Source organism: Alosa sapidissima, chromosome 2 (assembly GCF_018492685.1).
Source record: "Alosa sapidissima isolate fAloSap1 chromosome 2, fAloSap1.pri, whole genome shotgun sequence".
NCBI classification, from domain to species: Eukaryota; Metazoa; Chordata; class Actinopteri; order Clupeiformes; family Clupeidae; genus Alosa; species Alosa sapidissima.
This window is the reverse complement of record NC_055958.1, coordinates 32,663,380-32,735,468: the sequence shown is the minus strand read 5'-3', so window position 1 is coordinate 32,735,468 and position 72,089 is coordinate 32,663,380. Positions and strand designations below refer to the sequence as shown.

Here is a 72,089-nt window from a genome sequence, read left to right as displayed (position 1 = left end):
GCTCTCCTGTGTGTGCAATGATTGCAGTAGACTCTTAGGATGGATGGTTGGGAACGGAAACTGTGTTGTTTGTTTGTTTGTTTCTTTGTTTGTTTGTTTGTTTCCTAATCGTTTATAATGAGTGTTATCAAAAATCCAGTGGAAACCAGATGGCAGAAGTATGTAGGCCAATCGGCCCACCAGCTTTTTCTACTTTGCCACCTACAGAGTTTGACAGGTACGATTTTTCGAAACGCCATGTTATTTCCCATAGACATTCGACAACCGGAAGTTGGGTGGATCCGGATGTTTCGGAGGCGGGACTTATTCCGGAGAGGTCTATGGCACTACAGAGTGGGCTGATCTCAGTGCAGAAAAGTTACACGTTTATTGGACAAGCGCCACAAAATCATCATTTCCAGGGAAGCCCGGTGTCTCTGGGAGTGAATGGGACAGTGGGATGGCCCGGACGCCGAGCTTCTGTATGATGATTGGAGGAACTGTCAAAGAGGCTGGACTCTTTTTGATTGACAGCATATATGTCGAGATCTGACAGGAAGTGGTTCAAGTTCAAGGGATGCGTTAACGTTGGTGTTGGCAGGTGAAGTCGAGAGGCAAGGCAAGTTGCAGTTCAAATTCTCATAATTTAGGACCAATACAGTCGGTTTCTATTTGTCTTTGTAAATAGCATACTGTGAATAAAACCGTAATGTGGAGTTACAGAGTTTGTGACTTGCTTTTGTTTAGTTGTGTATTTGCGTGCTATATAACGGTGTAGGCTACATTATGCCATGTCTGCCATGCCAACTCTATAGCCTACTGTTTGGCCTATTCTGGGTTTTGGGATAATCTTTGCCCTCAAAGAACAATATAGCACCTTAATAGCCTAATATTCATTTAATAATTGACCATTTTTATCAGAGCTTCCCCTGTTCCAAAGAGCAGCAATCGCCACTGGTGGGTATACTCTGTACCCCTGTGTATCACATAGACTACACCACTGCATGTGATCAAGCCAAAAATGCTGATGTGTGACCTGTTGAACTGTTGCTGAACATAGATCATATTCCACAGTAAACACAGGGTAGACTTTTTTAGACTTTGTAAAACTGTAATAACTAGGTACTGAGTAATTACAGTTAAACCACAATGTTCCCACCAATGAACTATGTAGCCTTGCTTTGATCCTATTTTGACAGTCTGAAACCCAGGGACTGAGGAGTTTTGTTCAAGTGCATTTAGGGTGTGTCCAGTCCACTTTTTGCTATTTTCACAGCACAATAAGTGATCAGACAAATTGACAAGCGTGATTTAATTTTGCGGAGAGAATGTGCAGGACTGGGCGGCGGTCAAATTTTGTACTCCTCTGCGGTACATCTAGTGTACTTCGACTATTGACTGACAAGGTGTTACAATCGAAAAAGCAACACTTAACCCAATATTATTATACGGCTCTTCATAATGAAAGTAGAATGCTCCATTGACTTCAATGTGATTTCCCAAAGTTCTACCGGTCATTATTTTCACCTAAGGACCTCTGAATAACCGCTGTCAATGACAACGGATTTGCATTCAAAAGTTAAGGCAGACGGTTGATCAGCTGTGTTCGAACGCTTGTTTCAATTCAGCGTGTGTTGCAAACTATTTGTTTCTCAGCAAAAGCAACAACGAAACGGTAACAAACTAGATGTACTGCAGAGTGGTACAAAATATGACCGCCGCACAGTCCAGCACATTTTTTCCAGAAAAATAAGTCACGCTTGTCAAATTGTGTTCATTTCCTACTTTGTTTCTTTTTTGTTTGTTTGTAATTGAGTGTGTGCTGAGTATGTGGTTGTTTTTGTGTATATGTGTTTTGTGTGTGTTTTTTTGTGTGTGAGTGTGTGTGTGTGTGCGTGTTTGTATGTGTGGGTGCATGTGTGTGTGTGTGTATGTGTGTTTATGTGTTTGTGTGCGTGTTTGTGCGTGTCGTGTGTGTGCATGTGTGTTTTTGTGTGTGTGTATGTGTGTGTGTGTGTGTGTGTGTGCACATGTGTGTGTGTCTTTATGTATGTGTACATAAATAAAGCAAATCAGGGAACCACCTACTCTTTGCGATAAGTGCCATGGGATCTTTAACAACCATGGTGAGTCAGGACCTCAATTTAACATTCATGCAAAGGAAAACATCTCCTGCAGTACAGTGTCCCTGTCACTGCAATAGGACATTGGGATTGATATTTGTTTGGTGGCTTTTGGCCACAGGGAAGAGTGCCACCTACTGGCCAGCCACCAACACCGCTTCCAAAAGGATCCTACTCTTCCAAGGAGGTTTCTTATCCAAGTACTAACTAAGGCTACGTCTACACGAAACCACCGGGTGGATTTCCTCTTACCGCTTTCACACCTTTAACGACACCGGTGTAACCGGCTAAATGTGCTGTAGTGCATATGTCAGACCAGTCGATGGCGCCGCTGTGCAGAAGCTTCACGTTTAATTTGCGTGAATCGCGTAGAAGAAAACATTGTTGAAACAGTTTGTTAAGCAGTCGCATGAAATAAGGAGACTACAGACAATTCGGTTTTCAATTCAACTGTTAAACTAATAAAGTTCATTTTCAAGGTATGTGACTGCTATGTGAAATTTCAAATGCTTAGCCTACGCATTGCATAGGTCTGAGCACCACTGGAGAAAACACTAACATGCAAGTTAAGCTAACGTGTGCTTCTAACTTAGCCACTAAAGGCTGATAGGCTACATTGTGCACATAAATCATGACAGGGGAAAGAAAAACATTTTAATATGATAAATAAATGGTTTGGTTTGTTTTGACAAGCAGCGTGTCAGGTCCAGTGCCATGGCTGAGTTTAGAGGTGGGGCTATGTCGTCATAAAATATCCGGCTTCGCACCTACAGGCGTCTACACGGCGAAAGTTAGCCGGCGGTTTCAAAAATTCCCACTTCGGAAGCTGGTTTCAAAAACTATCGGCATCAGTCTCCTAAACTGCCGACGTCGTGTACATGCAAGGCGTAACCGTTAACAAAACCTCACCGGTTTCACAAAAACTGGCGTTGTGTAAACGGCCCCTAAGCCTGGTTAGCTTCAGTAATTCAGCAAAGTTAGGGTATCTGCTGGTCTGGCTGCTGGCTAAAAACAAAAGGTGAAAGGCATATAGGATGTCTTACTGAATTGCATTATGCACACTCAATTCTCACTGGTATCTGCTAGACAACAAGTACCAAAACATGATTAGTTAGTTAGTAAATTCTTGAATTGTGTGCGTGTACATGTTTATGTTTATGTGTGTGTGTGGGTGGGTGTGTGCGTGTGTGTGTGTGTGTGTGCGTGTGTGTGTGCGTGTGTGCATGTGCATGTGCTTGTGTGTTGTGCCTGTGTATGTGCCTGTGTGTGTGCATGTGCATGCATGCATACATATGTCTATTGTGTGTGTATATGTCATACGTATGATTACTGTGAATGTATGTGTGTGCGTATGGAAAGGGTTAACATGGCCACTGGAGGCAAACATACGCAAAAAATTGGTAGGCCCTACGGTTCTTAAGATATTCACAGAAAACTCTGTTGGTGTACAGTCACTAAATGTACACATTAATTAATTTATTGTATGGCCCCCCCATGAAAGAAAGTCCACGAAACTGGCATGCATTCAGAGGGTGTCATAATGATCCTACACTTTCAATTTCGTGCAGTTTTGACCATGTCAGCCAGAGATATTGTGATTACACAACACCTCATTTTTTCCTTTTTTATTTTTAACTAGGTGGCGCTATACATGAAAAGAGTGGTTATGGAATGGGTTCATTAAGACCAACATACAAAAAAAGGTGGTCCTCCTCAGTGTTGTGCCAGTTCACAGCTTTTCTGAACTAGTTCAAGTTCAGTTCATACATGCTCAAAGTGAACAGTTCACGTTCAAAGTTCACAATTTTAATTCTGAACTAGTTCAAAGTTCAGTTCATTTGACTTTTTTCGTGAGATATTCAAATAAATACTTTTTTTCACACTACAAGCTAGAAATCACTATACGTTCTTTGAAGCTGCTCATTGTAGACATTTGCTCATGACACTGCAATTGTGGGTTTCTTACCAGGTGATGAACTTGCAGTAGTACAGACAAGGTAGACCAGTCTCCGTGCCATCACTTCCACTAGCCATTTTTTTTTTAATTGCAGCGCTTTCTCTCACTCTCGTCATTGGTCTGTCTCTCTCTCTCTCTCGCTCCTCCAGCCCTCCGTGCTCTCGTCGTTGCCTGCTACGCGGCCTATGCTTACCCCTATGCAAAACTTCTCCGCTGGCGCGTCAGGGTCCGGTTCACCCTGTCGGGCCTTATTTTCCCAATAATGACCAGCGTTCTATACATTATCCCTTACATATTCTAATATCTGAATAAAAACCCTAAGGACATTCATCCAAGCAGACCAGTCTTTGCCTGAGACTTGTGGCTAAGGTCCCACTTACATTTTGTGACAAGGTGCCCTCAAAATAGCTGTTCATTGCATGCACCTTTCACTTTAGACCAAAAAAGTCAGTGGCGTCATTTTTAGTAGGCTAGCATCAAACCACACCTATCTTTTTCAATGACACACCTCTGTGTGCGCAGTCTTAATTTGTAAACTTGTTAACTTGAGTGCTTGGCGGAGTAAAACATCACTGCTTTGAGTGTAAGATAGGAACAAGATTTGTATCGTGCTTGGTGGCATGATGCGCCACGTGCGAGATAGGGCCCATAAAGTTTTTCTCAAAAGCACAAACCACTTTGGGTTTAGAGAACACTGACCCATAAAGCTGCCCGCTGTACGTTTTGCATGGCATGCAGGCGGACGCTTTCTCTGTGTATCGCTGAGCCGTGGGGCAGCCGTGGCCTACTGGTTAGGGCTTCGGACTTGTAACCGGAGGGTAGCCGGTTCGAACCCCGACCAGTAGGCACGGCTGAAGTGCCCTTGAGCAAGGCACCTAACCCCTCACTGCTCCCCGAGCGCCGCTGTTGTAGCAGTTAGCTCACTGCGCCGGGAATAGTGTGTGCTTCACCTCACTGTGTGTTCACTGTGTGCTGAGTGTGTTTCACTAATTCACGGATTGGGATAAATGCAGAGACCAAATTTCCCTCACGGGATAAAAAGAGTATATATAGTTTTATACAACAATTGGGTTCTATGGAACTATTTATTTGTTTCTGATTGGCCGAGAGACGTTCCATGAGTTGGAATATCCCTGGACATTTCAACTCAGACTCAGCACAGCTAATAATAAATCACTCCGCGACACAATGTGAAGATTTGACACCCAGCTCTCCACCATTTCAAGCAATGGGTTACTCCTTAGCAAACCATAACGAAACAGTACTTCACCACATCTGTGGATTAAGTCACACAGTCAACTCAATGTAAGTAAGATAAACGAGGATGCTAATTGTTCTCAGCATTGCCAGCATTGTGTATAATATGATTGTCACTTGGAGGAGACTTGTAGATAACGTTAGCATAATTAGCTAACCGCTGCTAACGTGCTAGCATCATCACGTCAGGCTGTGCACAGTAGTGTAACATTTATTCACTATACATTAATAAAGTTGAGTGGTTCTGCAATGTAGATTATGTTTCCGTTTTTTTGCAGTACCATGTCCCTTACATGACATGGCCCAGTGTCCTTGTAACATGCATGCAGCAAACCTAGATATGAATGTGATTTCCACATTTCTTTCAAGAAGACATGTAAACCACAAAGACCTGTAACGAGGGGTCTGGAATGTTGGTTACCTAGCAACCAAGACGCTGTCTATTGAAAAGGGAACTATTTTTTGATGCGTAAGAACGATGTCGAAATTAACATTTTTAAACAATAATGGGGTGTTTTCAGATTATTTAATTTGTGGTAGAATTGTTGTATAAAAGCAATATAGCACTCGTGATCGTGGGATTGGTCATGGATATTCCCACGGCTGTTGTTGCCTGCGCCACTCGGCCTCCGGCCTCGTGGCTACGGCCGAACAACACCCGTGGGAATATCCATGACCAACCCCACTCTCACTCGTGCTATATTGCTTAAATAGTAGTTAGTTATACACTACACTCCTCTCTCACGCCTCCTCTCCTATCTGTCCATCTTTGCCCAGCCTTTTGCAACACATCAAGCGCATCCTCTCACCACATCCCGTTTGCTGTGTTGTTGTGTGTGTGTGTGTGTGTTGCACTGACTGACATTTCTTCAGCGATAAAACCTGCATTTACACCAGCAAACCTTGCCTTTTTTATCAACCGCTACAAGGTTGGAATGAAGTCTCTTACTTTATCGTTTTATCCCTGAGCATCAACATAAGAGTGACATGACACTGTCATAAACGTTCATAAACAAGTCATAAACGTTTATGACATAACGCATCTGTTATTAAGTGACACAAATCAAAAGTCAAATCAAATAAAATCAAATACAATCAAATCAAATACAATAGTGATACTAGGCATCTGTTGCCACTGGAGCTCATCTTAGATGGGACTCATATTTGATAGAGAACTTTAAACAACAGGCCAAGACAAGGAGAGTTTATACTGTATATTGCACGTTTTATACACAGAGGTCATTTAATGTGCTTTGAATAAACTAAATAAAAAGAACAGAAAAAGTCAAAGTAAAGTTACAAAACAGTTAAAAGTAAGTCGAAGCACATAAAATAGAATAATTTCAAACATTGAAATTAAAAGAATTAGAATTAATTTTAGAACAAAGTAAAAAAGTTAGAATAGTGTGCAAGTTAAAAGTTTAATCATAGGCACTTGAAAAGGGAAATGTTTCTAATGTAAAATAAACAGCTACATTTGGTTCAGTTTTGACATCCTCTGGAAATGTGTTGTAGTTGCATGCAGCATAATAGCTTATTAGCTAATAGGGTTCTGGCCTCTAGCTGTGCAGCATGAATGATAAAAATGAACAATTATGGGACTATGCCCAACAACCGTACCCAGAAACCTGCCACAGTACCCAGAAACCTGCCCTGCCACATTGCTCAAAAAAGGCCTGCTTGGATTATATTCTTAAACAATACCAATACCATGGGTAGCCCTCTGACCTACGTGTTGACCGATGCAAAGATTATTCCCCATATGACAGTGGGCTTTAATTACTCTATAAAATTCTTCTATGTTATTTACTCTATATAAGATTCCATACTTAATATAAATTACTTTAAAAATACTTTAAAGATACTCAAAAATACTTTAAAATACAAAACTTATAAAATACTTGATCAATTACCGTATTTTCCGGACTATAAGTCGCACCACAGTATAAGTCACACTAGTCAAAAAATGTGTCATGAAGAGGAAAAAAACATATATATAAATATATATATGTTGCACCTGAGTCGCAGGACCAGCCAAACTATGAAAAAAGTGTGACTTATAGTCCGGAAAATACGGTACTCTTTTTAAACCCATATATGGACTCTATGCTCTCTCTGATGTCAGAACTGAATGTGAGTGGCTGTTCTACTCCTGACGCAAGGTCATGGGTTTGAAAAAGAACACACACATATTTTTGTCCTAATATTTCCTGGAACCCTCTCTCTGTTTACACACGTTGATTTGTCTTTAATTACTGCTGATATCACAACATGGCGTCCGGTTTCGCAGTAGGCCTGTGCATTCCGCGTAGAAGTGACATGAATCAAGTTCACCACCACATTCATACACCAGCATCCCCTGAACTGAGTGTGGCTTTGAGTGCACTGATTAATGTTACTGAAATACACGTTTACTCATTTCCTCCCTCCCCCTTCTCTCTCTCTCTCTCTCTCTGGCTTTTTCTCTCTATCACACGGGGTGGGCAGTGTGAAGCTGGAGATGGTGTTGTGTTGGTGTTGGAGATGTGTGTGCGTGTGTGTGTGTATGTCTGTGTGTGTGTGTGTGTGTGTGTGTGTGTGTGTGTGTGTGTGTGTGTCAGTCTTGTCACTGGATTGTGTGTAACTCACCTCAGTGTAAATCTAGAGAATGCAAGGTCATTCACAGAACTTCACATAGTTATTACAGTCATTACAGTCATACAGTCATACAGACGCTGATTATGAATTATATAATTATTGCAATTAAATAATCATTGACCATTAAAAGGAAAGATGATTCATGTCTGATTGACTTCCCGACTGCTGACAAACTAATATATTGCCCTGTGCTGCTCTCTGCTGGCTGAATTGTGCACAACAACAGCCTGCCCACTGAAACTGAAAGTAGCTCATTTTACCAATCAGTAAACACAACCCACTGCTTTACACTCACTTTGCAATTTAATTGTAGCCTGGTTCCACCAGACTCACTTTATTACACTTCTTGAATGACATCTTACGGCCAGACATAGAAAGAAGATCTGGCCTGTTTTTTCCCTAGTGAAATGATTTAGCTTTACTGTTATTTTCTTTTTTTATTTCCTTTGCATTTGTGTACCTATGCTAGTTTACAACATATGTGTCATATGCAGAGTCATTTAAAACGAATAGCCCTTTCCTGCACACAGAAAAAGCAAAAGCCATAAGTGTGATAAGATATTTCATGAGATCATGAGACCACCCGGCGCAAGGTCAAGTCAAGTCAAGTCAAGTCAAGTTTATTTATATAGCACATTTCATACACAGAGGTCATTCAATGTGCTTTATATAAACAAAAGCAAACAGTAATAGCAAATAAAAGCATAGAAGGGCAATAGTCAAATAATAAGTTAAAAGGTAAAGATCACAATTAAAAAGAAAACATAAAATGCACAAGGTTAAAACTATTTAGAAATAAAGAATGATTGCAAGGTGGCGCAAAACGCGACACAAGGCTTATTCTTATCTTACACACAAATTTTCGCCGTGCGCTGCAATTGTATTAAACTTTGCGCCCAGGGGTGTGGCAATTAACAACATAAGGTGTGGTCTGGCGCATGATCTAAAAATCACTATCTTACACCATCTAAAAATCCTTACGCCACTAACCAAGAAAAACCTGGTCTATAGCGAAAGCTGCTGTCACAAGATGTGAGCAGCAACTCCTCTGCAGGATAAATATCCCTTAAGATTATTCATTTGAACATTACTGGGGTAAGTGCTGCTTTTTTCAGGCTATGTTTTCGATGGTAACCCCTTGCCAGTCAAAAGTAAAAGTAATTAACTGTAGAACTGTTTTCACCATGAGACCATGGTGAAGTTAGTTTCACTTTGCCTATGAGTTCAAATAATAGGCGAATGCAGATGCATGTAGGCTATACTCTGCCAGTTACAAACAGGTTTTAGTAAAGCAAGGTTTAATGGAATCCCTGTTGCATAATGGTAACGCATGCAAGCAGATACCTTCAAATGCACCGCTGACTATCAAAATACTGATGCGCTGTTTGAAGTTGCGCTGCTTGCTGTTAAAGGGAATGATAGATGTCATACTCATTAGTTTAAAGTGTAACTCCAGGGAAAATTGACCCCAGGGTCTTTTTCTGCATTAAGACACATCAAATAAGCCGTGGAGACAGTATTTTTCGTTGATCAACCACTACAGAGCTATTGTGTTACACAATATGTGTTGAAAATAACAGTAACACTTTACTTGACAGTATCGACATAAGTGACATGACACTGTCATGAACATATGACACTGTCATGACACATGAACCCTAGTCCTAATCCTAACCTCTAACTCAAATCCTAGCCCTAACCATAACTGTAATCCTAACCCTAATCCTAACCCTAACTTGTTATGACAAAAACTGAATGTCACTTAATAACAGAAGTGTTAGGTCATAAACGTGTATGACTTATGAGCAGCCATTTTTAGCCTAAGCTGCATCAGTCTTTGACCAATCAAAAGCCACAGAAGAGGATAAGATTCAGGACCTACAACATCTCACAAAAGTGAGTACACTCCTCTCATGTCTGTAAATATTTTAATATATCTTCTCATGGGACAACACTGAAGAAAGACACTGTGCTACAATGCAAAGTAGTCACTGTACAGTACAGTACAGTACAGTGTACTGTCCCCTCAAAATAACTCAACACATAGCCATTAATATCTAAACTGGAGGCAACAAAAGTGAGTACACCAGATCAATCAGAAACACAATCAGAAATGGTAAAAGTTCAGTTCCATCTTTATTGTCACAATCACAGCATGACACAGCATACCACCGTGCATGATTATGTTCAAAATAAAAAATAAAATAAAAATCCACAGAAAAAGTAGGAGAGTAAAACCAGAGAAGAAAGAAACTGAAGAAACGGAAGAGGACAATACACCCAAAGTTACAGCATCATTTAACATTCCAGAACATGCTAATCAGTTTAAACAGTTGCTGTTCCATCCTACAACAGATCTGATTCAATGCAAACTCATATATAATGTCTAACATTAAAACTTAATTTGATATGAAATGAACGTTGTTAATTTGCATGACACTTCATAACATTTTATATTTTCATTTTATATTTTGTAGATGCTTTTATCCAAAGCAACTTAGGGACTGTTCGTTATTTATTGAAGGGGCCACCGGAGGGATTTTGAGTGCTTCAGTCAAAAGTTGCATGGCAACTCTCTTGCCTGCTAGAAATTGTTCAATGACCCTCCGACAGAATTGTCAAAAAAGACATGACCCTCTCCTGCCAATTGTCACTGTCTTCGCCCGTGCTGCTTTGTGCCACGGAGACACACTGTGATAACATTCTTAAATCAATAGGCCTTTATCACGGCAGCCGAAGTAGGAAGTGAACAGCCCTGTTCCTGTGTGAACACAGGTGTTTCTAATTAAGTGTCAGATTCGGCCACAGTTACTTCAACCAGAGGCCTCGTTAATGTTTTTAGGAACACCTGTGGTTTGCCTGCCAACAGGAAATTGAACAGCCCTGCTTCAGCTGCCCGTGGGCTCCCGTGATAAAGGCCTATTTTTCCCGGGAGCTTGCATGCTACCAGTCCTTCTTTTTCAAATGTGTTGCACCTGTTTGCACAATTTCACAAATAATCATATGTGATTAATAATGTGACAAATAATCCCTGTGCACGGGGACCGAAACAATGCATGCCAACTTTTTCCGTGTTTATCACGTAGGCTATTTTAACTTTCCCCCGCTGTCTTGCCGTTTTAATATTTTCCCGTAGAATATCCCATATTTTAATACTCTCATAACATTAGCCCTGCCTATCGGGGGCCTGTACTACGAAGCGGGGTTACTGGCTTATCTGGGTAACTTCGAGAGTAACTTGATCACGTGTGGCGTAACTTCCCGATTAACCCGTACTACGAAAGGTGGATAGGTTTCAACCGAGGTATGCTGCCATGGCAATTTACGCTGCATCTCAAACCTGCTCCGACCAGGTTATGTTCTTGGTTAACCCGAGGTTTCCGTTAACCACACCCTTTATAAGTACCACCCCTCCACTAACAATTTCTCCCGAGACATGTCGGCGTAGGCCTACCTGAATGATCCATACGACATTGGAGCGCAAATCGTGAGAGACTCTCTTCGCAGTGCGTAAAATAGTCGCATTATCATTAAACATTATCGCATAGCTAGGCCACTCGTTTACGTTATCTGTTAATTACAGCAACATCACGGAGTGTTGCGCTGTCTGGGCTCCCTACATCTGACGTTAGCTGTTGCATGGTAGGTTTTAGCTTTATTTACCTCGATTTACCTAAATTAAGCATAACGTTAGAGTAATGACTCTGTACTCCTTATAGGCCTAGGATCTGTATGGTATCCTGATGTGGTGACAGCCTTGCTGTTTTGTTCCTGTTTGGGGTTTGCTGTGTGGAGCGCCTTCCGCTTCTCTCTGTGGCCTTCCATCGCTGCGTCTCTGATGCATGATTGCTAGCTAACCTGGTGGTGGCTATCTGCTTGGGCCTGTTTAGTGCGGACGTGCGTGTTTGTTGCATGAGTGCATGTGTGGGAGTTTGGTTTGCTTGCTGCTCTATTGATGCTCTGTGCTTTTCTCTTTTGTTTTGTCTTTGTACTCATTTGTTTGTTTTATACTGCATGTACTGTCAAGTGGGCTTTCCCTGTGTATGTTGCTTGTCTCTCCTGCTGGGGGCTGCATTGGGCGCATGTTGGAGGGTTTATTCTCCTCTGGTGGTGTTTATCCCTTATTCTGTGTGCTGTGTTAATTAGTTTAGATGAGTCACCTTTTCATTTTGATTTGCAGTGTGGTTTGAATCACAGATTTCGCCTCGGAGGCTTTGACATCTGCCCTCTACGGTAAGCCCAATCTAGTGTCAACATTGATCCTGACGATCTAGCATTACATGGTGTTGCGCTGGTATTGAAGTGCATGTACATTGATTCTGTTTAAAATAAATTGTAATAGTTTTGTATTGTAATCTCACGTCTCTGCCTATTATTCAGACTACCAACTTGTGTGACCCTAGTGGTAAACAGGAAATTATCAGGTTCATTTAACGGGTAGGTTCCTGGGTGACAGTAGCCTACCTTGAAACAGTCACACTACCACCTTGCCCTTCCAATGAAATAGATTCCTTCAAATCATAGTTTTCCTTGCTTGAAGGCGAACTTGGAGTGATGACCTATTTAAGTTTAACGGCGTGATTGTCGTGAGGGCACGATTCCTGGCGCTTGCATGTTCGGCCGTACGTGCGCACCTGCCTATAGGCTACCATCAGGCTACTCGGCTACTAGAGAAAGAATTTGCCCTGTTTGTATGTTCACTCCAAGTTGACCTACCATAACTTACCAACCCTGCACTGTAGACCCTAAACTGGCTATTTATATTTTTCTGTGAAAATGTATTTGTTCAACTTTATGAAGCAGAATTACGCACTAGGCTACTTGGAACGTAACACATTTTTGTTTGCGCATGAGAGAGAATGACAGCGATTAACAAATTGCACTTGTTGCTGTTTACCAATAAATACTATATATTTTACATAACAAAAACAGAAAGGATGGAGACAGCAAAGCCAGAGATTGGGCAGGAACAAGGTCAATTGGTAGATATGCTTGTCAAAACGTTAGGAGCTGGATGTGGTTGCATGAAGCACAAGTATGCTTTACTAATGTTAAGCATGCACGCTTTTTAACGGTACTAAATGTAAGCCAAAGGTAAATGTAGCCTTTTTAGGGCTGTGTAAAGTTGACCAAAATACTGTAATATAGGCTGTAGGCGTGAATAAAGTAAGTTACTTTGTTGCTACAACCCTTCCGACGTTAATGGGGACGTTGACATTTTTCCCGTATTTTGGGTGAGATACCCGGGGCATCTCCCTTATTTTCAATGTTGACAGCTATGGAACGTAATATGGCGCCAGAAATCACATTCCCTCTAGAACCTTTGCTAGTGCCTATGTCCCTCAGTCTCCATTGAGTCTCTACAAAAGCCGCAGCGCGAGGCCTTTCTTGCTACTCTGCAAGAAAGAAGGAAATGAGGGGTAAACGTGGTGTGCAGAGAGGGGTGCCTGATGTGTGAAGACAGACCTAGGCCACTTTAAAATGTTGCTGTTTTCATGATTACAAAATTTGGGTGACCCCCCCCCCCCCCCCCCCCCACACTAAAAAAAGTTGGGTGACCCTCCCCTATTTTCCTTCGGTGGTCCATTCCATAAATACCGAAAGGTCCCTTACCTGGCAATTATATATTACATGGGCCATTGGCACAACGGTGGCAGCTGGGCATCAAACCACAACTTTTTATGGCTACTGTGTGCAAGCCCACCTCCTTAACCACCACACTACTGCATGCCTAAAAAGTGTTTGCTAATTTAATAACATAAATAATAGTTTATGCACAAGAACTTTGCTCAGAGACAGACTTTGCACTTTGCCCAGCCTTTAAATTGGAGTCTTGTGAACAAGACTACTGTAGCAGTATTAGTCTTGTGAGCAAGAGGTAATGTACCCGGTAGATGGCGCTAACTATCATAATCCCAATAGCCACCACCAGGTGGAGAGGGAGCTCCACGCACATCACCCCACAGGCCCTGCTTCTCTTTCTGGGTCGTCGTTAGTTCTGTCGTTTCCCTGATCCAGTTTCGGGGTTTGGTACTGCATTTCTGTCGGTGAGCATTCTGGTTTCTCTGTGGAACAGGACCAGCCACAATGGCACAGTGAACAAACACAAACTACACCCAAACACAATGTACCAAACCAAACCAAGCATGGCAGAACAAACAAGCAGGGCAAATAACACAAAACAAATCTATTGATTTGTTGATCAGTTGTCATAGTGAAGGTTCGGCTGGTGCTGACAAAAGACTCTAGAGCATTCCACTATTTTCTGTTGTGTTCAGAGCTGAGGTGACATCACTAGCGGACGTATGTGGGCAGAGAAAGCGGCTGAAACCCTCTCCTCTAAGTGTGTGTGTGTGTGTGTGTGTGCGCGCGCGCGCGCCTGGTAACCTGTATGAGTATTGCTCTCTGAGCCTCTTGGGGACAGCACCCACATGCCACTTACGGCTTACGACTTTTTAGATTTCATCTGCAATATGGAAAAATTCTTCTGCCTTTGAAAAGCACTGAACTCAACATCAACTGAATATGAGCTACTCTTTTGCTCTTGGATCTGTCATGAAAGCATCTAATGAAATAAAAGGTTTTTCCTTGACTAGATCACTCAAAAGAAGTACTTGACAAAATACAATCATGACATCTATGTTTATTTAATTCTAAGTTAATTAATGATATTAGTTACTCTAATAAAGTGCACAATTAATCAATACAGGGAATCAACCAATCAATGCGATCAAACACAGACTAAAAGAGGGTCACCTGGGCCGTAGGCCAAGGTGCCATTGCCGAACTTCTCCAGGTAGGGCGGGGGGGTAGTTCACCTCCACCATGCAGCGGTACATGTCAGTGTAGTCTTCCTTCAGGCCAGCGACGCTCACTGACGCCGCTGTCGCTCAGCGTGATTTCGCAAACGTTAGGCTCCTGCGTCTGCATGCTGCTGATAGTGGCGTTTACGTAGCCGCCGCAGACAGGTGGCGCCATGGAGACCCTTGAGCAGCGTAACTTGTAGCTCCAGGGGCTGGTGGCGGGGAGGGGAGGCACCCGCCACCACGCCATGCGCAGGCCTACAGAGGGCGAGACAGGGCCACCAATCAAACAACCATCCAATCAATCTACCAATCAATCAATCCATACATTAATCAATCAATACATGCATAGATCAATCAAACAATCAGCCAGCCCGTCAGTCAATGGATCAATGAATCAATCAATACATCACAGCAATCAATTAATCAATCAATCAGTCAATCCCTATGAAGATGTGTAAGTCAGCCATTTTTAGCCTAAGCTGCATCAGTCTTTGACCAATCAAAAGCCACGGAAGAGGACAGGATTCAGGACCTACAGCATCTCACAAAAGTGAGTACACTCCTCACATGTCTGTAAATATTTTAATATATCTTCTCATGGGACAACACTGAAGAAAGACACTGTGCTACAATGTAAAGTAGTCAGTGTACAGCTTGTATAACAGTGTGTTTACTGCCCCCTCAAAAAAAAAAAAAAAATCTCCAAATTGGGCCCAATTAGCCATTTTCCCTCCCTGGTGTCATGTAACTCGTTAGTGTTCCACGATGTGAATTGGGAGCAGGTGTGTTAAATTTGATGCTATTGCTCTCATACTGGTCACTGGAAGTGGCACCTCATGGCAAAGAATTCTCTGAGGATCTGAAAAAAAGAATTGTTGCTCTACATAAAGATGGCCTAGGCTATAGAAAGATTGGCAACACCCTGAAGCTGAGCTGCAGCACGGTGGCCAAGGACAGGTTCCACTCAGAACAGGCTTTGCCATGGGCGACCAAAAAAGTTGAGTGCACATGCTCTCAAAGTTCTCTTTGGAAAATAGACTTATGAGTGCTGCCAAGATTGCTGCAGAGGTTGAAGGGGTGGGGGGTCAGCCTGTCAGTGCTCAGACCATACACCACACACTGCATCAAATTGGTCTGCATGGCTGTCATCCCAGAAAGAAAGCCTCTTAAAGTAGATGCACAAGAAAGCCTGCAAACAGTTTGCTGAAGACAAGTGGACTAAGGGCATGGATTACTGGAACCATGTCTAATGAGACCAAGATGGTTTCAAACGTGTGTGGTGGCAACCAGGTGAGGAGTACAAAGACAAGTGTGTCTTGCCTACAGTCAAGCATGGTGGTGGGAGTGTCATGGTCTGGGGCTGCATGAGTGCTGTCGGCACTGAGGAGCTACAGTTCATTGAAGGAACCATGAATGCCAACACGTACTGTGACATACTGAAGCAGAGCATGATCCCCTCCCTCCAGAAACTGGGCCGCATGGCAGTATACCAACATGATAACAACCCCCAAACACACCTCCAAGACGACCACTGTCTTGCTGAAGAAGCTATAAGGATAAAGGTGATTGACTGGCCAAGCATGTCTCCAGACCTAAACCCTATTTTGCATCTGTGGCGCATCCTCAGAGTCAATCAGAGACAGAGACAGACATTAAAGTGTCATTTCTTCAGTGTTGTCCCATGAAAAGATATAATAGATAAATATTTGCAGAAATAATTGCTGTTGTTCTCTCTCCCATACCCCTTTATTCATTCTGTACAGCGTTATGGCAGGGCCAAAATACATTATTATTTTTTATCATAAGAACGACTCATTGTGCGAAAGGGGAGAAACGGACAGAAACAAACAGCAACGCAGAGAGAGATGAACTGCTCACCATTCACCGCAGGTGTGGCTAGGTAGACCAGGCTCGCAATGACTAAAGAGTTATACATGGTGGCATAGTGTTTGCAAAGTCATTGTTCATCTGTGGGGAAAATAGCAGATAAAGGGATTTTCTGCCATCAAGGTTCCATCTCGCAACTCTGAAAAAACATGCAGCCCTCATTTGTGACGTAGTAGGCTTGGTGATGTTTTTCAGAGTTTCAGGGTGGAGAATTGGAACGCTGACTCAGAAGTACAGTAGCAATCATTCTGCAGGCTACTTCACAATGCTAAATAATCAATAACACAATCAATACATGAAATCTATGAAGTACTTTGCAAAATTCTTAGGCCACCATTAGATTGTTTTTTATTTTCATTTTAGCAATACTATAAAGACTTCATATATATTTTTCATTCTCTTTATTTGAATATAACCAGAAAGTACAGGAAATGTGTACACGGCATTAAAGGCATACTGTAGATATTAGAAAGCTAGATACCGCATTGGGCTCCAGAATTTACGTAAATAGCGCCGCCATCTTGGTGGGGGCGACAATCACTGTAGACCAATGGAGAAACAGGTGTCTCTGATGGGAAATCAGACAGGTGTCTCTGATTGCAGCAAGGGTTGCCCATAGACAGTACGGTGTTTGCTCCCAGCAATATGGCGGATACGTTCACGTATGCCACCTAATAGAACTCCACGGACAATGCGGTATCTAGCTTTCTAATATCTATGATTAAAGGTACATAAACAGACAGGGAAGCTGTTGCACAAGTGGCTGCAGCATCCGTACTACATTTGGGTCCTAGTGCCCTGGGTTCGAATCCAACCCGTGGTCATTTCACAATCCCACCCCATCTCTCTCTCTCTCTCTCTCTCGCTTCCTTGTCCCTCCAAAAAACAAACAAAAAAATATGAAAATCTCTTTGTCTGTTATATCTCAAAATAAAGGCAAAAAGACCAAAAAATATTTAAATAATTAAAAACAAATGGGTAACACTTTACTTGACGGGTGAGTTCATAACACATTCATAGCAACTGCACATAAAGCATTCATGACTGTTTCATGAGGCATGACTCAACATTCATACCAAACATTTCATGAATGGGGAAGACCGAATGACAACAACTTGTCAAAATAAAAATCCAACAATCGCAAAGCAGCATTGTCGTTTTTCTCTCCAGCCTTTGTAAATATTTCATGAATATCTTATGAAGTCTACATTGAATGCCACTTAACTATACAAGTTGTGAAGTATTCATAATTACTGAGTTTAACACTGGGAGGTAAACTAGCCTACATTCAGCTGACCCGTATTTGTGTAACCTGGAACGGTTGGACATTCCCAGTAGCAAAAGATGACAAATCATCTGCAAAGGTATCATAAAACAAATACATTTTTATGAAACAAAACATATTTGGTTGACCATGTTGTCTTTTTGGCTCTGAAGTAGCCCATTGACTCAGATGTGACATGATGAGGTAAAAAACAAAAACGGCAATGCTGCTTTGCGATTGTTGGACTTTTAGTTTGACAAGTTGTCGTCGTTCTGTCTTCCACATTACATAGAAGGTTTGGTATGAGTGTTGAGTTATGTCTCATGAAACAGTCATGAATGCTTTATGTGCAGTTTATGACAGCTGCTATGAATGTGTTATGAACTCACCCGTCAAGTAAAGTGTTACCATACAATGTTTAGTAGACTGCAGTTTAATACTATAACTGCCCCGATACTGCAGTTAGATTCTGCTTGCATTTACATTTAGCTTATATTTACATATTCATTTTACAGACACTTTTATCCAAAGTGACTTAAATGTCAATAATAATGGGCATTCTCCCCAGTACAACTTTTTAACATCATGCCCCCAGAGTGTAGCACTGTAGCTGCCTGGCTGCAACAACTCCACCTAGGTAGCACCAAATTTTTTTTTTTTTTTTTTTCAATTTTATTTCATACAATATTCGGTGACCTTGAGAAACAGAGATCTATGTGAAATTCTATTTAGAATTCTTGTAGTGCCTTGCTCAAGGGCACAACGGTGGAAGCCCTGAATTGAATCCACAACTTTTCAAGCTACTGCATGCTAGCCCAGCTCCTTAGCCACTACACTATGCAACTATACACGGAAAGTTGGATTCAGCAAAGTACCATGTCTTGTTAATGGTGCTATATTCATCATGAACTCTGTAGAAGGTTTTTCTTCACAGTGTTAATGTCTGACATTTGATAACAGAATGATGGTGATGATGACTTCCTCAGTTCCTAAGAGTTTCTCATTCTTATCTTGTTCCAGCTATAGGGGACGATCAGCACTGTAATTACCAATACTGTGATACCGAAGATTACTTTGTGGTCTTCCCCCATACCACAGGGCATTCCCTTTGATAATGAGATAAAGAATAGAGTGAACACAAGAGTGAAAGAGAGAGGGGGGAAGAGGGAGTGATTGTGCATTTTAAAAAGAGCGGTTACAGGAGCTGCTCATCGACCACAACCGTATGATAACCGCTCTCACGTCAAAGAGAGAGGAAACTCGGTGAGATCATCGCCTTGGCGCTTATGCTTACTGTAAGCCTGCACCTAACTGAGCATTCGTAGAATTTGGTTGGTATCAAAAGAGCTGCACAAGATCCTGTAAGTGTGTTTGCAGATTGATAACTTTCTGCATGAGCCCACAAAGAGAGCAAATATTGTGTGTGTGTGTGTGTCTGCCAACCCATTTTCCAGTGAATCTTCTGCAATTATCATTGTCCTTATTGTGCTATGCTGTGTGAAATTACATATAGCAGTACTAGAGGTGACCTCAAATTAGATCTATTTAGATCCCCTGACCTGCAAACCACTGTGAACTGAAGTCACTCCTTATCAATTCCTCTTAGTGTAGGGGTACCAGTTAAAAAAAACCAACAAACATTTGTTCAAACAATAAGAGACAAGGAACGTTTTGGTGATGAGACCATAGAATGTTGATGAAATGCAGCGACTTGTGGCAATCACAGGCAAAGTAACTTTTTGTATGATGCAAAAGCTTAGTATAAGTATATAAGTATATATATGATCCCATGAGGGAAATTTGGTCTCCGCATTTATCCCAATCCATGAATTAGTGAAACGCACTCAACAAACAGTGAACACACAGTGAGGTGAAGCACACACTAATCCCGGCGCAGTGAGCTGCCTGCAACAACAGCGGCGCTCGGGGAAGCGAAATTAGGGGAGCAAAGAGACTAATTCGGGGTTATTTTGTTTTCAAATGTCGGCTGCATTGTTCAAAAGGGTTGTTCTTAATCAGTAATGGGTGTGTTTTAGGCGTAACATTCTTTAAACCAATAAGAGTGACATCTGTCATTCCCTTTAACAACAAGCAGTGCAACTTCAAAAAGCGCATCATATTTTGCCAGTCAGCGGTGCATTTGAAGGAATCTGCTTGCATGCGAGACTGTATGGAACACAGGGATTCCACTAAACCTTGCTTTACTGAAACTTGTTTGTGCCTACATGCATTCTGCACTCACCTATTATTTGAATTCAAAGGTAAAGTGAAATGAACTTCACTGTGGACTCAATTGCAAAACAGTTCTACACAGCTATTTACTTTCACTATTGACTGACAACAGGGTTACAATCGAAAATGTAGCCTGAAAAAAGCAACTCTTCCCCAATAATGTTCAAATGACTGATGGTCTCCAGCTGTGCTTCATATGCACATTTTGCTATAGACCTGTTTTTTCTTGGTCAGGGTGTAAGATAGCGATTTTTGGATCATGCGCCAGACCACACCTTATATCGTTAATTGTCACACCCCTGGGCACAAGGTTTTATAAAAGTGGAGCGCTTGGCGAAATATTTCACCTCTGACTCGGTGTACGATATGAATAAGACTTGTGTCGGACTTTGTGCCACTTTTCCCCGGGTGCACGATAGCGCCCTAATTAATGATATTAATACTATCTACACTATCATTGTGTAATTGGTATATTGTGTGCTTATCCACATGATGGTTGTGTTTTGCCTCCTCTCTATCTTTTGTGTTTTGACAGGAAACATCATTTCTTAAAAGGGTATCAGGACGTGCTAAACTTGTGTGCTTTTGCAAGACATTTATTATGCAAAACTAGACTAGTAAAAATAGCACCTATGCAATCAGAAACAAACGGTAAAAGTTCAGTTCCATCTTTATTGTCACAATCACAGCATGACACAGCATACCACCGTGCATGGTTATGCTCAAAATAAAATAAAATAAAAATCCACAGAAAAAGTAGAACAGTAAAACCAGAGAAAAAACTGAAGAGGACAATACACCCAAAGTTACAGCATCCAACATTCCAGAACATGCTAATCAGTTTAAACAGTTTTTGATTGGCTATTCCATCCTACAACAGATCTGATTCAATGCAAACTGATATATAATATCTGACATTAAAACACCATTTGACATGAAATGAACATTGTTGATTTGCATGACACATCTCAAACTCATACCATTTCATATTTTCATTTTATATTCATTTAGTAGACGCTTTTATCCAAAGCAACTTACATGGCAATTATATTACAAGGGCCATTTATGGCTACTGCATGCAAGCCCAGCTCCTTCACCACTACGCTACCACCACCCTAACGCCCACAACGCAAATTAAGTTTGGGACTGCAAATGTGAATTAGCCCCAGGTTAACTATGGTACAATGCATCAAATGGCAACATGTATGATAAAAACTGTACATGGTCCCTAACAAAGACAATGAATAAATAAAAAAATAAATGTTCAGGTCAGATGATCTTTGGTATTACTCTGGGTGTCAGTGGCTGGGTGCTTCTACCGTGTCTCCTGGCGTGCCTAATCCCGTTGACCTGAGGGAAATGTGAAATACAGTACAGTTTAGAAAACACCACAGCACAAAATAATTCAAACTAATTCAAACATCACATTGAGATGTTGACGTGGCTCTCTTTCCTGAGACGTGTAAGTGGGTGACTAATCTGGCTTCAGTCACAGTTAATTGTTGAAAAAGTTTGTGGCAGACCAAATAGATGTACTGTAAGACCTCAATACCGATGAGGTGCAGACTCTAGTCCAACCTGTCTTCTGGGGAACTATTCCCCTTCATGTCTAAACTGGCAATTAGCTTTAAATCACAGATTAAGGGCCCTAAATAAATGCATGGGCAAAGTGCAAAGTCTGAAGTCTAACTTAATAGCTTGCTTAATAACTATGCAAACTCTGCAAATACAAATGTAATACCATGAGAAAGATCCTAAGCATAAACAGCAGCAGGGCAGTTAAAAGCTGTCTCACGCCACATGATGGCTTTAGTTTATGCACAAGAACTTTGCTCATAGAACGACTTTGCACTTTGCCCAGCCTTTAAATTGGAGGCCCTAAGTCTTTTGAACAAGACTACTGTAGCAGTATGAGTCTTGTGAGCAAGGGGTAATGTACCTGGCAAATCATGGCGCAGACTATCAGAATCCCAATCGCCATCACCAGAGGGAGTGGGAGCTCCACCCATGTCACCCCCAGGCCCTGCATCTCTTTCTGGGTGCCTTTCTGCCTCTCTTGCTGGGTCGGCATTAGTTCCGTCAACCCCTGATTGAGATCCATTTCTGGTGTTTGGTACTTGTTTGGTTCTGTCACTGAGTATTCTGTGAACAGGACCAGTCAGAATGGCACAGTGAACAAACACACAAACTACACCAAGACACAATGAACCAAACAAGACGAAGCAAGACAGAACCGACATAATAAAGCAGGGCAAAGAACACATAACGTTGATTTGTTGTCATAGCGAAGGTTCTGCAGGGGCTGACAAAAGACTCTAGAGTGTTCCACGTTTTGCAGATTTTGCAGAGAGCTGAGGTGACATCACTAGCGGACTCATGTGGGCAGAGAAAACGGCTGACACGCTCTTTATCTCTATCTCTCCCTCTACGTGTGTGTGTGTGTGTGTGTGTGTGTGTGTTAACTTGTATGAGAATTGTTCTCTGAGGGACAGCACCCAACAGCCACTTACTTCCTGAGTAAGACTAGTTTGACTTTTTGGAAAAATTCTCAACTTTTTTGTCCTTAGGTCTGTCATAAAACATTAAATTAAATACATTTGTTTTTCCTTTTCACTCAAAAGAAGTACATGACAAAATAGGGTTATGACATCTATGTTTAAAAGTAGAATAGGTTAAACAATCAATTGATCAAGGCAATCAATCAAGGCCATTGATCAATCCATCAATCAATGCAATCAAACACAGACTAAAAGAGGAGTCTCACCTCTCACCTGGGACATACACCAGGGTGCCATTGCCGAACCTCTCCAGGTAGGGCGGGGGGTAGAGGACCTTCACCACACAGCGGTACAGGTCAGTGTCGTCTTCCTTCATGCCGGCGACGCTCACGTTGACGCCCCTCTCGCTCAGCGTGACTTTGCAAGCCTTGGTCCCCTGCGTCTGCATGCTGCCGATGGTGGAGTTTACGTAGCCGCCGCAGATGCTGACGGCGCCATAGAGACCCTTGAGCAGTGTCACGTGAAGCTCCAGGGGCTGGTAGCGGGGAGGGGAGGCGTAGCGACACTCTACCGTCGCCTGGTCGTCAGTCGCCACCACGCGATACGGCTGCACGATGCGCAGGCCTACGGCGGGGGAGACAGGGCAGCCAATCAATCAATCAATCAATCAAACAGCCAATCAATCAACCAACTAGGTAATCAATCACAATCAATCAATCAAGTCAGTCAGTGTCAATCCATACATTAATCAATCAATACATACATAAAGCAATCAAACAATCAGCCTGTCAATCAATGAATCAAAATATCACAGCAATCAATCATTCAGTAAATCAGAATTTGTCATTGATTAAGTCCAATAAAATTGAAAGCTCTGCAAGTGCATATACAACATACAAAGGACATACATACAACATAGAATTACATACAAGGCTCGAAGCCGACATATCACATACACCTGTAACCTGAATGGGAGCTAAAGTGCATTAGTGCATTAAATTATTGCACTGCAGCTGTATGTAAAAAGAGAATACATAAGGGTCTGAATATCAAACTGCAATCTAGTAGAAACTGAATTTAATTTAATTTAATGAAAGTCCCTTTTGCAGAAACTGAGCATTGATATTCATTTGGCCCACATTCAGTAATTGGTCCACATTGAGATATAACCTGTAGATGCCTTTAAACTTCCCTGTATGAGAACATCCCTGAGAATAGCTGTTGTTCTCTCTCCCAAACCCCTTTATTCATTCTGTACATTATGGCAGGGCCAAAATACATTATTATTTTTTTTACCATAAGAACGACTCATTGTGCTCTAAGTGAGAAAGAGACCGGTAGAAACCGACAGCAATGTAGAGAGAGATGAACTGAGAGAGAGATGCTTACCATTCACTGCAGGTGTGGCTAGGTAGACAAGGCTCGCAATGATCAGAGAGTTATACATGGTTGCATGGCTGTGTTTGCAAAGTCTTGGGCTTTTATACACTATCTGCAGGAAAAAAAAGCAGAAAAATGGGGTTTTCAGCACATTGATCTATCAAGGTTCCATCCTCAAAATGGAAACATTGACATAAGTGTTTCTCGTGCAAGACCTGCAAAAAAAAAAAAAAAAAAAAACTCTGAGACAGAGTGAAAAAAGCTGATGAAACATGTTGAATGCAGCACTCTGTGACGTAGTTATGTTTTCACATGAGTTCAGGATGGTGCAATGGAAAGCTGATTCTGCAGAAGTACAGTACAATAGCACTCATTCTGCAATCTTTTCTACTTGCTACAGCCACTACTTCACTACCCTAAGTATCAATAACCAGAGCTGGACAGTAACTAAGTACATTTACTTGATTACTGCACTTATGTATGTTTTGAGTGTCTGTGCTTAACTTGAGTATTAATATTTTTGCCAACTTGTGATTTACTCCACTACATTTGAAAGACAAATATTGTACTTTTGACTCCATTGCATTTGAAATATGAGCATGAAGTAATGGCATCTCCGGCGACCATCTTGTCACAGGCAAGCTATCAGATTTGAGAAGTTGTCTTGTGTTAACCAGGCCATCCTCCATGATCATTGCCAAATTGCAATGAAATTAGACAATCACCTGACATTCACCACATAGCTAGATCTTTAAACTATATTATTAGACAATAAATAATCTACTCATAATTGAGTTATCTGGTTTTGTATTAGGCAGTGAAAATGTTTTAGATTTGTGAACAGAGAATGAATAATGATTTAAATTATATTATTGCATCCATTTGAACGGGGGTGGGAGGGGGTTCAGCCGTGGCCTACTGGTTAGGGCTTCGGACTTGTAACCGAAGGGTAGCCAGTTCAATCCCCGACCAGTAGGAAAAATCTGGGCGGGGAAGTGGTTGAGCACTGCTCTCCCCATAGATATATATAATAAAGGCTAGATGTCTCGTCCGCGCTGCTGGCCAATGGAGGTTGACGTCCGCACCTCGTGCCCATCTTTTCAGTCAGCTCAGTCACTAACTCATAACATTGTGTTTCAATGACCAGTGCATACTTTTTAACCATAACTTGCTCAATTTTCTACCGATTTTCAAACGGTTTAGTTTGTTATAAACGTCAGAGATGTAGTTATGACACTGCATACTTATGAAAAATTATAACTTAAAATGTTCAAGGATCCAAATTATAGCTATGTTAATAACATTTGTAAGAAACCAAACCGTTTGTAAATCCGTCAAGATTTCAGCGAGATAAGAATATTTGTGTTCGTGCAGATCACTCGCCTTACATTAGGTACCACAGAGCCCACCAGATAGCTTGCCTGTGACAAGATGGCCGCCGGTGATGCCATTAGAGACTCCGCCATAAGACATCTAGCCTTTATTATGTATGTCTATGGCTCTTCCATGCCCACATCCACGGCTGAAATGCCCTTGTGCAAGGCACCTAACCCCTCACTGCTCCCCAAGCGCCGCTGTAGCAGGCAGCTCACTGCTCCGGGTTAGTGTGTGCTTCACCTCACTGTGTGTTCACTGTGTGCTGTTTGTGTTTCACTAATTCACAGATTGGGATAAACACGAGACCAAAATTTCCCTCACGGGATCAAAAGAGTATTTATACTTATACTTAGTTGCAAAGTTATGAAAATAGGTAAAAAAAATCTGTTAGATGTAAGGAACTAAAGGTGTCCTTAAGTCCTTTGACCGACCAAAGGATGTACACCCCAATAATGACCAAATAAACATTACATTACAATACATTAAAAAGGAAAAATACTTGTACTTCTGAATGCTTAAAGGAAAATTCCGGTATTTAGCACTTTCTTTAAGTCCCTTTTCTGGTTTGTTTTGGATGAACTAGAGCAGGGGTTCCCAAACTTTTCCACGACAAGGCCCCCGAAATACCACTAGGTTCTGGCCAAGGACCCCCTTGATGTGTTATTAAACCCATCGACAATAGTACGGCAAATGTAAAAATTAATTTAGCCACAAGCACTTCGCGATGGAGCATACAGTATGTAAAGATTGCATTTGGGGCTTTCTGCTATATGAGAGCTATCACTCTACTATTATTCCCAGTCATTATCATGGAAAATATAATGTTCAGATATGCAACAATTTTTTATAATGGCATTGTACTGTATAACAACCCTCATAGTAACAGGTATATTTTAGATTTTTCAAATGTATTTGTTGCTTTTATTTTTTCTTTCAACTTGCTGAGGCCCCCCTGACAACCCCTCGCGGCCCCCCAGGGGGTCCCGGCCCCCACTTTGAAAACCACTGAACTAGAGTGGTGGACACCGAAATTTTGACGATTGGTCCTGTCTCGACTGTGTCTGTCATAGGGCCCTCATTTTCTACCAGCGCCCCCGACCATAAAGTACAGGAAATGTGTACACAGCATAAAAGATCCAGACAGAGGAGCTGCAGCATCTGTACTACTTTTGGGTTGTAGTGCCCTGGGTCTTTTCACAATCCCAACATATCACTCTCTCGCTTCCTGTCTCTGTTCACAGCTCTATATTAAATAAAGGCAAATAGATTTGAATTTAAATAATTAAAATAAATAATATAATTTATATAACAATATTTTTAATCTACTGTCTGTGACATGGAAGATTACATTGATAGAGTGTGTGTGTGTGTGTGTGTGAGAGTGAGAGAGAGAGAGAGAGAGAGAGAGAGAGAGAGAGAGTGAGAGAGAGTGAGAGAGAGTGAGAGAGAGAGAGAGAGAGAGAAGAGAGAGAGAGAGAGAGAGAGAGAGAGAGAATCGTCGACCACAACCGTCGAAGAGAGAGGAAACTCTGTGAGATCATAGCCTCTACGTTCAGATTTACTGTAAGCCTGCACCTGATGGGGCATATGTAGAATTCATCTTAAAATGGATTTGTCACCAAATTAGAGGAGGAAGGCTGCTCAGACAGCAATAGTTAACCCAAATTTTAAAAGGTTTGTGAGGCAGTAGACAGTGGAACCAATCAATGAAGCAATGAGCTCACAGTCTTTTGATATAATTAAATAAAACAAAACTAGATTCAAGTTAAAATAATAAACATTAAAACATTAAAATAGCACTTCATTCATACTCCGTTTTGTCATGCTAATAATTTTCACATCTACATAAATGTATTTATTTACATATTTTCAATATATCTCACTTTTATTATATATTACCTCCTCACCATTATTATGACCGCCGCTTCGCTGCGCGGCGGTCATATAGGTTTAGTCAGATTTTTTTTTTTTTTTTTTCTTTTTCGCATGCCCAAATTTCCGTCAATGATTCCCGGGACACTGAAAGACCGGGGTACACGAAACTTGGTGGGCATGTAACCCCACATGGATAGCATGGAGCCATCGTTTTTCGTTTTGATCTGTAGCCCCCCCGCTGGACTGGACCCCCCGAAAGGAGGGTAGGGCAGACACAGTTTTCTGTGAATATCTCGAAAACCGTAGGGTTTAGGAGGACCATTTTTTTTTTGTATGTTGATCTCAAGGGGCCATGTCAACCTATTCCATAACCACTCATTTCGTGTATAGCGCCACCTAGTTAAACACAAAAAAGTAAAAATGAGGTGTTGTAATTGAAGGTATCTGTGACCTAACATAGTCAAAACTGCACGAAATTGGAAGTGTAGGATCATTATGACACCCTCTGTATGCACGCCAAGTTTTGTGGAATTCCGTTCATGGGGGGCCACACAATAAATTAATTTATGTTACTATACACCAACTGGCCTGTAGGTGGCCGGAGACAGTTTTCTGTGAATATCTCGAGAACCGTAGGGCCTAGGAGGTCCACCTTTTTTATGTATGTTGGTCTTAAGGGGGCATGTCAACCCATCCCATTACCACTTATTTCATGTATAGCGCCACCTAGTTAAAAATTAAAAAGCAAAAAATTAGGTGTTTTCATCACAATATCTCTGGCTGACAAGGTCAAAACTGCACGAAATTAAAAGTGTAGGATCATTATGACACCCTCCGAATGCATGCCAAGTTCTGTGTACTTTCGTTCATGGGGGGCCTTACAATAAAATAATTTATGTGTACATTTAGTGACGTACACCAACAAGGATTCCCGGGACACTGAAAGACCGGGGTACACAAAACTTGGTGGGCATGTACCCCCACATGGATAGCATGGAACCGTCATTCTTCGTTTTGATCTGTAGCCCCCCCCCCCCCCGCTGGACTGGACCCCCCGAAAGGAGGGTAGGGCAGACACAGTTCTCTGTGAATATCTTGAGAACTATAGGGCCTAGGATGACCAATTTTTTCCGTATGTTTGCCTCCAGGGGTCATGTTAACCCATTCCATGTGCACACATGTGCATAAACAGATACACACGCACACACATACATTTACAGTAATCATACGTATGACACATACTCACACAGTAGACATATGTACGCATGCATGCACATGCACAAACACACATACGCAGGCAAACACACAAGCACGCACATACACACACACACACACACCCACACACATAAACATAAATTTGTACACGCACACATGCACACAATTCAAGAATTTTTCCCGTCATCTACTCCCTGAATTTTTGGTCATTGATACCCGGGACACCGAACCACCGGGGTACATGAAATTTGGTGGGTATGTAGCCCCACTAGACTTTTACGGAAAAATTTCATTTCGTCCCCGACCTTGACTTTCCTTGACTCATGGAGCTGCGTGAATGTTATTACAACTTTTCGCCACGATATGACAGTTTAAGTCCGCTTGATACTGTAAGGCGTAAGCCATTGGTTTCCAAAGGAGATTTTATTTGTGTCGCCAGCATAGCCTATTGACAATTTATGTTGTAAATAGGCCTACCTTATAATCCTACCTGTAGCTTAGGGAAGCTAACAGCTTTCTATTAGGATCTAGTTTGTTAGTTACCGTTTTGTCATAACTCCCTGATGCATTTTTGCATTTAGAATAGCCAGAGCGTGTATATCTCAATCGGAAAATTAAACAATATCGGGTGCCTATGGACTAGGCTGGGTGAACCCAGCCTGATCTGCCCGCTATTTATTTTTTGATTTCTTAAAAGATTGAGCTTGGTCTGATGAAAGCCAGACTAGCCATGGACCTCAGTTAAACAATGCAAGGGAACATGAATCAGCCTATATTTGCACTAACAATAACGGACAAAAGCTCTTCAACTTTGGCCCGTTAAAATGTGTATGAACAGTCTAGCGACGCATTTCATCAAGGCCCATTTGGACATGTCAGTTATTTGCACCACTGGTTAGATGTAAAACAGCATTTCGTTTCAGACTAGGCTACTGTTACTTAATTTGTGCATTAACAATAACGTCTCAGACTACTGTTACTTAATTTGTGCATTGACAATAAAGTATTACATGAACTAAAGATGACTAAAATCTTATGTAGAAGAAGAAACATTCACAAAAAATCCATCCATCCAAAAATGACCTTTGTTTTTGATAGCTGTTGAAAACGGCATGGAACTGACAGAGATGTTTTTGTTTAAAAATACATAAAAAATAAATAAATAAATAACATTATGCTGATACCTTTTGCTTTTCCCAAATACAATGTAGCCTACAGGTGTAAGTGACCTTTCATCAATCCAGTTGCAATGGATGAACTGTGATGAACTGCCCTACTTGTGATTGTTTAGAGATTTTAAAGGTTTTATAACAATGCTACATCTTCTTTGGCTATTCTACAATCTATTCACCTTTTCAGCACCAGTAGGCTACTTTCTGTACAGCCGCACACACACACTCAGGCATGCCAAACAAGCATACACAAAAGTTTCAAGAGTGGGGGATGGAGTAAAATATGGAGACAAATTGAAGTGTGATTTATTTTCGCGGAACGGATGTACAGGACTGAGCGGCGGTCATATTTTGTACCGCTATGCGGTACATCTAGTTATTTGAAGTAATGGACTGTTGACATTCTAATTGACTAGTCAATCAGGTGTGGTTGTTGAGGTCATAAACCAGAGTCTCACCTCAAACTAAATATGAAGTGAGGGGTCAAAAGGGAGAGATGGGCCCTTTCCAAAAACTAATCCCTACTCCCCCTCGATTACCTGTTTGAAATTTCTAGACAAAAAATTATATCCTGAGAAATGTGGATTTGGAAGGGTAAAGCTCCATTCATTCTGCACTGACATAGAACAAGAGGAGGAACTGCAACCAGTTCTCTCCCTTATTAGACATTCTCTGGTTGCAGCAACAGCGCATAGCCTAGCTGACAGGAAAGCTGCTGTGCATGAACTCATTCGGAATATATTGAAAGCATAACAGCTAGATATTCTGTCTTATTTTGTAGACGAAAATGAAGAGAGATTTTATAATAGTTTTTATTTCTTGCAAAATATTTTCGTCTTTTTTCGTCAACAATAATTTATGTTAATATAGTCTTAGTCTCTGTTTTAGGACATTGATGCAGTCTAGTCATCGTCTCGTCTTAGTCATGGAAAAAAGGTTGTTGACAGTGGCGTAACGAGCCAACACCGGGCCCATATGCAGGATAATCAAGGCGGGCCCCCCTACTACAACTCGAGATTAGGGGTGGGCGATATATATCGTCTGCGATAATATCGTGATTGTTGTTTTAACAATGTGCAATTTGACATTATCGAGTATTTAAATTACTTATGGGGGAAAAAAACACTCGAAACCACGCATTGAAGACTCATACATTCCCAGGAGGTGTATGACTTTAACATATTTGAGGTCTGCTGTTCAGACCCTGAAGGGATTTGTTTTCTGTTCATTGCTTTTTGTGAGAGTGTTTCTACTTATCTCAGTAAGGAAAATAAATCAAGAGCCTATGTTGAGTACAAATATGTCTTCTGAAGGCTTAGCTCAGCCAAAACCTATGCCAAAACCAGCTATGACCATGCAGGATTATCCAGACCAAACGTAACGATTTTGCTACATACTATTCCTATTTATGTACCAGCATGCACAATTTGAACCTCCTACATGGTTTAGTTCTTGCGCTGTGGGCTTGTGAACTTTGACAAAAAAAAGAGGCCGAACAAAATCGACACCCCCCTCCCCCTGTAAAACTGGCTGTATCTTGGAAAGTATTGATCTTACATAAGAGTAATTTTACAGTGTGTCTCCTGGGTAACATAGGTACACCTGGTAATTTTTTCAGAATTTTTTGAGACCTAAGTGCGTGGGCCCTGGTTGAACTGACATGGAATGACCCATGAAAAAACACAGCTGGTGACAGCACACCATAACGCATGAAAAAACACTGCTGGTGACCAGTGTTGGGAAAGTTCACTTTCTATGTGAACTAGTTCAAGGTTCAGTTCACAAATTTTAAAATGAACTAGTTCAGTTCATAGTTCATAATTCAAAATTTTGAACTAAGTTCACACTTTCCAAAAATGAACTAGTTCATCTTTTTTTTTTTTCATATGTTGCTGCGAGCTATTATTTTTCAAAATTATTGCCACAGCCCATATAGAATGCAGTTCATTTGGGTTGAAGATCTGTCTTGACAGTCTTTTGATTTTGTATTTGCTTGCACATACCTTGAAAGGATAGCCAGCTTAAGTTCAATGTGCCGTTTCAGGTTTGCTGTGGATGTGACTGAAGTGCGGGCACAGAAATGTACGATTTTTCCCATCCTCACCGACCTTGTCATAAAACTTGTTTAAATGATCGTACGATGCCTCCTTGATGCTTTGTCGTCTACATCAGCCTTTCTCAAACTTCTTTGACCTGAAGCCCAGTCAAGGCATACTTTGGGGTCATAGGGCCCACCTACATGAACCCACCCCCTCCTCCCACCCCCCATCAAATTATCATAATGATATCACAATTATTATTATTTTTATACTATATTGCTATACATGCACTTCAAAACAGTCAATGTTTAAAGTGCTAAGATTGTTCACAAAAGTTTGTGAAAACATGCACATCAGAGTACTGCTTTACTAATGTAAAATATAATTAGGCCTACAATAGTTTCATTGTTTTTGCATTGTTGCATGATGCTTGCATGATAAATACTTCTCAAAACAACAGCAATTATATGAGTGCCACTGCCGTTGTTTTGGGATGTTTCCCTCATGCAAGCATCATACACTGATAGAATATTTATATGCTATTTAATTACATTTCTTTTGAATGCCTGAATGTAAGGATTCAGGAAACACAATACCAGCTTTTGTGAATGGTAAATGGCGGATCAGATCATGCGTAAATCACTGATCTGGAGATCTTTCACTATCTTTAACTAAGACTAATTAATAGCTTTTGGCTGACTTTGGCAAATACTTAATGCTAGACAGTGTTTTATATAGTCTGTGCTCTGTTTTTTTTTGGAAGTTGCGTAAATCCACGTCGTTCTATTAAATGTCGTTTTATAATTAAATAGCCTTCCAATAGGTTGAAGCTTAGCTTTGCTACCAACGTGCACACGCATGCATTGAATAAACGCTCATACCACGACTTAATTATATGCCTCTATGTTTGATGACACCAAATTAACAAGTATTTCCTACTAATTGCAGAAACGTTTGTTTTCTTTTTCTGTCCGCGGTTCCTTGATCAATTGCGCAGCAAATTATCAGACGATGCCCCGGGAATAATTTCACTCTGCATACCAGCATTGTCCACGTTGCGGGCCGCGGCCCATAGTTTGAGAAATGGTGACCTGCATGCTGCCATATTAAGGTCTTTTTACGGTGTGTTTTAGCCAGGTTTTCGCGTGGAAGGCTGTGTAGAAATCTGGCACCCTATTGAACGAAGTTAAACTGAAAGAGCGTGCCGTTCACAGACACCAGAATGAACGAGTTCACAGTAACGTTCATCAGGCAGTAATACAGTACGTTCAGTTCACGTTCGCTCAAAATATGAACGAGTTCATGAACTTTCGTTCAAAGAACGCGTTCAGGCACAACACTGCTGGTGACAGCGCACCATAACACATGAAAAAAAAGTGCTCAGTACATGGAAATGCTTGCAGAAATGACCCGAAACTGCTCTCATTTGGAGATAGAATCTCTTGTGAATCAAACTGAACAAAAGCTGACTGAACTTAAAACCATTGTGATGGAAGATAAAGTAAAAATGGAGGAACAACTAGATAACTTGTTGAAGGGGAACTTTATTGTCAGAACAATCTGAAGCCAACAAAGCTAATCAATTAGTTAGGTCCAACAGGATATCAGTGCCAACCATGAATCTTCATAATGGGTCTCAAGAACAGCTCTCCAGTAAATTAGATCACTGTGTAACACTGTTGGAAAAGCTCTCTACAGCAGTTAATCATGTAGAAAACTGAATTCACAAACAAAACAATGAAAGTGAGTTCAAGAAGCTCAATGATTGAATTAACGCTCTTATAGGAAAACCTTTATTACCTATCCACATACAGTGCCTGTGTAGACTTCTGTGGGGTCTCCTGTGATTCCTCCTCCTATTAAGACTGATCAACTTAAACTTCCATTTCCCACATTTTGAAGTCCACATGATGACTCCGATCCTGTTCTCTATTTGTCAAAAATGATGCTGAAATTTTGCCCACTTTCAGGGCTGTCCTTCATGGTACTGCCCATGACTGGTGGGAGATTGCTAAAATGACTGTTTCTTCTTGGAATGAGTTTCAGACCTCTTTTTCGTCTGCGTTTTTATCTAAAAAATTATGAATTCTTACAGAGCCCTCTGTAAAAGATGGAAAGCGACTATGTCAGATTGTGATATAAATATAATAAATATATTAAATATAATACACATATATATATATATATATATATAATACAAAATAATTTTGAAAAGGGCTCGAAACGTCATGTGTGTGGGGATTGAAGTCAAATAAAAGAAAATAAACGGAGAGCAACCCTCTTTGTTACTGGATCTTAGACTCTTGGCTCCTGCACCTTAATTTGGATGTGCGCACGTTCCCAAACTGAAATACATTTAGTGACTGTCCACCAACTGTCCACCATTCTGTGAATATCTTGAGAACCGTAGGGCCTGGGATGACCAATTTTTGCGTATGTTTGCCTCCAGGGGTCATGTTAACCCATTCCATATGCAGACACACACAAAAACACACATAAAACACATACACAAAAACAACCACACACTCTGCACACACTCAATTACAAACACACAAAAAAGGAACAAAGTAGGAAATTGACAAGCGTGACTTATTTTTGTGGAAAAAATGTGCTGGACTGGGTGGCGGTCATATTTTGTACTGCTGTGCAGTACAGTTTTCTCTTTACGTTTCAGCGTAAGCCTAGGCCTGTGAACAGTGTGTGGTTTTGAGTGAGCACACTGAAATATACTTGAGTGTGTGTGTGTGTGTGTGTGTGCGCGCGTGTGTGTGTGTGTGTGTTTTGTGTGTGTGTGTGTGTGTGCATGCGTGGTGCACCAGCAACTCTTCATTAAACACCCCATCTACAGGCCGATTGGTGTACGGTCCCTAAATGAACACATGAGTTCATTGATTGTATCGAACCGGCATGAGTGAACACATGAGTTCACATGAGTATCGAACCGGCAACCCTTCAGTTCCATGCCCAAAACACTAACCAGTAGGTCACGACTGCCCCACGACTGATCATACAATTTGTGCAGTTTTGAATATCTCAGCCAAAGAAAACTGTGGTTGCAAAGCCTAATTTTTGCTTTTTCATATTATTTGAAAGATTTTCTGTATAGCAGTCACAAAGGGAACATGAACTTACAAACACCAAGACGGACAGGACAAAACAAGACAAAACATTAATTGCCAGTTCATATAAAAGATACCAGTATGTATCTATGTAATCCGGTCCAAGAACTGAAAAGAAAATCGACCACAGGTTTTCCATGGAGTTGGGAGGAAGTGAGGTCAAGAAAGACCCAAAACAAGGGCAGAGTCCCAGCAAACCACACCGAACGCAATTTACATGAAACCAGTTATTATCATGAAAATATGAAACCAATTCACACTATGAGAATATGAAACAAATTCACACCATGAGAATATGAAACCAATTCACATCATAAGAATATGAAACCAATTCACATCATGAGAATATGAAACCAATTCACACCATGAGGATATGAAAGCCATTCACAACATGCCGTACAACACCATCTGATGCAATAAGACCTCATCCTGAGACTGTTCTCTCTTAATATGATCTACAAAAGGCCCCCAGATCTTAACAACTTTGCGATGAGTGTCTGAGGGTGTAGCGCAGCTCTTCCACAAGATACCATATCATTCAGTCTGTTGTAATTCTATAGAGAGTCACTGAATAAGGGGAGCAACCCAGTATTGCAAAGATGCTGTCAGGTCTTAATGAGGTTTCATATATGACACTGTACAGTTGAAAAATGTCACCCCAAAAACCTATGAGCTTTTGACAGGCCCGAAAAAGATGACCCACAGTCCCATCACTTGATTTGCATTTCTATCTCTGGCATTTCTATCTCTTATTCAATGTAGTTTTTGAAAAGTGCAAATGGTGAATGAATTTATACTGAATAAGCTGAAGTCTGGCACTGATGGAACATGCTTTAATTATCTCTAATGCCATAGTCCAGGGGTTCTCAAACTTTTGTGGGCAGGGGACCCCTCATGGAGTGGAAAATTCTCCAAGGACCCCTCATAATCGCAACACATAAAACTTAAGTTAATCATGTAGCTGTATAGACTTTTTTTCTGTTAGATGCTTATGTTATATGTATTTTAAAATCATAGAGTGCTAATACCACAATAGTCATGTTGGCAAACTTTGACAGTATGTAGGATTTTTTTTAAAGGATTGTTGTTTCTTTGTCAAATGTAAGCCTATTGTGTTGAACACATAGTGTTTGCTTCACATAACTTTCATTTTGTTGACGGTTAATTAATTGTAAAGTGTTTTGACGTATTGATGTAACGTATCCGTATCAGCAGATCATTTGGGCAAATACTGATACTGTAGCTTTTCGCCATATAAGACAATTTCATATTTTGTAGCAGCATTGTCAGGGACCCCCTGACAATGTGCTGCTGACCCCTGGGGGTCCCCGGACCCCACTTTGAGAACCAATGCCATAGTCCATCTGAAATCTCCTCTCCTGTGTCTTCAGTCCAAGTTTCTTTAATGAGAAGAGACGAGGTTGCTAATGGAAAAACTATAAAATTAAACCTTTGGATGTTGGTGCTTTTTTATTTTTTAGCTAAGTGGCACTATATTACAAATGAGTGGTTATGTCGGCATGTTGCATGTTTTGACTTCCTGATTGCCTTTATTGCCCTGTGCTGCTCTCTGCTGGCTGAATTGTGCACAACAACCTGCCCATTGAAACTGAAAGTACAGTAGTGCATTTTCCCAATCAATAAACACAAACCACTGCGTTACACTAACTTTGCAATTTAATTGTAGCCTGGTTCCACCAGACTCATTCATTTTACTTCTTGAACAACATCTTATGGCCAGACCTAGAAAGAAAATCTGGCCTGTTTTTTTTCCCTAGTGAAATGATTTGGCTTTCTAATACTGATATTTTCTTTTGTTATTTCTTTTGCATTTGTGTAGCTACAGTATAGTACACTACTAGTTTACTACTGGTACATATGCCAGAGTAATTTAAAACGAATAGGCCTTTTCCCTGCACACAGAGAAAGCAAAAGCCGTAAGTGCTTTTCATGAACATTAACACTGTGATATTGGTATATTGTGTGTTAATTCACATGATGGTTGTTTTGCCTCCTCTCTGTCTTTTGTGTTTTGACAGGAAACATCATTTTTTAAAAGGGTGTCAAGGCTTGCTAAACTTGTGTGCTTTTGCAAGACATTTATTATGCAAAACTAGACTAGTAAAACTAGTAGTTGTAAAAATAGCACCTAAGCAATCAGAAACAAACTGTAAAAGTTCAGTTCCATCTTTATTGCCACAATCACAGCGTGACACAGCATACCACTGTGCATGATTATGTTCAAAATAAAAATAAAAATCCACAGAAAAACTAGGACCGTAAAACCAGAGAAAACACTGCATCCAACATTCCAGAATTTGTTAATCAGTTAATCAATATAATATCTTATAGACATTAAAACTTAGTGATATCATTTGACATAACATTGTTAATTTGCATAACACATCTCAAACTCATTTTTATATTTTCTTTTTATATTCATTTAGTAGACGCTTTTATCCAAAGCCACTCTCATATGGCAATTATATTGCAAGGGTGGTCAGGAATAGCCTGGAAAATCCAGACCCTGATAATCTAGAAAGATTAAGGGTCTGGCCAAGAACAATATAATGGCCCAACTCGAGGGACGGCAACAAGCATGCATTTAAAAATCACACTGCACGCAATTGGATAACACTAGACCATGTTTACTCTGAATGATTTCGGACTTCGACGCAATCGGATAACCCTACGACCAATGTGTACTGTCCTCCAACGTTGCAGCGCTGTCTTCATCAGTTTAGCTGGTTCCCCTGGAATGTTGGGGTAAAAGTATGTGCATCATTGCTCTTTGCCAGAGTGTCTCGCAGAGTCAATTCCATTGTGCTCTCGCGAGAACTCTGGATTTCCAGGGTAGGTCAGGAATAGGTTATTCCTAAAAAAGGGATTTGGATAGGGCACAAAGTATGGCACTGAACAGCATCAAGGACTATGTCAGCTGTGGCTAGGGGCAGCCTTGGCCTACTGATTAGGGCTTCAGCCTTAAAGGGATATTCCACCATTTTCCACCTCCCCTTGAGTTAATTGCTTTTTACCTTTCTCCAGTTCATCCAGTCGTTCTGAGTCTGCCAATACGAGTTTTAGCTCCAGCCTAGCATAGATCATTGAATCTGATTAGACCATTAGCTTCTCGCCTGCTAGCATCATGTTTAAAAGTGACTAAGATTTCCGGTAATTTTCCTATTTAAAACTAGTCTCCTCTCAAGTTAAAAAGTCGAATAAGACCAACGGAAAATGAAACGTGGCGATTTTCTAGGCTGATTTGACATGGAACTATACTCTCATTTAACTGCGTTCTCCACAATAGTGGCTCCGTTGTCATCTTCCAGCTGCAGCTGGACAACCTGGTGGTGCAGTATATTGTCGAAGACCTGCAGCCTTTGAGTAAGGTGGAAAGGCCAGCTTTCATAAACTTAATAAAATATTGCTGATAAAATAATCTGTGGTTCTATATGGGCTGTGGCAATAATTTTGAAAAATAATAGCTCGTAGCAACATATGGAAAATAGAACTATGAACTAGTTCATTTTTGGAACTGTGAACTCAGTTCAAAATTTTGAATTAGGAACTATGAACTGGACAAGTTCATTTTAAAATTTGTGAACTGAACTTTGAACTAGTTCATGGCACGTAAGATATATCCTCCATTGCTGTGACACCAGCACCTCTGGTTTAATATGCTACAGTCAGAGAACTGCCACTCTCTGAAAACTTCCGGTTTCTGAACTGGTTGCAGTTCCTCCTGTGGCTCCACATGAGGGTGCTCGTCCACGAGTGCAGAATGAATGGAGGTCTATGGAGCTGTACCCCTCAAAACCCCTTGACTTTTCTCGGGATATAATTTTTAATTTGAAAATAATGTAGCGTTTTACCAAGAGCCAGAGTTTCATGAACTGGTTTATTGTCACCAAAGCACACAATGCAGCATATAACACACAGCGGCCCGTGTCAGGCCCAGAACCAAAAAAAGACAGAACTTCCTCAAACCGTAGCCTATATTCCCTGGGGGTCCCGTCCCCCTCTCGCCAGGCTGCCAACATGAGCGTGCCCGGGGTTATGCATAGCACGGGCACTCCCTGATTGACAGCCGGTCGCTACAATAATTTGAATATTGTATTCAAAAGGGAAGGCAAAGAAAATACACTTGGTTGAGTATTATATTTTGTAAAGTCACTTAATTGTTCTAAATAGCCTTTCAAACGTGTCAATGACGTCATTCATTAGCACAATGCTAGCGTGTTATGGGCAACAACGACCCAACCTGAAAGAAATCAAAAGGACATAAGCACTCGATCTTTCACTCGACCTATAACCCATGTTGAAGTTACACAAACTACAAATCCGAGATTTGTCAACGACAATCAGGTGAAGGAGACAAATTTAGCCGTCTAGCTCCATTCATTTGGCACTCATGGCGATCGCCCCCAATGGAACTTTGGAACTGCAACCAAAATTCGGTACAATGGGACTTACAGTGTGTTTATCTGTGTGCCTGTTGGGGGGGTAATGGGGTAATTGTGTGTGTGTGTCCATGTGCCTGCATTCCTGCGTGTGTTTTTATGTGCGTGTGGGTGTGTTCATGTCATGTGTGTGTTTATCTGTGTGCCTGTGTGTGTGTGAGTGTGTGCGTGCCTGTGTGTGACTGAATTCATCGTAGGCTTAATCAACTAGCACGCTATGGCATTGACCGTGTAACAGTGTCATTATCTATTTATGGAAAATATCCGTTATTTTTTGGCGGATTTAATGTTGATTGCGTAATTAGTCTGTCTAAGGCTTTAAAAAGCAAATATTTGGCTGTATCTTACCCACATTCCTGTACCATTATGGCCGGGATATCATAGTTCCGCTCTCCAGGAAGTTTATCTACAAATCATCTGATGTGACACTCCTCATAGAGCAATCACGTTCTACTTCGATCCCAACTGTGTGTTAAACTCCAAAGCTTCCGTTTTAAGCAGTACGGTTCTAAAGCCCCCCTTAGCTAGCGCAATACTAACTGTCAGAGCAATAGGCTCAAGTCCAAGAATCTTCTATCAATCAACCATCCCAGGAGGAAGTACACAGACGCATAACGCAAGTAAGCATTTGAGTGTCCAAATTTGTGACACCTCCAAGTGGGCAGATTAATGTTAATTGAGAAAGTAATTCATTTTAGGGAGGAATGTCTAACGTCCTTTACATTTCAAGAATGGTCTTCTCTTTAATACTCTGAAAATCACTTTGCCCATCAGTTGTTCTACCTTGTCCAAAGAAGCCACAATAAACAGTAACGAGATTCACCAACATCACTCCACATGAGAATTACCATCACCACACAGGCACATAGAAGACTTCTACAGGCATGGCAGATATATGGAGGTGCCTCATAATAGCACTGTTGGAACTGATACAAACACCAATCCAATACTATTAGGCCTACCACTGCTAGGTAAAAAGTACTGAGCATTTGAGCAATTTTGCTTACACTTCCCAAGTGACGACATTCCTAAGCTTTGTAAAGTCAAAATTGGATTGGAACAAAAGTTTTCAAGAGAACTTCTTAGGGTCCTTTAATTACCCATTCTGCGGTGTGTCTGTGCATGATTCAGTTCAACACAGATAGACATAAAAGCTTTGAACTAAATGACAATATAGCTTCACTCCAGAGGGGTAGAAAATAATTGTCCAGCATTACACAGAGTGTATGAAGGGCATAGGTTTGGTCACAGCTTTGGTAGGGACACAAGCCCGTGTCTCGCCTTCTCAGAGTGTGCCACGAGTGACAAGTAGCCATACTGTATGCTTCAACTAGCCTAGAAATCTAGACGCGCACCTAGCCAGGGCTAGTCTAGCAACTCTCCGTTGGCTTGTGAGCTCCAGAAATCGAAACTCAATCAGGCCAATGAAATCGTGTATAGAGTCGTTAGGTGGGCTTAACATAATTGATGGCAGAGTTGCAACGGTTTGGCTTGAATTCCCTGCTACTTGAAAACAAATAAGATGGATGTTGCTGTTGGCGAACAGTGTGACACGAGTTAAGCTCCGCTGGTGGGAAACGCATGGGACTCATAGCGCTGCCCTTGTCCTATTGAGTGCAGAGGGAATTTGAAAGACAACTGATTATCCCGGCCCTCGGACTGAGCACTGCGAACGGTGAGTGCCCAGACCCTACATTTTAATGTGGGTCTGGCTCGTCAGGCTAGAGATATCATGCTACACATTAGTACTTTTCTCACTCGCTACATCACAGACCATTTCTGCGCCCAAGTAGCAGTGCTTCGTCCCAATACAGTCCCAAGCAGTGATGGGCAGTAACGCGTTAGAAGTAACGCGTTACTGTAATCCAATTACTTTTTTCAAGTAACGAGTAAAGAAAGGGATTACAATTGCAAAAACAGTAATTAGATTACTTTTACTTTCCTGCAAGCAGCCTGCGTTACTGCGTTACTAAACCGTGATTTTGCCATAGACCAGTGGTTCTCAACCTTTTTTGAGCAAACGCCCCCCTGACCTTACTTTGATCCTCTGGCAACCCCCCCCCCCCCCCACACACACACACACACACACACAATTTAAAAAAAAAAAAGGCTATAGGCCACTCACGCTCATGCTATATTGCTTAAATAAAAAACGAGACTGTTGTTTTGGTTTCTTCTGGAATTATAAGAAAATGTCCCTATGAGCCTATTTTATTATTAAGCAGATTTAGCCCACTGTCTGCAATAGGAGACTAGGAGAGGTTGGGTAAAATAAAAACACTACCACATCAGCATTGGTTGTAATGATTTTTTTCTTTAAATCAATAGGAACATTAAATGTAGGCAACAAGACGTGTCATTTTATCATGGACAAAAATCAATCACAAAACAGATTCCGCGCGTGAGGCCTGTTTAGGCCTATATATATTTCGTATTTGATTAGCAACGGTCTTTTCGTGGACACTTCGCTCAGAGCAGCTGCAGAACAACAGCCAGCGGGGCTGGGGGACGTGAGTCCGGACGTGTGCAGGCCCAAACTGCACTGTATGACCACTGAGCATAGATAAACAGTAAAATGTAGCTGGGACGGTAGAGGGGTTAGAAACCCATGAATGAAAAAATAGCTGTGATTTGGAAAATGGGCAAAAATATAATGTGGTCTTTGCCTTTTTGTAATGGGGCTGGTGAGTGTTGAAGTCTTCAATAATTCGTTTCCCTTAAACCAGCGTTGAAAACGTCTGCTTCGGGAGCCACTCTTGTGATCCCATGTATTAAACAGTAGGCCTACATCACATCCCTGCAAAGTTTATTTCAAAAATATTTCCCAACCAGGCAGTGCTCAGTATGACTGGATTATGGATCCATTTAATGCAGCATGTTGGTATTTCATTGAATATATTGTACAATGCTGTAAAATATTGGCCTATGCTTCCTAATATGTTGCTGGAAAACAGAAATATGTGTGTTTAATTTACAATGGCACATTATGTATTTATTTATTATTATCTGCAGCACCAGCTGATTTTAACTCTGCTGAAGAGGATATATTTAGAACTTGTCATTATTTCAATACATTTGACAATTTTAAGCTTGACCTACCACTTTCTTAGAGCGACGAGGGACAGGTGGGGCTCGAAAAGGCCCCCTTGATCAAAGTGGGGAATGAAAGAAAAAGTTTGAGAACCACTGCCTTAAACTAAGCATTTACATGAAGCACAGTAGCCTATGCCGATTAAAACACATTCCACTCAGGTAGGTGCTACCAGGCTCATATAGGCTATCACTTTTAATTGCAAACAGAAAATGTCTAGCTAGCTGTTTATACCAACTTAATATCATGACTATTGCTAATATAGTGCCAAATGTGGAGTTTGTGGACTAGCCATAGGCTTATATTTGAATGGAGCTGATCATTATGAGAGTTGTGTAGATGCTCTTATGACAGCGCACCATTTATAAATGAGTTAAACTGCATCAAATTAGTAGTATTTCTTAAGAAATATTTTAAACTAACAGTTCTGCTTTGGGCACCAAAATAGCCAGCAGCGGCACTGCACACACACAGTTCAAACACATACTCTTCTTGACATTAGAACAGCCTAAATGTGGCATGCAACAGCATTTTCTGTTTTGGTAAATGCATTACTCCTCTCTGCACTGCAACTGTTAAAAGATGTAAATGTTAATAGAGACTTTGGTTTTAATATTTTTTTTTGCTGTATTTTATTTACATCTATTCGAATGAAGGAGTATACACACCAAAAAGTTAAGATTGAAACTAATAAAACCAAGTTTTAAAAAAGCGTATTCAGGTTGTGTATAGCTAGTGTGTTTTTGTAAAGTAACTAAGTAAAGTAACTAATTACTTTTGAAAATAAGTAATCAGTAAAGTAACTAGATTACTTTCTTGGATAAGTAATCAGTAATCAGTAACTAATTACTTTTTCCAAGTAACTTGACCAACACTGGTCCCAAGTAGCAGTGCTTCACCCCAATACAGTCCCAAGTCAATACCTGCCTAGGAGATCACCTCGTCTAACTGTAATCTGCATTGCTATTTGTACTCGTGACGGAGGCCACAAGAAGTAATTAGGGATTATGTTTTTTGTTTGGCTTATCTGGCTACAAAGGATTCCATTCACTATGCTAAGATAACCTAGCGGGGGCGCTACCGGACTACGACAATGCATTCACGCAGACAAAAATGGAGACGGTGAATAACCCAATTTTATAAAATGGTGGCGTGTTCCTTTAAAGAGGTGGAAAATGAGTGTAATTCCCCAAATGGTGGAATATCCCTTTAACCTGTGCATAGGACTTAGAGTACTGTGCTGGAGGCAGGGACATGCACAAAACTGTGCAGTGTTGTCATTTTTTGCAGGAGTAACAGACACACAATGCAGTATGGGATGATGGCCATATAATTATGAGCTCTGTGTGTACACAGGAGAGAGACGTCATGTGTGGCATGCACCTGCATGCAAAATGTATACATGCACACACATGAACACATGCGCACACACACACGCACACCTGAAACTCCTCTGGGGCAGGCCCTTATGAAGCCTGTGGCTACTAACAGCGGATGGGAAGCCATCAAACTGCAAGTCTTTCCGCTGTTACCGTCAGCTTATGATGAATGATGGATTTGGGCTGAGAATGGCATGAACCACAGAACCCTTTCAGAAGTTCCCTCAATCACTTGTGCTTAGGCCGTTGCGTTGAGTCAAATGGAACATTTTATTTTATACAAATACATACAGAGGCATCCAGTTCCAAAGCATATTATGCGGCTCTCATAATGCTGCAGAGAGTTCCATTATTTCCACCGGCCCTCACACAAACATCTTGTCACGTGCATACATGTCACACATTTTTCAATTTCATAAAACAGGTTTTGCAAAACACCACACACAACTCTCTACCCAACACACAAATCTAACAGGAAGTTACTTGATTTCCATTTTCAAACCCAACCTAAGGACACGGCACACTTATTCACCACTTATTCACCACTTATTCACCACTTATTCACCACTTATTCGCACTCATTCACACTCATTCACAATTTCCAAAAGTGATAAGCTTTTTCAAAAGTGTGTTTGATTTCTGTCCAATTCAAGATGGTGATTGTTTTATTTTGCTTTGCTCTTTTGCTGATGTGCTTATTGTGTATATTTCTCTAGATGACTTTCACTCTTGTATGGGAATAAACATAGAAGCCAATGAAAGACTGAAGAGCTTTAGGTTTTAGGTGTACGTGATGCATCCCAAATGTCATATTATGACAAAAGTGTTTACAAATGCTTACATTGTAACATGCAGTGGGCCTACAACAACACAGGCAGTCAAAAGAACAATTGCACATGGAGTCATCAGAGAACTGAAAAATATACTACCAGTTGGATTGCAGCATTACACAGTTCACCTCTAGAACTAACTTCCAGATGCTCCCCAACTGCTAGTTTTAACACTAAAGCATTCTCAGTGGTGTTCTTTTAGTCCGATCATACAGTATATACACATCTTACACAAGAAGCTGCTCTCTGGGTTTTATGACTTTCATATTTCATTTTTCATTCTTTACACTTGCACTCAGTGTTTAATTATGTTTTATTCTATATTTTCAGTATGATATCTAACTGATGTATTTTTATTTATTTTTATATTTCTTATATTTTTATTTAATGTATGGTAGTTTATGTATTTTTTATTCATTTTTTTCAATTTCAATTTTTGTATTTCTTATATTTTCCTTTTTGATATGTATTTGCCCCTCATGCTTTTATTCACTCTTGTCTGCTGTTTTCTGTTCTCAGATGATGTAATCAACATTGGGTTGCCTTGAGAATGAAATACGCTACACAGAGAGCTCACAAAGAGTTATTATGCAACTTATGGTAAAGATTAAAATATATTTGCCCTCACTATCCCAGGGTGAGAAACATAGAGAGCAATATAAACCTTTGCCATTACTATCCAATGGTCAACGAGAACTACATAGAGAGCAATGACACCTACAGGCTGAGGACTGCTACTGCACTGAATTTCACTACTGCTTTTGAATGCTTCAAAGATGCAATAGTTACAAGACAGTATGAAAGTTTAGATGGGAGGAGAGCTCCCTCTAGTGGTGGAGTTGCATACTTTTACATGTATCTCTTCCTCAAACACACCAACTCTACACACAAACCCAGCTATTGTTCACACAAAATGCCAAATGCCTCATCTGTCCTGCACAATGAAACACTGCATTGACATAATATGTACATTATATATAAACATTATATACAAACACATCTCAAAAGCGAGAATTTGCCTCATAATGTAAACATGTTTGTCATAAGATATTTTTTTGGATATATCATGTACACATTGTTTGCCTTAACCTAAAGCTCTTCTTTCTTTCGTGGGCTTTTATATTTCCAGTCAAGAGTGAAAGAAATCTGCAGAGAGAAGCTGCTCAAATATACACAGCAAATATGTAAGCAACATTGAAACAGGAAATGCTACAAAAAAAAAATGCTGTTCTGAATTCAGTGTTTTACAGCACACAAGAAAAACATAATGCAAAATACAACAACAACTACATTGGACAGAAACCAAATAGACTTTTGAAAAAGCTGGGTATGTATGCGTGTATAGGCCTACATGTGATGAGCATGAAGGAGTATGTGTGTGTGAATGTGTGAAGCATTTTCATAGGTTGTGTTTGAAAATGGAAATCGATAACTCCCTGTTATATTTTGTGTGTTATGTAGAGAGTTGAGTGTGGTGTTTTGCAAAAGATTTTTATGAAATTGAAAACAGTCAAAGGCTGGCTATTAATGTTTTGCAGATTTGGTATGGTTATGGTGTTTGAGATTTTGCAAAGATTTTGTGGGTAAGCATTTAAAAAAAAACTGTAAATAAGGAATCTGCTGCAGACGTTTTTCTGTTTGAGGTTGGAGGACTGTTGTTTTCAACTGATTACATGCAAAATCTTTTCCTTATGTAAGCCCATGAAAGACATTTCCATGAGTTCCTTTGAGAGGATGAGAGAAGCGTGAAGAAGGACAAACATCAGTCCAGCACTCCACAAATCAGGCCTTTATGGTAGAGTGGACAAATGGAAGCAGTTTTTTGCAGGGAGTTTCCCAAAAACACCTGTACGACTGAAGTAATATCATCTGGCCTGATGAAACTAAACTATTTGGCCACAGTTGGTTGGAAGTGGAAGAAACCAGACACTGAGCTGCACTGATGTTTGTTCTTGTTTATGCTTCTCTCATCCTCTCAAAGGAACTGTGGATGTCATTCATAGTAACCATTGGGGTCCTTGGTGACATGTCTGACCTAGGCCCTTCGTCCGGGGTTACTCAGTTTGGCTGAGCGGACAGATCTAGGAAGACTGTTGGTTGTTCCAAACTTTTCCATTTGAGAATGATGGAGGCTACTGTGCTCTTGTGTCTTCACACAACCCTGTCTCGCAGGTCTACAGACAATTCTCTCAACCTCGTGGCTTGGTTTTCACTCTGACATACACCATCAACTGTGAGACCTTACATAAAGTCTTCTAAATTCTTGAATTTCCCCTTGAGGATCAATACATGTACATGTACAAGTATCTATTTATCTATCTATCTAGCTATCTATCTAGATGTGTGCCAGTGCCTTTCCTAATAATGTCCAGTGATTTCATTTAGGCACAGGTGGACTCCAATCAAGTTGTAGAAGCATCTCAAGGACCATTGATATAAGTAAGATGCACCAGAGCTCAAATGTAAGTGTCATATCAAAATGTGTGAAAACTTAAATGGAAATATGTAAATGGAATATTTCAGGCTTTTATTTTTTTAGCAACTTTGGTGGATCAAGCTGGGAGGAGTCTACCACAGTGTGTGATCGAGAGACAGAGATAAAGCCTGTGTGTGTGTGTGTGTGTGTAACAACTTATCTCTTAACAGCCTGTGGCCTGTTTACATATGAATCCTCTGCCCTTACTGAGAAGCAGCAGGAGGTTCCCAGCACCACTACATCTCTAAACCACACGTTTGTCTGTTGCTGTACCCCTACCACACAGGAAATCTCAAACCCAACCTGATACTACCGTATCATATCCCTTACGGAAATTCATTATGGTTTTAATGCAGTATATGGTGCACCATGGTAATGATGATGCTCCTAACCACAGCACTAATGGTTTATGCATAGCAGAAAATGAGTCAAGGCCAATGAGTTATTGAAAAATATTACTGTAAATAGCATCATTTTTCTTTTAGCAAACATTAAGTTATCCGTACTGACATCTGCAGCTGGAGCCTCGATAGCGCCGTAGGTAGCACATCAGTCTCATAATCTGAAGGTTGTGAGTTCGATCCTCACGCGGGGCATCAATGGAGCTGCTGGTGGGGAGGAGGAGTTAGGATGAGGGCCCAGCACTAATGGGGGTCCCAGAAGGACCCATAATCAGAATCAGGAGGAGTTAGGATGAGGGCCCAGCACTAATGGGGGTCCCAGAAGGACCCATAATCAGAATCAGGAGGAGTTAGGATGAGGGCCCAGCACTAATGGGGGTCCCAGAAGGACCCATAATCAGAATCAGGAGGAGTTAGGATGAGGGCCCAGCACTAATGGGGGTCCCAGAAGGACCCATAATCAGAATCAGGAGGAGTTAGGATGAGGGCCCAGCACTGACAGAGGCCTCAGAGGACCCAGAATTGTGTGTCATAGGGCCCACATTTTCTAGCAACGCCCCTGCGGAAAATGGTGCTTATTTATCAATAGTGATAAACCATGGTTATAATGGTTACCCATGAAAAAAAAACATGGTCATGGGTACCCAGCTCGTGTCTCTGTTTAATCCAGATACATTATGGCCAAGAGAAAATGACAATATATGCATTTATTGTTTATGCATATTTATTCTCTTTGGGTATGCTAAGTATACAGTTGAGTTACTGTAAGAATACTGATCCAGATGACATTGATTAAACCAAAAAATGTTAACAAGAGAGACAGTTATACTTATTAGGCTACAGTCAATCACATTGCCAGTGATACAAATACAAGGACAGACCATCTATGTAGCATCTAATCTTAAAACGTAAAACTCTAAAGTTTAATGGAGATCAGTAGTAAGGTGAGAGCAATATAACATCTCTACATGAAAATATTAACAAACCTTTATCAAAAAAAAAAAAATGCATATTTACAACAAGACTGTGTCTGATGTTTAGGTGAGCAAAGTGCTTGACAGAGGTTTAAAACATAGATGAACACAGTGCAGGGAAAATGTAGAAAAGAAGTCCCCAAAAAGATAAGAATGCATGCCAAATAGATTAAGGTCCATATATTTGCCATGCATTATCTTCTTTTTATTTATTCTTTTCTGTATGTATACATTAAGGTAAAGAGAAAACACACTAAAATAAAAGGATAAAATAACAAAGACTATTTCCATCAATCAGACTGCTATGACCTGCTTTGAGTCACTTCCTGTTGTTGTTCACTATGACCACCATCCATTCTTGCCCTAATTGAGGTCTAGCCACAAAGCAACCACACTATTCCAGTGAATTATAAAAAACATGTTTAACTAGGGGTTGGTAATCCTCTCATGACCCCTAAATGGGTATGTACCTCATATGAACATGAACATATTCCTGAGCAGCAGAACAGACGGATATAACACCCATCATCATGCACTTGAGTACAAAGTCAGACAACGAGCCTGCTGTATCTCACGCATACACTAACTCTGTTGAGTGGCGGGGAACAATAAACTGACACTCCAATTTTTGTGCGTATAGGAATCTTGCATATGGGACTATATAAGGGATCTTGCATATGGGACTATATACTATATTTTTATATTATATATGTATACGCTATTAGCTTCACTTAGATATATTAGATTTATACAGTATATTATGATAAACAAACAAATGAACAAACATACAAAACATATGTCAATAGTAGTTTCAATAGCCCCAATACTTTTGAACCTTGTGTGTTTGTTATTTCTCCTGAGGGTTCAGGCTGGGCTTGCTGGACCTTGTGTGTTTGGGGTTTCTCCTGAGGGTTCAGGCTGGGCTTGCTGGAGCTGGTCGGATCAGAACAGCAGGCCCTCCCATTTTGGCCTCAGCACCCCCTTTTGTCTCTTGCAGTCTGCAGGTCTGGTGTTGACGTACTCGCTCTCCCTCTGGGCATTGCTTCTTAGTTTGTGCTGGTGGAGGGGAAAACACACCAGTGTGAGAGGTTTGCACCACCTAACCATAGTTAGCTACATCTCCTCTGAGACCTGAGGGCCTTGCACCACCTGACCATAGTTAGCTAGGCCTCCTCTGAGACCTCCGATAAACATTTGTACATCCTACGTCTTTTAAGGCCAATTCAGTTTATGCTTTTTATTTCTTGTGGAGCGTCAGGTGTGTGTGTTGTAGCGGCTATTGTTAATGGCAATTAGTGTACCTGTCTACACTGACCCGGTTGGGTGTTGCACCTAGTCAATGAGCATATTACGATGCAGAAGGATTTACGTGTGTATTAAAGTTGCATAAAGAGTTGCCCTGTTGGGCATAAACAAGTATTCACTGCCGGATTGAACATGGAAGGAGCAGAATATAACAGCAGATGCTGTTACAACACAGCTGATGCTCCATCAGAAATATACGAGCTGGCTGAAGAGTTTTGCACGCACCAGACACATTCACACCAAAGATTTGCAACGAGAGGAAATCGTTGCAGAGCATCACTGAAAACAGCGGTGTGAATTTATCGCTGTAAGTTGTTGCAATTTGAGATTTTAGCAAGATGTTGGCAGTTGCAAGGTGTTTTCACACCATAGTTGTGATCAAGTCATGTCAGAGTTTTGGTCAGAGATGGAAGATGCTTCATCCTCACAGATCTCAGATACTTCTGTGGTGATTGGTGAGCTCATCACTCTTCACATATCACCTGCTGGGTGCAAAAGATTTACCCCCCACCTTACCGCATGTGGGATTTATTTGTTATTTGGGGAAAAAAATGTTGACCGACTAGGTGGGATGTGAGATGTCAGTAACCTTTCTGTCAGACCTCTTTCATTTACATAATATGGTTTCGTTTTCCAAGGTAACCTTCTCTCTCTCTCTCTCTCTCTGAGTCAGTTTATTTTTTAACCCAGTCCTGTTCTAAGGTAATTCTATCCCATTTTCACAATCTGAATGAAATTTCTCACATCAGGCTCTCAGTTTATCTCCACATTATGTGGTGGACAAGGTACACAAATCCTGTACTTGAGTGAAAGTAGAGATACATATGGTTTAATGTTACTCCAGTAAAAGTAGAAGTCGTTCTTTCACATTTCCACTTGAGTGGAAGTCCTGAAATGTATTATGACTAATACAGTTGCATTTACTATTGTTGAAATGATTTGGCACAGACATAGGCATTCATTGAGCCTTTCTCCTTCATTCAAGGACACAATCAACTAAGAATTGTTGTATGTAGAAACTAAAAACAAACTAATTTTATATCTTATCTTAGATACTTCAAAGCAACCGCTTTTTGCTTTGTTGAATGCTTTACACTTTCGGACCAAATCAAGACATTCCCTTTTGTGTTTGATTGTCTATCATTGTCTATCATTGTACATCTATCTATCATTACTGTCTATCATCATTTGCTCGATGGCGTCATGAGCAGGCGCGTCGTTAGACCTGGGCATTCGGGGCTATAGCCCAGGATTGTCTGGGGATAGCCCCGGATCTATGGGCCGTCAACAACAACAACAACAAAAACTCTAATCGTGAATGAAATAAATAGCCCCGTAGAAGAGACTTTTGTGTTTTGTGTCCATTGTGTGCATTAACAGCAAGAAAATCTGACGTGATCTGGGCAGGTTTAGAATCATTTGTTGCAAAATGTTGCAATTTCAAGTACCTTCTCCTCTACGCTATATCGCATTGCTGTTTCGTGCTTCTACTAACTAGCCTTAGCGAAATAAGTGTACAGAAGGACAAATGGATATTAGAAGTTTCTTTAGAAAAAAAAGGGCAGAGCAGGGACAAGAGGTGGAAACTCACAGTGTGTCATCATCTCCCACAACCCAGGAGGACATTTCGATCAGCTCAGGTTCGTGAAACGCAGCCCTCAAAGACAACGTTGATCAATGCTGATGTTACTAGCTAGCAGGCTACCACTGCACCTCACTAACTTGAAGGACACTTTGTTTGAATAACTAGAAAGAGACACTAACTTATAGGCTAGTGACAAATGGTCAGAAAGAGCTTTAGTTTTTGAGATACCCCTACCGGAGGTAGAACTAAACCCAACAATGTTTTTCCTCATCTCTAAGGTCTCCCATATATGAAATGGATTCTTGGCTAAAATTATTTTACTGCTAAGATTGTTAAATTAACAGATATTGTTATACACCCCAAAACCAAAAAAGGACTAAAATATAGCCTGTCTGTATTGGAGTTAAGGCATATAAATTAGTGCAGATCAATCACACAAGCTCTGAGAACTTTGAAACTTGGCATGTTTATAGTCAGGAAGTTGCTTTACCTACTAGAAATGACTGGACGTGAATATCTTGATGTAAAGAATGAATAGACATGTAAACATACACCTAAAATAAGCGGACATACAAAAAATAAATATCTATGCAGAATGTTTTCATTTACTTTGTAGCTGCTTTACCAGGGATTATCATAGAAACACATATGATGGCTTATGAGAAAGGTAGGGTTGTTCTGAATCCAACAATACCAAATATGTAAATATAGTATGACGAATCAGGGTGTTCTGTCACTCAATGTATGTGGTGTCCAAAATGAAAGAAAACGAAACACTGGCAAAATACAGTCTCAAGTCCAAATCACATTATCAGTGGTGAGAAGAATGTTGACATTCGTTGTTACTGCAAGGTAAGCAGGGCTCGAATGATCTTTTTGTCTATAAGGGGGTCTCTCTATCTCATTAAAAGACTTTTTCAGCACGTATCAAACCATGTAGGCTAGCCCAATGGACGCCTATGTAAATAGACAAAACACTCGCATCAAAGCAGGGTGAGTTCTTCGGACTTGCGAGTGCCGTCAAATCGATCGTATGCAGTTTGCTCATATAGTCTAGTGGTGTGGTGGTGAAGTGCAGTCATGCTTTGTTCAAGAGGGTAGGTCTATGTCCAGTAGTAGCCTATATTTTAATTTAACGTCTTTGGTAAGAGACAGGGACATCACTATGATTGAAAGACAGTGGGGGCTTAGCCCCCAGGGTTGTAAATCACACCTTAAAAGGGCTTCAATGGGCTCTCTCTCCTTGTCTTTCTCTCTCTCTGCCTACCTGTATCCCCTCTCTTTCTCACTAACCTCCCCTTTGAAACACACACACACACACACGCACACACAACCCTGCCAAAGTAGGAAGTAAGGAAGGAACATCTGACTGTATAGCAATTAGGAAATTTGACAGTTTGACTCTTACCCCAAACACCAGGACGATGACGAGAAGCACGACACAGAGCAGGGAGAGCATCACACAGCACACTGGCCACAGGGCCTGGGTGAGAGGGGCGGAGTCCTGCTGGGTCTGGGGGCACCCCGTATGGGAGGAGTTCAGGTGACCATGGCGACCATGGTGGAGATGTCTACGAGCCTGGTTCTGACCCTCATCAGGGCAGTGGCCCTCTGCGTGGGGGAATTCAGAGAGTCTGATATTAATACAATCCCCTACAGAAGCATTGGTCAGAGGAGGAAATTATATACAACTTAATGCTTTTATCACAACAGCAACAACAGCAACAACAACAACACATTACTCAAATATGAACTTCCCCTTGAATGTTAAGGTTATAAAATGTATTAGAAATTGAATTGACAGCTTGTTAATCACAGATCACACAAAACAACATGGCACTGGCAAGAGTTAAATGTTTTTTTTTTTTTAAGTTTAAGTTTATATACTCTTTTGATCCCGTGAGGGAAATTTGGTCTCTGCATTTATCCCAATCCGTGAATTAGTGAAACACACTCAGCACACCGTGAACACACAGTGAGGTGAAGCACACACTAATTCCGGCGCAGTGAGCTGCCTGCAACAACAGCGGCGCTCGGAAAGGGGTAAACATAGAGCAGTGAGGGGTTAGGTGCTTTGCTCAAGGGCACTTCAGCCGTGCCTACTGGTCGGGGTTCGAACCGGCGACCCTCCGGTTACAAGTCCGAAGCACTAACCAGTAGGCCACGGCTGCCCCCAAAAAAGATTCACATCTTTACTTTTGCATATTCTCTTCTGCTATTTCTTTTTCCATGGGATTCAGATTCAGATTGCTAGTGGTTTCTGTGTTGTTGACATGTTGTGTTTGAGATTTTAAAAGGTCAGGGCACTCTCTGTTCCTCAGTAATGTGTATCTGTTCTCTTCTCTTGTACTGCAGTTTGACTTTCTGAATTCTGAAAGTGTGTGTGTGTGTGTGTGTTGGGGGGTGGTTCTGGGAGATGGAAATTTCCTTTTTTCTTGTGACTTGAACAGACTGAACAGACGTGTGTGTGTGTGTGCATGCAACATGAGAAACATTGTTTAACAGTTGAAACTTCAAACTTGTGTGTGTGTGTGTGTGTGTGGTGGTCTTGACTATTACCTGTGATGAGAGCAGATATGCGCTTCTCTGCCTTGTAAGGTGGTGGGTACATCTTTTTCACCTCGCAGGTGTACACTCCAGCGTCACTATCGGTCACCTGTGAGATCTCGTACCACACCTTGTGCCCTACGATGTGCAGATACATGCCCTCCTTGACTGCCACCGTGTCACTCTGGCCTTTGACGGTGTGGTTGTGAATCAGAGGCCCCTCCTTGTGCAGGAGGACGGACCGCTCTTCTCCTTCCATATTTGCACAGCTCAGGTTGGCAGGGTGGGACAGGGAATGACGCACAACCCTGATGCTGGCTGACACACACACACACACACACACACACACACGCGCACACACACACACACACACACACACACACACACGCGCGCGCACACACACACACACACACACACACACACACACACGCACACAAAATCACTGTTTAAAATCAAAATTATATACTGTACATAGCACATTTAAACACAGAGAAAACAACTATCTATATATGATGTAACATTTTTTTCTATTGTTTACACACCAAATCTTTGCATGTCACACACATTTTAAAAACCTGTCACCCAAACACCATAACCCCATACCAAATCTGCAAAGCCATACACTACATAGACTTAATAGCCCCCAAAGCCATACACTACATAGACTTAATAGCCCCCAAAGCCATACACTACATAGACTTAATAGCCCCCAAAGCCATACACTACATAGACTTAATAGCCCCCAAAGGTAGGACACTACCACTTACTTTCCCATTTCTTTACCATGCAGGTAAATCTGAATGAATTTGACCATAGCAGTTACTGAATTCAGTCTCACTGATCTAATGATGTATTCAGCATTTAAACATTTAGCAACTGGCTAATACTGCCTGCCTCAGTGGAAAATGTGCGTTGTAAGCAGTGCCGTCTACTATAACTTTTGTGTTTGCAATTTAAGCAGCATAGAACTAGCTCCAGCGGGCAATCTGGTGAGTTTTTACACAACCAAAAAACTTCCATAAAAACCAGATCACACTTCTAATTGAGACCTGCTTTTTTTGTCCAAACCTGTGGCAACATCAAGCTAGTGAAAGGGATTTACGTCTAATTGGAACTATGCTTTTAATAGAATATTCCATCTATTTTGAAAAAAAAAACAGACAGTTCTTTCAATGCCACAAATCTTGGTAGTCAGTCATTGTACATCAATTATTACCGAGCCAATTAACAAACAATTAAACAGATTTTTAATATCATGTTCTACAACTGAGCTATCTTTTACAGTTAAATCAAACAACAACTATAACATCTACAAAACAACCACACTTTACTACAGACTACAGGAAGTGGGTTCAGACTTCATACACACTGTCAAAGACAAACAAACTTTCTCCGACACAGACAAAAGACTCTCAACCAAACATATTCTCCTATTCATAGCATTAATGATCTGATAACCTAAAATTTTAATTACGCCAAAATGCATAGGCTACCGTAAAACTTAAAATTTAAGCCGATTCCCAAATAGACACCTGTCGCTTTTACACGCCTGGTGGTTACATATCTGGATAAATAGAGGCCTGTTTTTTAGTGTCGGGTTGTATTTAATCCCCTAAAACCCGCTAGATCGATATGGACGTTTGATTAAAACGTGTTTCATCTACCACAGCTCTCCCCGGCGCTGAAGCTGTTGTAAACAGATGCAAGATTTCTCTTCTCTCTCTCTCTCTCTCTCTCTTTACAAATAACCTTAGTTGGTTTGGATGTAAATGGTGCGTGGGAAAAGGCTTGATCCATTTTGCTAATGAAGGAAGACTGATTTTTAAATGGTGAAACAACATTCTGTACCACTGGTTTGCTGTGTGTATTAACAGGGGGTGGATTGAGTAATTGATCCATAGTATGGTTCAATAAAAGGGATTTCAAAAGTCAAAGTCTTCTTCTTCTCTCTCTCTGTCTGTCTGTCTGTCTGTCTCTCTCTCTCTCTCTCTGTCTTTCTCTCTCTCTCACCACTGAAGCTGGTGTAAAAAGATCCTCATTGTGGTCCCCCCAGCTGCCCATTTGTCCACCCCAGTGCCCAAGACGGTGCCCCCGGTGGATACCCACTGATGCAGTCTTCAGCGCGGGTCTGGAGCAGAAGTGCCAGGCAGAGGGAGACGGCTGTGGAGAGTCCTGAGCTGCGGAGCTTCGCCATGTCTGCTGGGGAGCCAGACGCAGAGTGAGGGAGGGAGGGGAGGAAATGAGGCTACACATACCCATGCTGTCACACATATGCACACACACACGCATGCATGCGCGTGCACACACACACAGACACACACACATGCATACACACACATACACGCATGCATACATACACACACACATGCACGCATGCAGACATACACACACACACAAACATACATATGCACAAACATACACACACACACACAACAAAAAGAGGAACCATAAAGAAAAGTACACAACACACATACCCACCCAACCGCCCACACATACACTTGCCCCTTATGCAGAGAGGAGTGGTCTAGACAGACAGACGTGATGTTGGAGGCAAGGTAGAGCAAGTTTATTTTGTCACACTTCCATCTTTGCTTTGCTTATCAACAAACCATCTCTTCACACTCTGTTAACTACAATTTTATAATTAAAATTAAGGTTAGGGGGTGACCTTGGCTGACCTTAATTGTCAGTAACAACAAATTGACATACTGAACTTGAATCTGAACTTGAATGTTAACAGATGATCTGTTGAGTCTCCATGGGGCGGACTACTATTACCATCACTTACAGTATACAGCATGTTTCATATATAAAGGAACTGTAATGTACTTTACAGAAACAGATACAGAGCAGGTCAGATAATGAGCAAGAGGGGGGGGGGGAGGTGGAGGGTGGGAGAGAGAGACAGACGTGGAGGGTCGGGGAGAGAGAGAGAGAGAGAGAGAGAGCATGGTTCGAATTACGGGGGGTATTGGGGGGGGGATGAAATAAAATGTAATGTTATCTAATACTGCATGTAATTAAATGCAGTATTACCATCACATACCAACAATTCAGGATGTAATCTAATGAAATACGATTTTCAAACCCTCACCCTCATTGGGCTGTACCATTTCTCTGGTACGTTCAGACTGTGTTCTTTGCTATGATATGATACTGACGAATTAAAACAAATGCACAGTGGAGGCTGCAAAATCCTGATATACGAAATAGGTTAAAGAAGCCCTATTGGTCTGGTTATTCCTTCGCTGTTTCTGGGTTTTCGCCTGATTTGGGCTCGCATTTTTCACGACATAGCTCCCCCTGCAGCTGCGGTAGCAAGTGACGGCTACGCTAAACCCCCACTAGCTAGCGAGCTAGCCATCAATAAACCAAGCTAAACACATACAGGGCTCACAATAAAACGGTCGAGCAAACACATTATTCAAGCGACTATCAAACCACATTACAAAATGGAAGTTCACCCAAGGGTAGGCTACTTACAATTTCAACAGCAACAAAGCCAAGTCGGAGTCCGTTTTGCAGTCTTCTTAGAAACTACACTCTGACTACATTTTCGAGGCGCGATAGGATAGTCTACTTCCGCTGAGTCACATCCGGATGTGTTCGGACCGCGACCAGAAAGTTGCATATTTGTTTTTTCCGAGGAGAAACACTAGGGGGAGACGAAGCACCCACCAAACGACCCAAAAAGTGTTGTAGAACCATCAGAACGACTCTCAACCTGCATAATTAAGGTCATTTTTGCTAAAATTGTTGCATAGGGCTTCTTTTACAAGCGGTGGCCATACATTTGTCTAATATTTCACTGCCTTTGTAATATAGTGATAGACAACCTTTGAAAAACATTGAGTAACAAGATCGCTATGGCTTAACCGGAGGTCTCCCTTCCACTCAGCAGCCATTGCTGCTGCTTAGCTTTAAAATCATTAGGCCTACAATCACACACGCCGTAGGAGTTCCATATATTGACTGGCATTATTAGAGATCAACCTGTCATAAAAGCATATTGCTGCAAAAAAGTTTTGTAATATAACACCAGGCGCACAATGCACTAGGCTACATTATATGAAATGCCTATAGGCTAAACAACGTGAACAAAAGTCAAACAAGTCGGTTTTTTTTTCATTTGCTTCATGTTTAGTAGGCTTAGTATGATTTGCTAGTATGATGAGTTTCTTTTAACTTGTCGGCCAACCAGCCACGGTCATATTTCGAAGGAAAATTTAGAGAGAGAGGGTGGGAAAGAGAAGAGAGAGAGAGGTTGAGGGTGAGAGAGAACAGAGCAAAAGAGACATGAGTGAGAGGGTAGGGAGTGAGAGTGGACAGACAGGCAGATAAATCAGGGAAAAGACAGACAACACTGTGTGTGTGTGTGGGGTGAAAAAATAAAGAAATACAGCGGGGAAAATAAGTATTTAACACGTCAACATTTTTTTCAGTAAGTATTCTTCCAGTGAGGCTATTCGCATGAAATTTTCACCAGACATTAGTATTAACTTAGGTAATCCACACATATATAAAAATCCAAACATCTAAAAGTAGTGCTATGAGTAAAAAAGTGGAATGGCACAGGGAAAAAGTATTGAAAAAGCAGTACACAAACACAAAAAGAATGGCAAGGAACAAACTGGAATCTATAAGTAGTTAGAGAAATTATCCCTCCTACCTGTACAAATTGATATAAGCTGGGTTAGTACATACTGTTGGCTATAAAAAGTTTTTTTGTTAGCAAGGTGTCACACAAGAAACATTTCATGATGGGTAAAAGCAAAGAGCCCTCCCAAGATCTTTGCAACCTTATTGTTGCAAAATATATTAATGGAACTGGTTACAGATGCACTTCAAAACTTCAGAATCATCCAGCAAGCAGTATTGGAGCCATTATTTGCAAGTGGAAGGAACATCACTACATCATCCACTGGCCATGCACAGGATCTCCTTGCAAGATTTCTGACCAGGAAGTCAGAAGGATAGTCAGAAGAGTAGCCTAAGAGCCAAGGACCACTCTGAGAAAGCTCCAGAAAGATTTGGAGGCAGCAGCTACAATTGTTACAGAGAAAATCATAGGTAATGCACTCCACCGCCATGGCCTCTATGCACGCTCATCCCGCATGACTCTATTGCTGAAGAAAAACATGTCAAAGCTCGTTAAAGGTTGCTACACAACATTTGAACAATCCTATGAAATACTGAGAGAATGTATTCTGGTTAAAATTTTTACTTTTCGGATGTCATACTACACACCATATTTGGAGGAGAAATGGCACTGTGCATCACCCTAAAAATACCATACCAACAGTGAGGTTTGGAGGTGGTGGCATCATGGTGTGGGCTGTTTTTCATCTCATTGTACTAGCAGACTTCATACAGTTGAAGGAATGATGAATGGAGTCATTTTGTTCCGGAAGAATCTTTACATCCACCAGGATGATGAGGATGAGACATGGCTAGACCTTCCAGCAGGACAATGATCCAAACCATTCAGTAAAGGAAACTCTCAATTGGTTTCAGAGAAAGGAAATCAAGGCCCTGACTTTAATTCAATTGAACAGTTTTGGAAGTTAACTAAAGATCAGGATTCACAACAGGGACCCCTGAAATCTTCAATATTAAAGGACTATCTGTTTAAAAGAATGGGCCAAACTCAGACCAGAATACTGTGACTGATTAGTTTCATCATACAGGAAATGCCTTAAAGCTGTCATTACGAATAAAGGCTTTTCCACAAAGTATTTAAGAAATTTCAGCAGGCGTGTTCAATACTTTTTTCCTGTGTCATTCCACTTTATTGCACATAACTCTACCTATGGACTTTAATGTTTGGATTTTTTTTATATGGGTGGATTATCTGAGTTAATACTAATGTCTGGTATACTAATGTATGCAAATAGCCTCATTGGAAGTATACTTACTGAAAAAAATGTTGACGTGTTCAATACGTATAGAGAAACGTTCACGTGTGATGAAGTCTTGGGTAGGCTATGCTATTTACCTATTCTGATTCTGAAGGAGAATATGCTAGCTGCCTTTTGGAGATTATGATCGATCGTCTATTGACTGATAGTCACGGTGCGTCTGTGAATGGAGGTGCGTTTTTGCGTACGACGGTGTCCACTAAGCATACCATGCTTATTTCGAACCTTTGACCAAAATAGCTCGAGGTGGCAGTGGTAATCGTGATGATGGTGTCCATAGTGGATGTGGTACAGACAGCTCTGAAGAACTACAAAGTCACCCGCGATAGGAACTGATTTGTCCAGACTACTTTATTGTAGGCCTAATAGCGGTTTGTGGAACAGGCTAGTAATAGTTTACTATTGTTACATCTTAGGCCTACTTTTTTCCTGTTCATTTGTTATTTGGGTAATATGACAAAAAGAAAGTAAACCTGCTGAAATATGTTCGACATCCAGTACACTGCAAAAACTGCTTATCTAACAAAATCTAACCAAGTGTTATTAATCTTATATCAAGATAAAAAAAAACCTAGTTGGTATTGTTTTCAGTATAAAGAGACTTACCTAGCACTTTCTTGTGAAATCATTTGACTTAATTAAAAAAATTAATTAACATCTCATCTTGAAAACAAGCAAATTTGTCTGCCAGTGCGTTGAGCAAATTTGTCTTGATAAGACTCCTTAAAATAAGTTAAAGTCTTCTTAAATTAAGTCAAAATGATCTTTTGAGAGGGCGCTAGGTTAGTCTTTTCATACTAAAAACAATACCAAATAGATTTTTTAATCTTAATATAAGATCAATAACACTTGGTTAGAATTCATTTTTTGCAGTGTGTTTACTTAGGTGCCTAATTTGAGGTGCTTACCATCCAGTGGCAAATTAGATGGGTAAATTTACCCCCTTCAAATACAGTATTTGAAAAAAAAAAAAAAGGAAGGAAAATTTTTTAGGAAATAGCCATTCTTTTTTGTATTATTCTTTAACACTGACGCAGCCGTCCAATCAGATGACGTTGGCAGAAGTGTCCTCCAGCTCATTTGAGTTTGAGACCCCTGCCCTACACACAAACATCACACACCCTACACACAAACATCACGCATCACACACCCTACACACAAACATCACTCACCCTACACACAAACATCACACACCCTACACACAAACATCGCACATCATACACCCTACACACAAACATCGCACATCACGCACCCTACACACAAACATCCCACATCACGCACCCTACACACAAACATCACACATCATGCACCCTACAGAGGGACAAACATCGCACATCACGCACCCTACACACAAACATCATGCACCCTATACACAAACATCGCACATCACGCACCCTACACACAAACATCATGCACCCTACACACAAACATCGCACATCACACACCCTACACACAAACATCGCACATCACGCACCCTACAGAGGGACAAACATCCCACATCACACTTCAGGTTGACATCCCCAGAGAAAAGAGAAAGAAGAAAGAGAACACGATCACTACAGTGGTGACACAAGAGCTTGAGGAGTTGTTCCGCAACTGTTCCAAAGTGTCCTTGAACAAGACTTTGAGCCCCAAATTGCTCTTGATGTGCGGGTTGTCTTGTGTGTGTGTGTGTGTGAATGTGAATGAGTGAATATGAGGCATGAATTGTACAGTGCTTTCAGTGCTCTGAGGATAGAAAAGCGCTATATAAATGCAGTGCACTTACCATTTAGCTCTGAAATTATACACTTCGGGTGTCTTATCTTTATTCAGACAGAACCATAGACTGTATATATAGAACTGGACAGTGTGGCTGCATTCTGCAGTGTTCTATGGAATTGAAGCCGCCGAGGCGACGCCATCTTGGAAAATTTGGAGCCAATTTGAAGTGCGGCTGCGCAGCAAAAGAAGCATGCGCAGTGAAGAGGAGTCGCGGTCAGGCACGCCCACTCAGCGAGTTAAACACGCCCCTTGTCAAGTGAAACCTGCCCCCTTCTCCTTTCCACAACGCAGGTCGACTTGGCGCCGAAGGCTAGCTGGCTGGGTGAATTTTGCGGCTGTGAGTTAGCTAAACAGTACAAACAACAATCGGTTTGTTCTTGTCTGGTAAGTGTTGCGTATCAACTGAAAACTTTTTTTTGTCTATTGGTGTTCTTAAATACGTCTAAGAGAGCTTATTATGTTGATTATAGACTGTGACAATTTAGTATGGCGAATACTAATGAGCTAACAACAGAAATACGGACAGCGAATTACATGCTAACGTTAGCAGCTACATTAACGTTACCGTTAACAGGAGGCTAAGTTAGTCGTTGAAGTGAAGATTAGCACACAGCTCCCATGACAGTCGATGCATGATATACTTGGTTTTATTAGTTGTTGCTGTTTTCAAATATCTCAATGTATGCCATCTCAACATGGAGTAACCATTGACTGTACATGGGGATTAATAACACTAGACAGTCAGTACAGTATATGATGTGATAGATAAAGCAATGGTATGATGTGATAAAGCAAAAGTTAACGTTAACGTAATGTGAAGCATGGACCTCATCAACCTCATGTTAATGTACTAGCTAACTACTAGCCAGTTTGCCAGCGTTGCATTTTTTCTAACGTTAACGACAGACACCTCTGTTAGAGCTACTTCTGTGATGGTAGGTCGGTAGCATAGATAGACTGTAAAAAATAGATCGGTAGGTCGGTAGTTGTAGACCGCATAAGTGAATGATCGATAAATGAAACGCCTGCATTAAACACTACGCCAAGAACCAGTCACTTCCCAGGGATATCGGTGAACATTTGAGAAAGACCTTAGTTTGTCATCTAACGTCCATGATCAGTCATACTGATAACGTTATTTTTCAAGCTGACGCAAGTTAATAACATTCACACCGCATATTTAAATGTGTAGTTAACATTGGGTAGGCTGTGAAGTTTATTGCACACATATATTTAATTAATTGGTATTACCAGTAGTGAGTGCCTGATTAGATGAACAGGAATTAACAGGTATGATAAGGGATCAGATTCCAAAAATAATTCAGTGGAAATGCATGGATTCCAGTTGCTGCTACTGGAAGAAACTGGAATCCATGCATTTCCACTGAATTATTTTTGGAATCTGATCCCTTATCATACCTGTTCATTTTTACTTTTCGCTCGACTTATCGTGACTAAATTCAAGATGGCTGCAAACGCTAAACTTTGTGAAGATACTGTCTGTATAAATCGTCTTGTAAGTAAACTACCAGTGCTTTTTCAAAGTTCTCAATGTCTCGTTTTAAATGTCAGGGCCCTCGGAAGTCTACCAATGAAGCGTGGAGATACATTGAGCCTCGTAAATGGTGTAAAACAGATTTATTTGCATGGCTAGCCCGATACCGAAGCACCACCATTGAAAAAGCTGTTGGTAGCATCGGCTAACTAGCGCCAGATTTTGGAGTGCAGTGGACAAGCCGAGATGGGCTATGAGACATACATTCACACTCGGTATCATGTTTCAATACACTTTAGGTCAATATCACACCGGAATTCTCCTTTAAACGCTAGGTCAATTTCAAGACTCTTTTCCTCAGTGGTTCCATGTTGGTGGAATGAGTTGCCCAGTGTCTTTGTTCTTGTGATAGTTTTTGGTCTTTTAAGCACTTCTTATACATTATGGTTTGTATGCAGTAGTACTGTTTTATTTTCATTATACTGTAGGCTGTTGATTAATTTGACATTGTTTATTATTGATATTCTCCTTAATGTAGTCTTACCATGTTTTTGTTATTATATTATTGATTGAATGGGCATTATTATTTATTATTGCTTTCCCCCCTCATTTTCATTGTTTATTTAATTAGGCTATTGATTGATCCCTGTTTTAAGTATTATATTGTTTTGTATTTGTTAAGGGTAACCATAACCATCATCATCATAATGTGGTATTTTCTTATGCACTTGAAACAAAGAATAAAAATGTTTCTTTAAACGTAGTACCACTTTAAACACATCACACACTGAACAGCAAAGTCGCTTCCTGATTATGTGTAAAATGTTTACAGAGTATCCTGATGTAGTAGGTCCATGTTCTCACATTTTTACAGCTGACATGAAGGCTGCAGTATTACATTTTTGATTTTTAATGGAGCACCCTCTCTGGTGAAAGACTAGCAAGCATGTGGTAGAGGCATACGATTACAGACATATTGACAGAGCCTATCAATGAGTTGTCACAGTTTTCAATTTAGACGTATTATTTTGAAATGATGTACGTCTACGGGAGGATTTACACATCACTGGCAAGACCTGATCAAATCACACCAATGCAAAATGCTTCTCCAGCAGTGCAATCGCAGGTAACAACGATACCTTAACGCATTTTCAGATACCGCTGTTCTGAGCATACTAAGCAAATTGGCCATTTGTAACTTTGAATCCCTCCTCACGTTAACCTATGGTCCAATAATGTGTTCACTGAAACACAAGTAACGTTATTTGTCGGGCTGATTCATAAATGGGCATACCGAGGTTGTCGACCTAGCAGGCTAGGTGGCGTTTATTGCCATTCACAAAACTAAGCAAGAGTTAACGTTAATGAAACTTAACACCGCCTTCTCCAGTGACAAAGTGTTCAAATGAAGTTGCAACGATGATGGCGGCAATCACTGGTTACGTTAAACCATTTGAAACAAGTAGGACTGTAAATGATGGTGACTATGGCTAACGTCACTTCGGATCAATATAGCAGAGCCCTTTTACTTTACCTATCAACTGGCTAATGCAAGCATGATGTAGCCTGCTGTGAGCTAATATACTTAGCATCTACAAAAGAACAGCACATATCTTTTTTCACAAAGAATCTGTCACAATTAACAACGATGTCTCTTACAAACAACTACACAATGTATGACTATCAATATGTATTTAGTCAGACTGTGATAAGATATAGCCTAATGATAATAACAGCAACACTTATTTAGGTTAGATTATTTGTCGAAATCAGGTGTCATTAAAATAAGTGAGCGATGACGTGGTAGTATCTGCAGCCTAGACGGTAAAACATAATGGACAAAGCGTCGTGTCTGCAGCCAGCCAGCTGTCAATCATAGGTGTAAACACGCCCTTTTTAGATTTGTTAATATAACATAAAAAAAAATAATTTCAGCGAGAAAAGAAAAATTGTGTGTATTGAAGCATCTTGAAAACTATTTTTTCGAATAAAAAGTTGTTGATACAAAAATAGTTTTAGGTGAGAAAAGTGACACGGAAAGTTGGTTACTTCGCCATTGAAATACATGGGGATGGGCGGAGTTACACATTGTACTGCAGCCAGCCACCAGGGGGCTCTGAACTAACGCTCGCATCACTCTTAACAGACGGCACACTGTCCAGTTCTATATATACAGTCTATGGACAGAACCATAGACATAATATACATAGACGCCGCATTGGCTGCTGGAAACGAGAAATGCGGCCGCCATCTTGGACCGGTCATACTCCTCGTTGCGTTGCAGCAGAAGACACAAGATGCCAGTACTGTGCAGCATGTTCCTGCTCAAATCGACGGACCATCGCAAACAGGGCTCGGGGGATTTACTTTTCTCAAGTAAGATTTAACATTACCGTACCAATGGTTGTATTTTGTGAATAGAATATTACCAGAGTTGAGAAGGAGCAAGGATCTTTGATATTACTGTATGAGAATCGTAGCCAGCTAGCTAGGCTGTTTACTCGGTGTTCACCCGGCTATGAACTGAGACTTGATAAGTCATATTCCATAACACTGACTTAGATTACAACTGACACAAAAAGGCTATTGTAGAAATAAATCATACTAGATTTGGCTGGCAAATTTTACACAAGTGGCACAGACTGTAGCCTATATTATTGGGCAATCGCTAGCTGCTACTTGTAGCCTAAGCGTGTTGGTAGCTTCACTATTTCCTGAATAAAGTAACTTTTCAATAGCTTAACTTCTTTATTTATCAAGTGGCTTAGCCACACAAGCTACACTTTTCTTGTCATGTGTAATTGGCACAATTTAAAGTAGCTTCCTATGTAGAGAACTAGCCTACTGCTGTGTTTGTGTTAATAATACATTTGACTGGGTGGTAGTATTGTGTAGTGTTTTATTCATAGCAGAGTAACTGATAGTTTAGCTCACTACAATGTCTAAGTAGCTTGCCCAACACTGTATTATTCACATGTCATTTACCCTAACAAGAATAAGATGCCTCTCAAATTCCTTTCATTTATTTATTTTATATCTCCCCAGAACAACTGCCTTGCTCAAGGAGACTGTGAATGAACTGAATAGTCTCCTCACATCCCTGGAACTGAGGAAGGTGCAGCTCTTCATTGCAGTATTGGAGGGCATCTGCTACACTGTGACTGAATATTTGATTTATGAGCTCCACCTTCATCACCTGCATTCACCACTCTGTGTCCCATTTTCCCATCGTCTGGTTGACTCAGTCCTCTTTTAGGGAGTTTACCCAGTTTCACTATGTACTGCTATCTTATTTGCCCACCTGCTGTCTGAAGCACTTTTTTCTTAGCCAAAGTGTACCCAAGCAATTTTAGCAAGGTGGGAACATACAAAATTACATGCACCAGTTATCGAAATCATAGAACCAACTGCATGACAGTAACCTCTGTCTCACTGAGCCTGTGAAGACACTCCCCGATTCTTTACTGATTGCAATGAACAGGGCTGATCTTAGCAGTTTCTAAAATGTTTCTTAATTCCTATTTATTTAATCTCTTCATTGGGGCTGAAAGCTTTCTGTGAACTGTAAATAACAGATGTTGTTGATGAACCCATTGACACTGTACAAGTGACAAGTCACTATGCCAAACCAATGTCTGTTTTTTAAGGATCAGAAACAAACCTACAAACTTGCACTTTACAATATTTATGGAACTTGTCTAACAAATGCTGTTGATATTGAACCCAGTTACTCCATTTCCTTTACTTATGCCACACCAATGTCTGTTCATCAAACTTTATTTTTGATGGCACTGAACTGAAAATGTTAATGGATTTTTTCTGTCAATTTAACCCATTAAAACTTGTATCAAACCAGTTTCTGTCTATGCTGTCAAACATGGATTAGTTATGTTCCCAGTGTTTATATTGGATGTCATCACTTTATAATATATCATATATGAGAATATTCTATTACTATTAAGCCCACTATGAATATTAAAATACACATAACCATGTTTCCTGTATACAGCTTTTCTACTGGAAGGTTTACAACTTATTCTGTCAATTTACCAAAGTTTGTCACTAAACCACATAGGCCTACTTGGAATACCCCTCAGATGTCTGAATGGCACTGATCTCACTTAAATGTTTATAGAACCTTTCTGTGAATAATGCTGTTGATGGAACTTTTCTGTCAACTGTGAACTATATTTAACTCATTAAACGTGTATCAAACTAGTTTTGTCTATGCTGTCAAACATGGATTATGTTCCCAGTTTTGAAATCGGACGTCAGGTCACTTTATATCAGAATATTCTGTTACTGTTAAACCCACTATGAATATTAAAATACGCTAAATCATGTGTCCTGTATCATAGCTACATGTATGACCTTTGCAGCAAAAAAAAACGAGTGAGAATCTGTTCGGTATTCAGTGAGATATGATTAATTAAGTGCGCTGACAGCTCATCTCACCGGCCAAACAGATTACACTGAGTGGAGTGGATGACCGGTCCAAGATGGCGGCTCCAAATCTCGTCAGCGCTAGTAAGGAGTAGCGGTCGATGCGGCGTCTATGTATATTATGTCTATGGACAGAACAGTCAAGAGTGATAAGAAGCGAGCGGGAGAGAGAGATGGGGGAGGTCGGGAAATGAACGCGGGTCGGATACGAATCCGGGTCCCCGTGGGCACTTGGGCCCGGGCCTGTGGAATGGGCGCTACAGCCGCTTGTGCCACTGGGCCCCCCGAAACACGGATACCTTTTTACCATCAGCTCTTGAGGCTGCGTTGCTCTGTGCTCCACCACGGAGTGCCGAGCTAATCTGCCTTTCCATTTCTGACAACTTTAGAGACATTTTTCAAATAGATCTAGATCTCCGTTTCTCGAGTTCACCAAGTACTGTCGTCGGAACGGAAAAAAATGAAAACAATCGGTTTTACCTAGCTCAAGTTGCTGCGGCCAACAGCGCTACACTTTGGGGGCATGTTCGTGCTCAGCTGTTGGCTGCAGCAACTTGAGCTAGGTAAAACCGATTGTTTTCGGAGATCTATGTGAAAAATCACTGGAAATGTGATTTTTATGCGTGTGTGAATCATTGATGCCTGGGCAGTGGTGGGTGGTGTGTCAGTTTATTCCCCTTTAACTGTGCCATATTGCACCGCTGTGCCATGCTGGTTTGGGACTTTTTCCTGTGTCTGAAACAAAACCACGACTTGCAATGGACACGGAAACCGGAAACAGAATTTTCCCTAGGAAATGCGTATTAAAGACATTTGGGTCAGGCTGGGGGTTGAGGATGGTTTCACAATATTAGTCAATGGATTTTAGAATGGATTCCTGTTCACAAAAGTTCAAGCTAATAAATATATTCTTTAAAAAAAGGACAAGTTAGAGGATGGCTATGTTGAGTTGTCGGTGGTTGAGGGGAGTAGCTGATACGTAGAGGAGCTTGTCAAGATCTATAATCTTCTTCTGAGTGTTGTTCAGATTGTTGTTTGTCTCTGGTCTTGGGGCTTTTATATCGCTGTGTGTGTGTGTGTGTGTCCCTGCTTCTAGCACCTTGTGTGGTAACTGCAAAGGAAACTGTCACAGGAAACTGTGGGCTCAAGAACTCAGCTGCACCCTCAGTGCTCCTGAATGTCTCATGTTCACCCCCAACTTCAACAGCCACACTACGCTTTCAGAGTTGGATTACAGAGAATTTGGCCTACATGTGTTCACCCACCATTCATTGTGTGTGTGTGTGTGCGCCTCAGAAACTGTTACCCTTGAGTAATGCCCTAAACAACTGTGGGTACAATGTAACTGTATTGCCCTGATCTTTGCTCTTTTAAGAATCCAAAAAAAGAATGAAAATGTGTGTGTGTTGTTTGTGTTTGAGCATGGACAGAGGTGTGTATGTATTCGGGTATAGGCAGAGGTGTGTGTGTGTGTGTTTGAGCATGGACAGAGGTGTGTATGTGTTCGGGTATAGGCAGAGGTGTGTGTGTGTTTCAATATGTGTGTGTGTCATCACTCATTGATGTGTGTGTGTGCGTGTGTGAATCATTGATGCCTGGGCAGTGGTGGGTGGTGTGTCAGTTTATTTATATAATCCAGCTGTAAGAACCAGCAGTCAAACCAGTCACTTCACAGAGTAAACAGGGACATGCAGCAAGTCACGACATATGACAAGTCACATATGTGCTGCCCCCCAAATAAAAAATAAAAAAAATTAATTGTTTACTGTGCATTTCAACTTCTCTCTGTAGATTACTTACTACTTACACTCTCACTCTTGTATGGAAATATACCCATGAAAGACAGAAGAGCTTTAGGTTTTGAGCAACAGTGTGTACATGATGTATCAAAAATTCAAAAATGTCATATTATGACAAAAGTGTTTACATTTTGAAACAAATGTTTGCTTTATTTCTTGCTTGCATTTTGAATGTTGTGTTTCATTTTGCTTGAGATTTGAGGCATTTTGCATTTTATGTGTGCAATAGTGGCTTTTGTGTGTAAAGTTTTGAGAAATAGACACAGCGTTTTGAAAATGTGTGTAACAGTAAAAAAAAAAAAAGGCCAAGGAAACAAATAACACAAAGGCAACACCAAAACCCATGTGAGCACATTACTAAAAAAGAAAGAATAAGTGGCTGCCTTGAAGTAGCCGCGTAGGACAATCTCAGTGCTGGCTCTTGTTTCCACCATTCCTGCCGTCTCCTCTACCACAGGTTCTGAGAAACACCAGGCCTGTCCTCAGTCCTCGCACACAGGACACGACATGACCAACCACCTCCGTCCAGCGTGTCCTGTGGCAGCCATCGCTCGGGTTTCTCTTCATCTCGTACAAATCTTTCGCCTTTTACTAAAGATTTCCGTAGAGGGGAACAGCCCCGAATTTACGGTATTTTTGGAAGCTCTGCTTCGGCGGAGCTGCACCTTTCTGTCCAAAGTCAAGCGTCGTGTTGCGCCGGCCGTGGGGGTCCGCTTTTGCTTGTCCCGCCCCCCAGTAACCCTCTAAGTGGCGGGGCCCTCGCTAGGGGGGGCGCCGGACCCCGTAGAGTTGTGGGGTATCGCTTCTCGGCCTTTTGGCTGAGATCAAGTGTAGCATCTGTTCTTATCAGAGATGGCGACGGCGGACCTGGTTAGGGGACTTCCGAAGTTTGGAATACGTTTCTGGGTGCCGGTGGAGAAGAGGACGACGCTTACCCGAGAGCGCTTTGGAGTGGCTGTGGTGAAGGAGGTACTGCGGGCGATGGATAAGGAGGGGCTGTGTCTGCAGAGTGCGGTGGATAGGACGTGTTTTGATGTCACCTTCTGGTCGTCGGAGGGCATGGAGAGGGCTTATCGGCTGCTTCGTTCGGCTGATGAGACGCCGGTGCTGGCTGGACTGCGCACGTTGAGGTGGGGAGATATCGCCACTGTCGTGGTGCAGATGTTAAACCCCCACGTGCTGGAGCAGAATGTTCGGAGTTTCCTGGGACGGTACTGTTCGTCGGTTATAGAGGAGCAGCGGATTTTGGATGTCAATGGCTTTTGGACGGGGGAGTGGAGATATCGGGTGCGATTTCGGACGACGGAGGAGAGTCGCCAGTTGCGGCCTCCCTTTGCATTCTCGCTGGGCCCGGACAGAGGGAGAGTCTTCTTGCCGGATCTGCCAAGTGAGTGCTGGGCTTGTGGGGATTTGGGGCATCTACGTGGTCAGTGTACTGTGAAGTCTTGTTGCGCTGTGGGACTGTCGGGCACTTAGTTAAAGACTGTAAGGAGTTGCGGGGATTGTGTTTTGTGTGGGGGGACTGATCGTCTGTTTGTGGAGTGTCCTAAACAGAGGAGTTATGCTGGTGTGGTGACGGGGCAGCTTGGAGGCGGCCAGAGGTCTGGCATTGTAGGGGCTTCTGTTTCTGTTATGGGGGCTCCCGTGGTGTCGGGTGTGGTGAAGAAGGTGCCTGCGAAGACGGTGCCTGTTGCTGGGAAGACTGCGATTGCGAGTGGAGTGACGGTGGCAGGAGTGTCTGGTGGTTCAGGAGCTGGGCCGCATGTTAGCCAAGATGGATGCGCGGCGGCTATGGCTACGGCTAGGCCGCATGGCGTCCAAGATGTCCGCCCTGAGGTCGGAGGTGCTGCTGGGTCGAAGGGTGAGGTGGGCGTGGCTGTGGAGAAAGTCGTGGAGTTGAGCTGGGCGGATGCTACTGCTTCCCAGGACGCTGAGATGGCTAAGTGGGCGGTTAGGGCGTCGGGGGCAGTGAAGCGCCCCCTGCTGAACGGGAGTGACGGTGGACCTCCAGGGACTCCAGTCCGCCGGTGCAAGGGTGTGGCTGGCGGGGTCTCTATCACCAACAGGTTTGAGGCCCTGCAGGTGGAGGATGGTGGTGCGGAGTCCATGGCGGTGGAGGTGGCGGAGTCTAGCGGTGCGGAGGAGTCGGGGGACTCTGTGCGGGAGGTGCCCCCCTCCCCCTCACCCCTTTCCCCGGAGTCGGAGGACTTGCTCGGATGGGACGAGGCCAATTTAAAGAGGACTACGGGTATGGGGGACTGATTGGGTTGGTTGTGTTGGTGATGGCTTGTTGTTGTTGATGTTGTTTGTGTGGGTTGGGGGAGGATTGTACATGTGTGGGCTTTGGGGTTGGGATGTTGTACTGTGTTGACCTGTTTGTGTTTGGTGCCCTCTGGTGGGTTGTATGTTTGGGGTGGATTAAAGTTCTGAGCTGGATGTGTGGGATGGTTTTATGTTTGTTTGTTTGGTCTTCGGGCCTTTTATTTTGGGGGGGTCCCTTTTGGGGCTGGCCTCTGCCCGGGCTTGGTCCCGGATGCCATTTGTGTTTTGAATGATTTGTAATAAAAGATTAAAAAAAATCTGCTCTTATCAGATGAGGAGATAGTTAGATAGAGAATACAGGGAGCAGCTCAGCCTCTGGCAGACCCTCCAAGACTTGTACGATTCACGTGCACAATGGTGGGAAATAGTGAATAGAACCATAACTTTTTTTTTTGGAAAAAAGGTAAGGAAAAGAGAGAGAGAGGAGGTGCATGTTGGGGCTGCAAAAAAGACTACAAAGATATTTGAACCTTTTAAATATGG

The 72,089-nt window shown here is 41.3% G+C and overlaps 2 protein-coding genes, 1 non-coding gene and 2 pseudogenes across 6 annotated transcripts; 3 read left to right on the top strand and 2 right to left on the bottom strand.

Annotated features, from left to right (window-relative positions):
• Positions 1-13,850: 13,850 nt before the first annotated feature.
• On the bottom strand, positions 13,851-24,215 carry cd28 (CD28 molecule). Of its 4 annotated transcripts, none has more exons than XM_042084532.1 (4): positions 24,030-24,209; positions 22,914-23,264; positions 22,082-22,284; positions 20,795-21,492 (listed from the first exon to the last, which is right to left on the bottom strand). In XM_042084532.1, exons 1-4 carry the CDS (start codon positions 24,085-24,087, stop codon positions 21,412-21,414), a joined length of 693 nt encoding a protein of 230 aa, XP_041940466.1. In that variant the 5' UTR covers positions 24,088-24,209; the 3' UTR covers positions 20,795-21,411. The 4 variants fall into 4 exon arrangements, with proteins under 4 accessions (XP_041940469.1, XP_041940470.1, XP_041940466.1 ...); XM_042084533.1 differs by having other exon boundaries at positions 22,907-23,264; positions 24,030-24,203; XM_042084535.1 differs by lacking the exons at positions 20,795-21,492; positions 22,082-22,284 and adding an exon at positions 13,851-14,018 and having other exon boundaries at positions 24,030-24,214.
• Positions 24,216-48,914: 24,699 nt separating this feature from the next.
• Positions 48,915-56,096, bottom strand: LOC121703921. Its single transcript, XM_042084389.1, has 4 exons — positions 55,972-56,096; positions 53,878-54,183; positions 52,727-52,929; positions 48,915-49,484 (listed from the first exon to the last, which is right to left on the bottom strand). Exons 1-4 carry the CDS (start codon positions 56,057-56,059, stop codon positions 49,371-49,373), a joined length of 711 nt encoding a protein of 236 aa, XP_041940323.1. The 5' UTR covers positions 56,060-56,096; the 3' UTR covers positions 48,915-49,370.
• Positions 56,097-69,833: 13,737 nt separating this feature from the next.
• On the top strand, positions 69,834-69,945 carry LOC121704447. Its single transcript, XR_006030534.1, has one exon. It is a non-coding gene; the product is annotated as a U5 spliceosomal RNA (small nuclear RNA).
• Positions 69,946-70,082: 137 nt separating this feature from the next.
• On the top strand, positions 70,083-70,218 carry LOC121704265 (annotated as a pseudogene).
• The window catches only part of LOC121697120, a 3,987-nt pseudogene continuing 2,034 nt past the window's right edge, over positions 70,137-72,089 (top strand).

Coding starts and splice junctions, on each gene's coding strand:
- cd28 (XM_042084532.1), bottom strand. CDS start 24,087: ATGTATAACTCTCTGATCATTGCGAGCCTTGTCTACCTAGCCACACCT. Junction 22,285..22,913: donor CACCCTGGTGTATGTCCCAG/GTGAGAGGTGAG, acceptor TCCTGTTCACAG/AATACTCAGTGACAGAACCA. Junction 21,493..22,081: donor TCTGCGCCATGATTTGCCAG/GTACATTACCCC, acceptor CATTTCCCTCAG/GTCAACGGGATTAGGCACGC.
- LOC121703921 (XM_042084389.1), bottom strand. CDS start 56,059: ATGGCGAAGCTCCGCAGCTCAGGACTCTCCACAGCCGTCTCCCTCTGC. Junction 54,184..55,971: donor CCGCGCTGAAGACTGCATCA/GTGGGTATCCAC, acceptor TGTGTGTGTCAG/CCAGCATCAGGGTTGTGCGT. Junction 49,485..52,726: donor TCATCGTCCTGGTGTTTGGG/GTAAGAGTCAAA, acceptor CCCCTCCACCAG/CACAAACTAAGAAGCAATGC.